The sequence below is a fragment of the Centrocercus urophasianus genome, unplaced genomic scaffold, assembly GCF_019232065.1.
Source record: "Centrocercus urophasianus isolate 14NV4802_14NV808 unplaced genomic scaffold, USGS_Curo_1.0 seq_12, whole genome shotgun sequence".
NCBI classification, from domain to species: Eukaryota; Metazoa; Chordata; class Aves; order Galliformes; family Phasianidae; genus Centrocercus; species Centrocercus urophasianus.
Genome location: NW_024884364.1, coordinates 51718311 through 51790399, shown reverse-complemented (window position 1 = coordinate 51790399; position 72089 = coordinate 51718311). Strand labels below are relative to the sequence as shown.

The 72089-nt window shown below is 37.8% G+C and overlaps 1 protein-coding gene across 1 annotated transcript; it reads right to left on the bottom strand.

Moving 5' to 3' along the window:
* Window positions 1–15120: 15120 nt before the first annotated feature.
* PRKX (protein kinase X-linked) lies at window positions 15121–70323 on the bottom strand. Its single transcript, XM_042810656.1, has 9 exons — window positions 70122–70323; window positions 41691–41859; window positions 37380–37643; window positions 32106–32225; window positions 27049–27144; window positions 23447–23504; window positions 22558–22635; window positions 19366–19514; window positions 15121–18854 (listed from the first exon to the last, which is right to left on the bottom strand). Exons 1-8 carry the CDS (start codon window positions 70306–70308, stop codon window positions 19389–19391), a joined length of 1098 nt encoding a protein of 365 aa, XP_042666590.1. The 5' UTR covers window positions 70309–70323; the 3' UTR covers window positions 15121–18854; window positions 19366–19388.
* Between the last annotated feature and the right edge of the window lie 1766 nt (window positions 70324–72089).

Sequence of the window (72089 nt, the reverse complement as noted above, 5' to 3'; positions counted from 1 at the left end):
TAAGAATTCCCTGCACAGTCCCAAAGTCTTTAGTGACTCACCTGTATCGTCTTGATTTTTCACTTTAACACTGATGAATATGAATGCCTGAATGAATATGAATATGAATACATGGTGCCTTTTTTCCTACCATGCTCCTGTGCCATATGGTCTTACCAAGAGATCAGTAAGAGAATAAAAAGGCTTTGGAGGTCAGGATTTAATTTAAACATTCAATGGAATGACAATCAGGAAGTCGTTTTATCCTTCTACACATCAGTTTTCCCTCTGGACAGCCATTCATAACATAAGTGACACTGAAATTTCTGTGTGGGTGGCTCTGTTATTAATTGTTTGCATGACATATCCAAGGGTCTTTGTCACAGAGTCAACCCATCTGCACTGAACACAGTACAAAGCAGAGAAACAGACACATACAGATTGTAAAATCATGTGTTAAAGACAAAGCAACAATGATCCATAATGCAAACAACATTAATACTAGCTGTCTCTCATGACTCCTACGTTAGAAAATCCTGGAGAAAGCAGAGCTTTGAAAATGAGACAGATGGATGAAACATTCACTAAAAATGACTTAGTCACAAGAAGTTTCCTGCTCACCAGCAGATTGTTTTGAGAAGCTGATATCTGCAATACTTGAGGCAAAGCAGCTGTTTTCAGCTACTCTCTCCACAGTAAGTCCTGCATATCATATGTAAGGCTGGGATGCGTGGAGGCAGCTAGTGCCTGCATGATGTCACCCTTGAGCGATTGAACATCTGAGCTTTGTTTTATTTCATAAGGTTTTTTTTCATTAAAAAAAAGCCAAAATGTCTACTCTGTTATCATAGCCCATCCTACAAAAGGATTACTGCTGTCTAGTTTATTAGAGTTCTTTTTTTTTTTTTGTTAATGGTGCCCACATTTCATTCTCTTTGCAGTGTACGAAGACATCAATCTTGATTTTCTAGTAATCAGTCCAAGGATTTTAACACTTAATATTTCATGTGATGAAAGCAAAGAACTGTCATCATGATATAATTAAATTCTCTCTCATTGACCCTTACAATGTTTAACAGCACCTCTTGCAGCCATATAATTACAGTAAATCTCAAGGAAAGCTTCCAAATTCACTAAACTTCTTGAGTAACAACTGCATTCTGCATTTCTGAAACCACAGCTGTTCACTTTGTTGCTGAGATGTATTTAAAGGACCTTGAAAGAGTAACAACTATATGGTCACAGCAGTGTTTGGTAGAAAATCCTACTGACATCACTGTGGATTTGTTAGATATCAGAGATTACACTGCAGCGTTTCACTTTTCTATTCAGAACATATTATCAAGGATTTGAGCTAAAGAAATTGTTAATTGTTTTTTTCTCTGGCCCCAGTAGCCAGAGGCTATACAAAATGTAGCAGTTACAAACATTTCTGATAAGAGATAATCAAGAAGAATACAATATATCAGAATAAATAAATAAATAAATAAATGAATACTGTTGTGTGCCATTCAGAGGTATTTTTTCAGGGAAAAATTAAATTTCAGTGCAAGCTTTAAGACTGCCAGTCCTTAACTAGTTCTATATGAATTCCTCTGTATAGGATTGCACTGATAATTTTGTACTAAGAAAAATAAGGTTTTCCTTTATTCAAATGCCCTCCTTTCAGTGAAGAACTTCCCTGCATTGACAGTCCAGATCACCATATGTACCAAAAGAACTCCACAAACATCATCATTTAAAATGTCTGAAAATACATGATTTTTTACATCTGTAGCCTCTGCTGTTTTTCTGGGTTTTTTTGTTTTTTTTTTTTCCTGGCCAGGTATTTCCCTCTCCAAGCCCTTCCTGCAGCATTCACTACACACAGCTAATTCACCAACCAGTCAGAGCAGTGGAGCTGCCCTCCTAGGGTCCTCAGGGCAGGGTGAGAGGAGCCACCCTTCTGATTCACACTAGCAAAGCTCTGCTCCCCATAAATCTGGTTTCCTTAGACTTTTCCTGCTGATCAAAGAATTGCTCAGTGATAATGTGGAGCAGGAATTGAGTTTTTTGGCTGCTGGATGCAGACATGACAGCACTCAAGGTTAACAGATGTTTCTGCTTTATCAGAAAATGATCTCAGCTTCCACCCCCTAAATTTCCCCTTTTAGAGGAAAATCAGCCCAAATCAGTTGAGCAGATATTTGAGGAGTGGGAGTAGGGCTGTGTTGCCTTTCATCCAGCCACCAAAGGAGCTCAGGACAGCTCTGGCACTTCCATTTTCCCACTGTGAGCGCTCAGGACAGTCAAAAGCCATTTTGCTCTCTTTCTTACCCCATGGCATGTTCAGGGCAGTTTTCAAGGCTGTGATATGCTTCCCCATAGAGCAGCTGGGACAGGGGCCAGTAGTCCAGCTCATGGTCCAGAAATGTGATTCTGATTTGAATTTTGTGATGGGTAAGGGAGTTGCACTTAGCTTTCTTGGCAAAGAAGAGAGTTTGGCCATAGCCTTTGTAACACAACACAAAGTGCAAACCCCAGAGCTGGAGAACACAGCGCTATAGAAAGAGTTTGGCTCAGTGTCATTTGTATCACTTGCAGCATTGCTGCGTTGTGCAGCTGAACCAAGACCACAATGCATGTAAATGCTAACAGATCACCACTGTCATGAAAGGGCGTAGGGACCCTTGCAGCCAGTTACCTGGAGTAAGCGGTTCACACCCACCTCACTGGTTTGCCACTATTTGCCTGTAGTTTGGAAAAGGCCTAAAAATATTGGGAGAGCAAGAAAGGAGCTTGTGCTGGTACATCCAGCTCATGGGGGCCTGTCCCAATGACCTGTAATCATGGAGGTGTAGGGGACAGGTTACAAGCGTGGGTGCTTAGTAGGTACGGCTGTGTTGGCTGGGTGGGGACTGGGAGGTTCAGCAGCAACTCCTTCTGAGAGAAAGGTTTCCTGCAAGGCAGGGAGCAGTGCTGTTGGCAGACATTGTGTGATCAGTGCCTGCCCCCTGCCCCAGCTCACTCCAGAAACAGGGGAACCTCAACAGACCCACCTGCACCATTCAGACAGGTCTACTCCTGGGGGCAACATGCTAAAAACATTTTCTAAAGTTTTTCCTTCCCAAGGAGGTTGCTGTTCCATCCAAGAGGAGGCAAACTAAATGCTTCAATTCAAGTCCTTTCAGCCTCATTCCTTTTTAATTCTTTCTGGCTCGGTGACAGGTTCCCGTTTCTACCCCAGCGCTCTTTCAGATCTAGTCTCTTCCCCCCATGAGCTGTCAGAGCTCTGCATTCTCTCTCTGGCTGCTATTTAACATCTCTGTGCAAGCCCCAGACCACAAGTTCTACCCCACAAGTCCTTCTTTAAGTTTTTTTTTTTTTTTTTTTTTTTTTTTCCCTTGGACCATGCTTCCAGACTCTCATCTTACTGAAAGAAAATGGAAAAAGGCCACTCCTTACTTTGGCTCCCATATTTCTGCTACTGCTACGGAAAGTGCACTGAGAGGCAGCAGAGGTGTGCAGATATTTGGTTCTTACCCCACACAGTGCCATGCAGCAGTGTTTCACCACAGAGACACATTTTAAACCACATTTCCAGGCTGTGTGCAGGTGGTTGGAAGGTACCTATGAGCAAAACTCTGCTTTGTGTCACCTATAATTTCAACAGCCCTCTACGTTCCTCCCAGCACTACACTGCATGAAAAAGATCTGCTTTGCCCCATTCCCATTTCATTGGCACACCTCCAGCCCTTGTCCATGTCCAAGGATGCCGAAAGCAGGATAAGCTTTGTTAGTGCTGGCAGAGATAAAATTATTACAGAATTTTAAGAAGTAAGTTGACTCCAAAAGCTACAGCACTGGTACAGCTTGGTACCATTTCATGTCCTATCACTGTCCTATCACCTGAGAAAACAGACTAACACTCTGCACTACAACCTCCTGTCAAGCAGCTGTAGAAAGTAATGAGGTCTACACTCAGCCTCTTCTTCTCCAGACTAAACAACTTCAGTTTCCTCAGCTGCTCCTCAGAAGTTTCTTTTTCTAGTCCCTTCACCAGCTCCATTTTCTCTGCACAGGCTCAAGGCTCAATGACCTTCTTGTAGTGAGAGGCGCAAAACTGAACACAGTACCCAAGGTGCAGTCTCATTTGTGGTGAATACAGAGGGAAATTCACTTCCCTGGTTATGCTGGTCAGGCTATTTCAAATGCAGGTCTGGATGGCCTGGATGGTCCTGCCTGTGGCAGAGGGGTTGGAGCTTGATGATCCTTGAGGTCTCTTCCAACTCAAGCCATACTATGATTCTATGATTCCATGCCATCAGCCTCCTTGGCCAGCTGGGCACCCTGCTGGCTTCTGTCCAGATGGCTGTTGATCAGCACCTTCAAGTCCTTTTCTGCTGCTTCAGGTCAGTTTTCCAGCCAATCTTCCCCAAATTTTCTAACACTGCTGCATAGGATTGTTTTGACCTAAGTGCAGCACCTAGCATTTGGCCTTGCTGAATGACGTATGAATGGATAGATCTAGCCTATCCAAATCACTCTGCAGCTCTGGATATGGATCTATCCTAACTTCAAGAAATCAACATTCCTGCCCAATATGCTGTCATCTGCAAACATACCAAGGATGCACTTAATCCTCCCATCCAGGTCGCCGATAAAAATGTTAAATAAAACTGGCCCCAGTATTGAACACTTTGGAACACCACCAGTGACCAGCCACCAACCGGACTGAACTCCATTCACCTTGAAAGCAGTGATCCAGACAGTCACACAGCAAACTTCATGTCTGTCCGAACCATGAGCAGCCAGTTTCTCCACAAGAATGCTGTTGGTGTTACTTTACTGAAATCCAGGTAAACAGTCCATAGCAATTCCCTCCTCTTTTAAGTAGGTCATCTCATCACTGAAGAATAGGTTTTTGAATTATTACAGAAATAATGCTTCGTATCTCAAAATCATGTTAAATTATAAGCTAAGTTCACAGGTATCATTAATTTGATGATGAGTCTATTTTTCAATGTGGAAGGGCAACCTAAAGCAATAAGAAACCATATCAAAATCACAGCCCTCCTGAATCAAATGTCGTAGCTACTTATATGACCTTGACATACCCAAGAAGTGAGTACTTAATGATTACTCAGTTAAGCTGCTTCAGTTTTCAATGAAAAAAAAAAAAAAAAAAACATAAGTTTTGGTTTGAAATTTTTTGAAAAAATTTTTTTTTTTTTTTTTTAATGCTCCCATTGGATGTTACGTGGACTACGTTTTGTAAGTGATACCTATCACACTCACAGATCCTGATGATGCTGTCACATAACTTCAGAATTGCTAGTATTTTGCAGATACACATTTCATTTTTAAAATATCAACTTCAACAGACTCACATGGATACAGTAAGAACTCCTGTGACTAAAGTCTCAACAGTCTTGGACCTTATTATATTCTAAACCCATATTTATGTCAGAGGAATGGTTGGTAACCCATGCAGCCAGAGACAGTCCCTCCAGATGTCAGTGTAAATGTCTAAGAAAATTTTGAAGCTCCTTTGCCATTTATTTAAATTCTCAGTGTAGTCTCCATTTCCCAATTCAATTATATCACTCCTATTTGAATCAGGACCATCAGGAGGAATCAGAGCTCTTGGTGCATGATAGTCAATGACCTCACTATCTCACTGTACCTTACTGTGTGTGCTATGTATCTAAGACTATGAACAATAGATAGCACTTGATTCTAATACATACTGTATTCAAAATACAGAAAGCTGAAAGTGGAGATCATTTCTGTATACAGTAGTGTATAGCCATTGAAGTGTTTTTAATAGCACTTTGGTTCATTTTTAAAGGAAATTTTTATTTATTTATTTATTTTACTGCACACAATGGATTATAAATTCATGGTTTTCATATGAGAAGAGGATATTCTGTGATCCCTGACCAAAAAGACAGCCCATGGGGGACTAATGTTTGCCAAGTTATCCAAAGAGGAGCACAAATTCTCATCAATTAAAATAGGAAATGAGTAAGGAAGACTGTTTCATTTTCCTGTCCTTCCTTTCAAGATTCATTCTTAAACTCTAAATTTAGAAGGGTTTGGAACTAAGCCTGGCTGAAACAATTGAACTATTTTCTATTGTTTGAAAATAAATACAACCATTCTGGAATATACTGTATAGTACTTCTGTGGTTATTTCACTTCATTTATTTATTTATTTATTTTAGTATGAGAACAATTCTTCCTTTATTCTCCAGTCACCAAAAGGCCAAGAACAATTCAGGTTCTGTTAATTAACGGTGGTCACACATTCCTTGAATCTGTCTGGAATGTTTTTCTTTTTCTTTACATGGCATTTCAGAAGAGGGGAATTTAAAAAAAATAGATGGTGTTGTTACTGTATGTGCATAAACGGATTGCTAAAGAAACAGAGAGCATATCACAAGAAAGGCATTACTTGGAAAGGCATTAGTCTTCCTCTGTTTCCAATTAAATATATTCCAGGCCAATTCCCATGGTGCAGTTTTCAGTTGCAAAGGAAAGATGCACTCTCTGTATTAGTAAAAGCTGAAGTATCAAAGTGAATTATGTTGTTTACACGAGGAGCCTTGCATGAGCCATAGGCTGCTGGATCAAAGCTGGGTGGGTCTGGAGAAATGCATGTCCTCAGACCTATTGCACAGCTCTGTGACACAACCCAAGGAACAACTGCATGGCTGCTGCAGCCTTTTTCTTGATTGCTTTTTATGCCAGAGGTAATTTTTCTTTTCCAAGATTTTCCAAGAGGTCCCACTGCTCCATTCCCATGTGTCTGTGATGAAAGAGTTGGCCGGTGAGTTGAGCGCAGTCCTGCTCGCGCTCATGGTTCCTGGAAGGGCTTTTTGGTGGTGACGTGCTCTCTGTCTTCACTCCAGTTAACTGTACAGAAGCTCCTTTGGACTTATGAATCATCCAGACAATCACAGCTGGCAGAAATGCAAGCACCACGTTACACAACTTCACTATCTGCCAGGTTGTTGTGTTACCATTGAAAAAGCAGGGTGGAAATAAGTTTCTGGTGAAACTCCTTTAACTAGCAGATGCATACTTTAAGCAGCAGTCGGTATTCTTTGGACTCAGTGCACACTCATTTTCTGCCCCTTGGCTCACAGAGAGCTGGGTCCCTGATGTCAGCCCCCTCCTGGAGCCCAGGGCTGTGCCAACCTTCCAGACCTGAGAGAAAGGAGGTTGAATAACGTGGCTGTTTAAAAAAGGGTTATGAACTGCTGGAAACTTGATTGCTGGAAACTTGGTTTGATATATGGAACGGGATGAAGTAACACTCTTCCTACTCTAAGTTGTGTGACACACAAAATCTTCTTAGCAGAAGAACTTGCTTGTTGTGAGCTACCAGTGTGCAGCAGTTAGCATTATGGCATAGTCCATTGCATGGCTTCAGATCTCCATGAGGTCTAGAGAGGCTGAACTTCTGAAATTCTAGAGAGGATGAGGAGCTGAGCAAGTTCCTTAGCTCTGTTGTTTAACTCTGCTGAAATTCTGAAGTTAACGTTGTGAGAATAAGGAATGCATTAGTTTCTTGGCTGTTTGGAAAACTTTATTCAATAAATAATGTATTTTTAGATTTTAATTAGTTTGATTTTAAACTAAAACAAAAGTTTTGCATATTTTATTTGCTTAACTTCCAGAGACGGTTCCAAAAATGTCATTAGAGATGAATGCAAATCATTGTTCTGAAATGTTTAAGCAGAAGTCAAAACTTTTCCCAAGTTCTTCCTTTTTTCCCCAAATTAATTTACTTAATTGGATCTTTGAAACCCTGAGTCCCTCTGGTGTCGTATAAGATACCAAATATGAGAATTGTGTAGAAAACTTTCAAAACCAAGGAAATATCCCCTCTCCATTCCTGAGATGCTGCTATTCTTTAGTTTCAAGGACTCTCTCCAGCCATAGAAGACTGCATCTGCCTTACATCAACTACTTCATGGGTGGTGGGGTTTTCAGTTGGGTTTGGTTTTATACTTATTCTGTATAGGGGAGACAGTGTCAAAAGAAAGGAGCATTGAAGATTTTACATTTTTTAAGTCCCCTTTTCAGTTTGAAAAAAGAAAGCTATGGTGATAGCATGCAACACTTTGCTAGAGAAGTTTGGAGCATACTTTTTTCACTTATTCCCTTATCCAGAAATCCTTTTTTTTTTTTTTCTTTTTTCTTTTCTTTCTTTCTTTCATTTTTTTTTTCTCTCCAGACAATTACCTACAAATCCTCTTGCTGACTTTCTGCTATTTCAAACATGAAGAATAAGAGAAATTCGGTAAAAAAAAACAAAGGACATTAATAGAAGAAATTGTCTTTAAAACTTTACCATTGTATCCTAAGACCTTATTTTAAAAAGTTAAAGTTAAAACATCTTAGTGAAAATTACTGTAAAGACACGAGCAAGATAGGATTTTCTCTCTCTCTTTTCTTTTTTTTTTAGAATACTTTGCTCTATTTCTGATTCAGTCTTTTGTATGAGTCACAACAATGCATTGTTTCAGACTGTAATTTATTGTTGCTATCCTCCACAGCACCTTGACAAGAAACAAGAGCAGAGATGTCTCTCATAGAATAAACAGAAGTGAACTCCACTGAATGTCACCCTCAGCAAGGAAACAGACTTGAATATGAAGAAAATGCTTCCAAAACAATACAGGAAAATACAGCTACAGATGTCTTTTAAGTGAACTAGCCAATAAATGTAACAACTTTTGGCAATATATGAAAATATGTTGTAATTCAAACCTGATTTTCAAGGTGTTTTTTATTTTTCCTTCCAATACATCATAAGCAATGGTCCTACGCAGAGAAAAAAAAAACGTGACACTTTTGGATAACACACTCTAAAAGTCAGTGACTGTTTCTATAATCTTCCTGCAGCTTTTCCCTTTTTTAGCCCTTGAACCTATGCCAATCTAAGATCAACCAAAGAGATTTAGAGAGAAAGAATTTATGGACTGAATTATTTCAAGTGCCATGGAGTGTCCTCCACTCACTGCACAGAAGCTTAAGGATACTGCAAGATAGATTTCTCCTCCTCTGCATTTTTATTGTGCTATTATTATTATTTTTTTCCATCAGGTGAACCCTGTTTTTAAGGGGAATAAAATAGGTTTTTATGCTTCTTTCAAAGACTTGGATTTTGACATGGTATAAAATGTATTTAGAGTACTGATGAATGACAACAACCTACATTTTGATTTCAGGAGATAAGTGACCCTTAACCTGAGGAAAGGGAAAAATGGAACCCCCAGCATGCCACAGTGGTGTAGAATCATAGAATCGCTCAGATTGGAAAAGACCTTAAAGATCATCTAATCCAACCACAACCTAACCATACTATACTATCTTAACTCTAAGAACCCTCTGCTAAATCATGTCTCTGAACACCACATCCAGATGGTTTTTAAACACATCCACCTCCCTGGTGTGGAAAGTGAAAGTGTTGTTTCTGCATTGAACACTGAAAAGGGCAATTGATCTAAAGAATTAAGCTGTAACATATCCTTAGAAATTGCTAAATAGCTGATGTGGAAAGTAAGAATACCATATACATATTAGTAACATATTTTAGAAACATAGTTACTGAATTACCTAACAAATACTTTCTCACAAAGCTGCAATAAATTCTGAATGTTCTAAACAATATGGGTATAGTATTCTGAACTAGAAAACAAATTGTAAGGTTGTTCATTAGACTGGCAGGAGCAAAATACATTTAACAAACTTTCAAGGAGTCAGGGCCTTTACACAATGCAGAACTGTCCCAGTTTGTGGGAATGTTAGGATGCCATAGACAGGCTCCAAGATACTCCCCTCTATCCTCCTTCCGAGCTTATCTCTATGCAAGGACAGATAAATGACCAGAACAATGACCAAGTGTGAAGGGCCACAAGTGTTAGGAGGGTAATTAAACAATTGAGGCTATGTCTATGTTTATGTTGTAAAACTGACATCCGAGAAGTTATGACCAAATGTTTGCTAGGAAAGCAATTGTTAGAAGTCAATTAACCAATTAAGACATTCGTGTTTGGGTGGCAAAGATTTGTGTCTAATTGGTGTTTGCATGATTAGTGAAGCGTTGCAAAAGAGTGTGAACCTGCAGTACACAGCCAATGAAGAACCAGGGGAAAAAGAGATCAGCAGTGGGCTGATAATAAAAGATATAACACTGTTAAAAGATGTATGATAAAAGATGTAACACTGTTTTCTCGGGGCTCTCCTGCTTGCAAGAGGCCCACCACTGACATTGCGAATAAAATCTGCTTTATCAGAGAAACCGCCCTAGAAAATTATTTGGATATTTCCAACACTGGGGAGCCTATTCCTGTGCTTAAGCACACTTTCTGTAAAGAAGTGTTTCCTGATCGTTCTCTGATATCCAACCTAAACTTACCCTGGTGCAACTTGAAGCCATTTCCTCTCCTCCTGCCACCTGTCACCAGTGAGAAGAGACCAGTCCCACTCTCTCTGTAAGCACCTTTCAGATATTGGAAGAGAGCAATAAGGTCTCCCCTCAGCCTCCTTTTCCCCAGACTAAACTGTCCCAGTGCCTTCAGTCTCTCCTCATAGGGCATATTCTCCAAGCCCTTCACCAGCCTTGTTGCCCTTCATTGGACCTGCTCCAGCATCTCAATGTCCTCTCTGTACTGAGGTGCCCAAAATTGAGCACAGTACTCGAGGTGAGGCCTCACCAATGCTGAGTACAGGGGCAGGATTACTTCCTTAGTCCTGCTCATCACACCATTCCTGATACAAGCCAGTATTTTACTGAAAGCACCCCAGTAGGACCTAATACTAAGCAGAGGACAACCTACAACCATTCACCATGATGTGGATTGAGAAATGTCCCGTAGATATAGCAGCTGCGCTGTTAGATTTTAGCTGGTGATGTAGCTGAAGCTTTTATGTTACATAAGTTTTGACGTGGGTGGGAGAGAGGAATAGTTTCCAACTTCCTCTCTTTTTATTCCTCTTATTCATTAGTTGCCAGATTTAATCCCCAAAGTGAAGAATTTTAAACAGCCCACCTTCCTGATACCTGTTTATTCAGACAACATATCTTATATGAAAAGGTTTGGTATTTTTTAATATCTTCTTGAATTCATAGATTTTCTTTATTCACTTGCCAAGTCAATGTATTAAAGTATTACAATGTGTTGAACAAATTAATGCATTAATTTCAAGCATGTCATATTTTGCATGTTAATCATCACCAGCTGTATAAATAAAATCTTAAGTAGTTAATTACTGGAACAATCTGCAGAGTCTTGAAACACATTTTGCACACACACATTCAGAACCCCAAAATTAGTTATTTCAAAATTAGGGATTAACAGGAAAACTGGACTGAAGAGTAACAGTCACTCCATTACTGGTGTCTTGTCTAAAAGGAAAAAAATCCCCGTTCTGCAGCAGTCAGACAGTGAAACAACAGACCCACATTCTAACAACACTCACATAAGTGATCGATGATCAAAATTTCCTTCTTGAATCAAGCAAGGTTTTGCCGGGAATTACACCAGGCACAGTCCACTCATGTCAAGATTTTAAAATGGGTTCAAAGTGCTCACTGATTTTCGTGCCATTTTGCATTGTTTTGTAATAGTCATGCTCTCCAGGGGGAAATACTCACAAGAGGGAATAGAAGGACTTCAGCTACGCTCAAGTTGTTGGAACTTCAGCTCAACTAAGTAAAAGTAAATCTTTTCCTCCATTTAGCTTACAAGAGGGAAACAAAATATTTCCTAGTTCTATTTATTTACTTAATAATAAATACTTATCAGCATTTTTTTTAGCTTCTTCTCCAAAATACATAACTAAAATGGGTAAAACATTGAGCAAAAAATCAGAATAGAATGTTGAGAAGTGCTGATTAATTTCCAAAGAAGCCCTCTTTATATCACAAGAAATCATGCCACTTGTGAAGGTCTTACTCCATTAACGCAGTCAAATAATCCTACATTGGTTACAAACCTACACTAGAAGAGGTTCCTAAATTAAGTATGAATTTCTTCTTTATTGAGAAATAAATACCAAATCAGAGAAAGTACTGTATATTACACACTAACTTGAAACACTTAAGCACTGAATAGCTGAGAATCTTTTCTCAGTATCCTACATCAAAAACTGAGCTAATGATCAACTTCCTGAGAAAAATAAATAAAATGGACTTAAAGAGGGCTGCCACAGAAAAGTTGAGTTTTTCTACGGTTCAATCTTACTCTTTGCTAAGTTGTTGATCACACACTCAAAGCGGCTGAAAGACAACAGCAGGTCCTGGTCTGCATGGGAAGAAGGCTTACAGTTAGAGTCCGAGCAGAACAGGGATGTCAGACCTGATACATGGTGTGCTTGAGAAGGCTGCTTTCTTCTTTAAGTGACTTATACCATGAGAAGCATTTCAAGCACAATCCTCTCCTATGCACAGCTTGTAACACGTGCATAAGTGAAGAGGACAATCGGTGCAATTTTTCTCCTTCTCCAACCCAAGGCTTTTAGTCTCAAGTATTTTCTGAACTAGGCTAATTGACACAGCATAGGGCAAGAGAGCAGTTTAGAGCTTAGCAGCCAGCATAATGAAGCAAGAACGGTCACTACTTTCCCTACAACCTTTTAATGATAGAGCGAAGAATGCATGTACAAATACATACTGATCAGACACAGATATTTCTTGGATGAAAGTCTAATTCAAGCTCTCTTGGCTTTCCAAAATAGTTTTCTCTCTTCCATTTGTCTTCCTATTACTGAAAACCATGGTATGGACAATGTGCTGGAAGCAAGAAAGAGGATGGTTAGCCGTTTAAGCTGACAGGGACTGTGCTTTCCTAAAGTACCTGCAACATATGCCTGTGATATACTGTGATAAATGAAGTAGTGCAGCAGACACAGTGCCTGTACAGTGCCTTACAGAGCTTCACACACAAGAAATTAAAGAGCTGTGTATTTTTCATGCTCCAAGTTAAACAGTAATTCGGGGAGAATTCCCTCTGCGACTGCAGTGGCCCATGGTCCTAAATCACAGATTCAACAACAGATTCTTGCTCTCAGCTGCCCCACCAACTCACTGGCACTAAATTAAACACAGCAAATCATACAGAAGCAGCCCAAATTATTACAGTAGCTCCCTGATTTTTTTTTTATTTTTTTATTTTTTTATTTTTTTTGGATTACCCATTTCCCAAAAACAATGATGATATTCAGATTTTTAAAATTTAAAAGTAATTTTAGCAGTGTATTTTTAAGAAAGCACCTGATAAGAATTGTACTATAAAGAGGAGTAAAGAGGGGGAGAGGTATGGTTTTTTTTTTCCCCTTTTTGACCGTAATAGTAGGAGTGTCATTATGGTAACAACCACAGGCAATGTTAGCACAGCTACATATAAGCAGTGGTGAGGGGACTCAAGATGCTTCTAATCTATTTCTTCCATTCTATGCTGGGTACCCACGGACAGAGGGTGTTGGGACTGGACCACAACACAGGTGTCAGTAAAGGAGTGGGAGAAGGGGAAAGGATGAGGAAGCTGGGACCCTGAAGGATGTCATGGTAGGGTTAGCAGGGAGCCTGTAGTACAAATATAGGACTGGGAGATTCCCAAAATGCCTGAGGGGTGAGGATGAGGCCCATTTGTGGCTGGTGCGGGCATGCCTGGGATAGGCTGAAAAAGAAAATCACCACTCAGCTTGATAAAATCTTATAATATTCCTTGTTTCACAGATAATTATGAAACTTGACTTACAGCCGCATCTGGCATATTTATGGAGGGTAGATGGAAGGAATCAGAAGAAAGGAAGGCTAGACTTCCCACTGGACATGCATTTACTGCTCCAGTGAAAAGCGGCCTGAAAATTGAAGCCAAGAAAGAGTTCCTAGAGGAAACAGCCTGATATCTGAATATATACAGATTTACAAAGCATGGGGCAATATTCGGAGTTGTAAAAGTGGCAACTGCTTACAACCATTTCTTACTAGTATTATATTGCTATCAGTATGTAATAGTGAAACCATTATTTGGGAAGTCACAGAAGGGCGTATTTTTAATCAAGCCACTTCAATTTCTCATTTCTTTTGAATTAACCACGCAAATGAGACAGATCTAGGGGCTGTGACCAGTACTTATGTGACTATGATCCACAGAGACGGTTACAGATCAGTAAAGCATACCTGGTCTGCATTAGTCAAGAACCATATTTTACATGACCTTTGTTGGAGAAGATTCTGAGTTCAATGTAAAGCCAAAAAATATTCAGTACTCAAGCTAGTGAAAATGAACAAAAACTCTACCACAAAACAAAAAGCTTGGATAAGAACAAGATGCCAAACTGAATTCTTTGCAAATACTAAATTCTTGCGTATTAGCAAGCATATGTTCTAAGTGAGCAGCTATTTTGAGTCATGTCTAAGACATGACTAAAAGTTTGCCAGGGCTTACTGCAATGTTCCTTCACTTTCCATTAGCAGTTTTTTTTTAAAGCACAACACAGTGCTTTATGAGTGAAAAATGTCAATGCACACAATTTAGATTTAAGCTAGGTATAAAAAAACCCACAGAATTGTCTTAAAAAACAAACTCTTAAGTATTTCATATTGTATCCAATCAGTCAGTCCTATGCATATGTAAGTACCTCTCCATATAGGTAAGAAATAAAATGCAATTGACACTTGAGAAGTAATTTACAACCAACATCTAAATGATTTCTAGTAAAAGCAAGATTGAAGGTTTTGATAGAAGATGGAAAAAAGGTTCAGCTATGCGTGCTTGACATTTTAAGAATATTCTTTGGTGCTTAGCAAAATGACAGCAAAGATTGAAATAAATGCTCTGGACAGCGTTCTGATCATTAAATTGTGAAAATGTCAAATAAATTAGGGTCATATATAATCAAAGTTTAATGAGAAGTTCAAGTCAATGGTTTTCAGTATCAGTATACCTGAAATGAATTGGAAAATGTACTTCTTGGTACTTCTTCCATGCCAGATGAAGTATTTTCCACCACATCTGCCACACTCTGGAAAGACTTAACTCCCGAGAAGAAGGAAAAGTTGTTTTCCTATTCCTCTCTCCCTCATCATTTTTTGGATGAAGAATGTGTACCTCCTCCCACCATAAATGGAAGCAAACTAGGTTTAAACATTCAAAAAGTTATAAAGGTTTATTAAATGAATCCAGATTTGACAGATATTACATAAATTAAGCAGCAATAAAATTTTACTGGGGTTTATGTACAGATCACAGTGATTTTCATTGTGCAATGAGGGCTGACTTTGTAACTTTGAACAGTACTTACACACGTGAGCTACAACAAGCAACCAGCAACATACAACATTAGTCCAAGCTCACCTTGCAAATCTAGCAGTTCAAACTGGTCATGTACTACACAAATGCCTGCTATTGCTACCACTACCTACGACACAAGAGAGTATTTATAAAGCAGTTAGGTTTGCCATAGAAAAGTGCAAAACATGGCAAGTCTGTACACAGTACAGTACGAAAAGGAATCATGCTACAGTCATTGAAAGCTGAAAAATAACTCTATAGCATAGGAAGCACTGCATCACAACTCTTCCGAATGGCAAGCAGATGGGCTGAGGAACAGCCATATCTTCATTGCTTTCAAACCTGCAAAATCCCTGTTGATCTATTTAAACATAGTTCAGTACCTATATTTTGATCAATTAACAATGATTTTTTACAGTGGAAGATCACATTAGTTAAAGCTCAGTAGCACACATATTCATTGATCAAGCTAATTTACAGGAAAATCTACAGCATGTTCTCCATTTAAATCATGAAGCATTTTTATTATTTGGTTACAAGGCAATTAAGTTTACAATGCACGTTTATCACTTAAAACCTCAAATTGGGCAATTAAAAATATATATATATAAAACTCAAAAATAAAGATTGCTTTTTAATGTTTAACATTCTTGTTTGCCAAAGCAGAATATGAAAGGCCTATGGGCTCTTGCAAGAAAACAGTCCTTATGCAACAGTCTATATGCAAAAATATATGTTAACAGAAGCAACCATAAAAAAATGAACTTCAGAATAGAGGAGGAAGGAAAAACAAAAGTGTTCTAACTTGCTTAAGAAACAATAAAATAAATCCAGAGTCCTTAGAGCAGTGTGTATCTGGAAACATCTGCTTCAGCACTCAGAACTGTGTTCGTTAGTGGTCTATGAAGTCCCAGCAAAGACTTAAAATAAAACCAACTCACTTGTGCAAATAAATAAAATGGGCATGTATAGTAACAGTTCAGTAAGTTGAAGACTGTAGAGAAAATAACTGGTCGTTTATAATGTTTCAAAAAGGTTTCTTATTAAGGATTTTAATTTAAAAAATTTTGAAGGTAGCTTTGTACTAGAAAGCATGTTGACGAGGTCAGTAGTTAGGTGTAAGTACACATGGCTCTGGAAACAATGTGAAGTCCGTGGATTAGTACTATAAAGAAGACTGTATTCACTGCTTTAGTCTCTATCATAGTGAGTGCCAGTGCATCCACTGCCAGCAATGGGTACGTGAATGAGTAAGAATGGGTAAGAAAGAAGATCCATTTTTTCTGTTCAGTCTTTCAAAACTTCTTACCACCAATGTAGCAAATTAGTCAAATGCAATTTCAAACTCCATTTACTCAGTTCTGAAGACTTAAACGCAGTGCAGTTTTTAAATTTGAAAGAAAAAAAACCAAAATCATGCTGTTCTTGTAGTACTTAGGATTCAAAAAAATACTGAAACTTGCACGTTAAAAAATAAACTGTGCTTCCTCCCCCCTTAGACAAAGTAAGCTCTTTTATGTACTTCAGTTTCTCCAGCTGATTTGGAATAACTCACTCCACGGATACAAATACAGAAGTCTAGACTCATTTTTCAAGAGAATGAGGTATTTTTACCATGTTAAAAGGATAATTTTCCATGGATTTTCTCCTTATTATATATTCCTATATAGTTTTCACTGATTTTCAGCTGGGGCAATCAACTTGCAGCACTTTTTAATATTTGTAATAATCCAGAATTACCTCTTTGAAGAAGTGTAACTTTACTACATATTGTATTTCTGCAAAAAGTCATACAGTCTCTAAGAATTAATTTGTTTTATAGAGATCTAATAAACTAGAAATTGCAAGCTTTCAAAGTTCATTTACCATTTTACCACGCCTCTGCATTGTTTAGAGTTAAACAAAAGAGAATTGAAGAAATTTTTCCACCAGGACAGACCAGCTGTAGATCTGTTATAAATTTATAAAGACAGTAATTTAATTTGCAATTACTAGAATGCCCGTATAGTAAGCACACAGAATTTAGTTCAGAAAAATGAATCTTTGGCCTCCATTTTTACGGCATTTTAGATTAATAAAAATGTGGAGAACTCTTTGTAGGGAAAGCAGTCTGTAAGATCTACAGAGACAGTTTTATGTAGAGCCATCAGTCATAGTGGTACAACTTCAGTAAGCTGATGTGCTTCCGAAACAAAACCTTTTGATCTAAATTTGATTTCCCTAAAAGTTATCTAAAACCAAAAAAGTATTTACTTTTTGAAATCAAAGCACTCAGTTTCCCCTACATTAAAACAAACATCACAATATGAAACATGAGAAAGACTAAAACAATCCTGAATTTGTGTTTATGCTTGCTCCTATACGAGAGAAATACAAATGCACATACAGATACTTGGTACTACTTAAAATGAAACAGTATTGTGAATACTTCCTAAATTCAGTGTATTTAAGATTTCAGAAAGCTGTCACACAGTTTTAAAGATATTCCTCAGATCTAAGGCTTGAACACTGTACATACAGAATTCCTGGCAGTGGAGACTTCAGGCTATTTCCAAAAGTAGGAGCAGAAAAAGCAGGCTCTAACATATATTTAGTGTTCCCTCTGATAGTTAGAAGCTCCAAATATTCAACAACAACTACGCCAATAATGAAGAAAGTCTGTTACAGCTCATGCTCTAAATTTAGAGAAAATAGCAAGCTAAGAGAGAAAACAACTCCTGTAAGAGCCAGTTATAGCCCTAATACCAGTATGCACTGAACTGAATGTCTACAGAGCGTTGTCACAAGAGGAATCACATTTCAGACAGCACGTCATCACTCAATATCCTGGTTTGTAGAGACATCAGTGTAACAGAATTTCATAAATTAACCATTAAGATGTATCTTAATCAACAATAAAACATGCCCTTGTCTTTCTGCTTTCAAGTACTATGGTTGCAAGTATGAGGCATCGGAAATTTTAGGTACAAATCTTATTTAAAACTTAATTATTTTTTATTTTTACAAAGAATTATAAAATGTATATAAGATGATGAAAAACTCATTTATCCTTTTAAGATTTTTATCCCTAGAGAACTTCTTGAAAAACATTATTTGAAAAATAAAAATCATAGACTCTGCAAAGTACAAAAATTTACATCTTTGCACAGTTCCTGTGCTTTAGTTGTATTGTATTCATTATATACATATATACTAATTTGTGCTTTTAATTACACAAGTTTAGTATAAACTTATAAAATTAAATCTATGAGTTAATTATGCAAAAAGGATCTGGGAATAGCAGGAAACTTAACTAAACCATAAGTTAAAAAAAAAAAATCCTAAAATATTTCACTTTACTCAAGTCTACTTCAGAGTAGACTGCCAACATTACAATTTACTAAACCAATGCCAAATGTTTTCAGCCAAAACTGATTCTTGCCTGCCTCCAACTCCTTAGATATTCATTATATTCTCATTTGCATATCTGAATGCAGTATAATTCTCATCCACAAGGAAAGTTTTCATTTATGTATTCATTTAATTTTTTCTTCAGACTTGCTCTTCACTTCACTTCCCTTCACTTCACTTTCTTTCCAGTTTCTAGGGCAAAAAAACAATGAAAAAAAGAATTAAAAAAACAAGGCAGAACACGTGAATTCAATGTCAGTTTTCAGTCTTTCATAGTACTAAAACGTAATTCAAGGTATAGAATTAAACTGACAATCCTGTTCCTTGAACTAAAGCATTTACTCTTAATACAAAAATCTTGGAGTTAAGAAGTGAATGTTGTTATTTGTCAAATCAATCTACATATTTGCTTCTCACACTCAATTTAAAAAGTTAAGATTGAAAGCTTAAATATCCATATGCTTGGATAAGAATCACTACAGAACAAAGCCTGTAGCATACCTCTATCATTCAGTAAGCCTGCTTTAAAATATATCAATTATCAATTTTATTTTATACCATACATTGCTGTGGCCAATTCATGTTGGTTTCAAGACCTGTATGGAATAATTAATCACTGTTATGAATCAGAAGACATAGTTTCTGCACAAGGCACTCCCCAACCCGCAACCTTTGAAGAGGATTCCTGGCCCTGCAAACGTACCTTGTCCATTGTAGATGTTGCATTCAGAAGTTCTTGAAAATTTCTAGATCTTTAGGGGGTACTGGAGGCATTTTATTCCAGTCATCTTCAGGATAAGCTTCAAAATTGGAAGTATCTCCATCATTGGATACTTTCGGCACGATAGGAGGCTAGTGAGCATAAGTACAAAAAAAAAGTTAGTATGCATTTACAGAAGTTCACCTTTTTCACCAATATTGACTGATGTTGAGAGAGAAAAGACTATGGCAACACGTATGTGTTCCAAAGCTTTGTCTGAAGTTAAAAAAAACACTTATAACACAGATATCCATTTGTTTAGCATTCAAGCTCCAGATGCTTTACAAATGGAAGTTAATTACTGCACAAGATTATTTCAGTTAGGCTTCCAGGCATGTTCTGTTACAGAGGACTCTGCCACTCTCCTCATCTTTCACTCTTTGGCCAACTGGCAAGCAGCAGCATAATCATCATCAGATCCCTTTCAACTAAGATAATGTCATGATAGCAGGGCAGGTAATTGCTTTGTAATTGAAGAAAAAAAAGCCTTCTGCTTTCAAAACAGACTGGCTGCATTTGAAGAGGCTGAAATGACTAACATGTATGTGCCTCACACAATCTACTACGCCTTTTTCTAGGCAGCAAATAATGAAGCTGCTGCACTGTAAAAAACTGATTTTCACAAGAATGTCTGTAAAAGTATCTTCACACAAATGGATCTTTGGATTTTATGAAAGTTGGAAGTCCAATGAGAAATAATTGTTTTCTACCTCTTTCCTCATAAGATCCTTTGGATTTCCAGTTTACAGGTTTTTTTTTCCTATTTTCTTTTAGTTTAGTGCTGAGATTACTCTGCCCTTCTGGACACAGGAATGTGAGAAACCTTCTTTCTGAAACATTTGATCAGTTACAGGTAGCAAAAACATTTCTTTACTCATGTGACCTTCATTTCTATCCCCTTCTTAGTGGTATAGTGACCTTAAGTATCAGCATACCAAATATACTGCTCTAGTTTAAGAAAACTTAAAGAACACCAAATAGGCCAAAGAAAGTTACAGCACAAAAAAGAACTACAAAGCACAATGTTGTTCTCCATTTCCTGATAAAGGCTGCCATTGGCTCTGAGATCTAATTTGAAATTTCAGGCTTAGAAAAATGGCATTACCAAGTTTCCAGCTGGAAGGAAAAGTCCTTACAGACAGTACCTCCACATTTCAATCAAAAACAAAGCCTTGTTTTGGCAATATGCCAGCCCCAGAATACTGCACAGATTCTTTTGAATATGGGAACAATCTTCTTTGCTCAAGAAGCTCAGCTTTTGTGATTTAGTGCTTAATGCAGAGTTTCAGAGAGCTGTGTGTGGTAGCACACCTCCAGGTTATAGTCTTTCATAATCTCTATCCTCCAATGTTCCCAAACTGCAAAAAGAACTTGAAAATGTACTTTCAAAACTTCCTATGCAGAGACAAGCTACCCAAACTGACTGAAGACTGCCAAAATGCTACAGCTAAAGACAAGGGAAGATGTAGCCTGGACCAAAACATGCTTTATTCTGATCTTGCTTTCAAAATGTCAAAGAGCCTCAAGGAAAATGGGTCTTCAAGAAAAATCAGAACTATTTGATCCATGAGAGGGAATGTCTGATAGCTCTGCTTCCCTGGAAACAAACTATCAGGGAAACAAGTTTCGTTATGTAATACAGAAGCAGAGAGAGGAATTCGTATTAACAAAACTATGTTCTCTCTCCCACCATTTAATGTTATTTGCAAAATATTGACATTTAAGATCATTTCAGAACTGTGATTCAATGCCCACTTGTACAACAGAACAACTCATACGTTTTAGAGGAAAAATGCACGTATTATGTCATGTTTTCCATCTCTTCACCAGTAGATACAAGACTAAGGTTATCAAAATAGTTACTTTTAGAAGCAGAGCCACAAAGCAAATTTCTGACCCAACTTATGTCTTTGCTTTGAAGAATAATTAAGTAGGATCTCATCCTCATCTTCTAAAGTTCAATGCAATCATCACTAAGAATAAGAAACAAAATTTCAAATTCATCACCCGAATGCCAGGGAGTTTTTTCTTAATTATAATGCTGCATAAAGGGTGCTTGGAGCTGAGACTAACATTCACCTTTTTAATACTATTTGCTATTTATTAAGTAATACAAATCCTTGTAAACCAGAGTCAAAATTTGTTACGATTTTAAATTCCCATCTGTGATTTCTGCGTGATCAGAATTTATAGTAGGTAATATGAAAAATGTGCCTTTGTTGTAACACCTGTAGATAAACTAGGTGTCAATTAGGTGTTGTAATCCCAACATCAAATAGAGAAAAAAACTGCCTACAGCATTACATTAGGATGTTGTTTACAAAAATACCTCATGAGTGTTTTCACCTCTTATCTGTTTTCCCCAAATTATCTAGTTAGAAATTCACTGTAAAAAGCCGTGCAAATAAACGTAAATCCAAACATCTAATTAGTACTTGACTGACTGCAGATGGCTATCTATGTTACTGAAAATCACTTCTGTGAGAAACTGTTCCAGTTAGAACTTTCAGGAAAAAAAGAAGGGTTTACTTCCAAAGTGCTTTAAAAAGCATTTTACAGTGTTGATAGCTTTTGCAAACATCTGCCCTCACTCACATAATACTACAATTCAGTGCTGTTAAAACTTATGTTAGAATTACATTCATAAATCCTTCTTTCTCACCTCTCCTCTTTTTCCTACTCCCATATGCTTTACATTTTATTAAAGCATTTACCTGAGTTGAACTTGGCAGAAAAAAATTAAAGCCCAGAGCAAATATTCCCACAAATACAAGACACAAAGGTAACCCCACACCAACACTCTTTCAATCCTACAACAGTAGTTACTTACAAAGACCTATAAATGAAAACTGAAGCTTATTGTATGTAATGCTAATCACCAGACTCCAGCAAAACAAAGCAGGTTTTTTAAAATTGACTATTTGTGTGTGTATCGCACATAATATGTCAATAGACATTCAAGTAAATTAAATTTGCAGAGGAAAAGGGAAAGTATAATTATTCATGGATACAAATACTAAGATACTCATACACACATGAAGACATACACACACAACAAAAAAGTTTCAACAGAACAGTTCAAATGAACAGTAACTTCTCACTGACATATCCTATACAGTATTTTTCAGAAGGCACCTTTAGTCTCCTTTGAGGTACAGCATCCCAGTCTATAGACCTGAACCATCGATGTCTCTTCACATCATCTGCTCCATTCTTTAAAAAACAAAGAAAAACAAAACATTTAATAAAGGGATATGAATGCCAAGACATGTATTTCACCATAAGAACTATGCCATAAAAAAACCCTAGTGGTTTATTGAACCTTATATCATTTTTTCAGGAGATAATCAATAAGAGATTCTACAGGATAAATTTATAGGTGTTATTTCCCTAGCAGATCCTGAGTTCCAGCAGTAAGTCCAATTTATTAATTTATTTTTAGCATTCCTCTTACGCAAGATAGATGAAAATTAAACTTAAAATATCCTCAATGCCATTCACTGCAGTTTTGTTTAATTCAGTTTACTCCAGAGCTTTAAAGAATGACTCTTATTCAGATCTGCTTTCTAATTCTCACACTAATAAAAAAAATTAACTGTGGGGTGGTGGAGTGTAAATTAGAAGACAGTACTAGGAAATACCTTTATCAAATGTTACAGACATTTCATACTGACAGCAGGAAGTCCTGAGTACTGTCATAAGAATATTTATATATGTAAAACCATTTATTTTTTCATTTCAGTGTTTTGTAGTGATTACTTTCTCTTGGTTGGCTTGATTTCAGTTAAGTACATAAGGAAAAAAATTTTTTTTTTTTTTTTTTTTTACTTTTAAGAAGAGGCAGATAACAATATGAGTATGACTTTCACAAACACAGAGTTAAACTTTTTGTTTAGAACTGTACAACAGAAGTCACATTTGGAAACGTAATTCAAACTCATGCTTATAAAACTAAAAACTATTCTCAAGTCTTTTCTGTAGAATTCTTTCACCTTGTGCATTACATCTAACATTTTATACTGACCTTCATATTTCCTAATCGCCTTGTCCTGTCAACCACAAGTAGCTTCTTAATAAGGTCTCTGCAATAAAGAATATGTGTTCTCTGTTCAACAGAAGCAATATATGTTTGACTTCCATACAAATGCTGTAGAATAAGAACTTACATCACTTTGGCTAGTTAACACTGTGTACAATTTATCCATTCATTTATTTTGCATTTCAAAAGAGTTAAGAGTCATTTTTTTTCTCTTCTTTCCTTCTCCCCAAGTAGAACTATCTTTTTATGCATTATTGTACTTTCCTGGGCTTTCTGAGTATCAAAATTGATCTCAAATCTATTTGGCAGAACACAACCCTAGTTTATACATAAAATACAGATGAAGTCACACCCTCAGTTTCATACATTCAAATTTAAATCCTGTGACAGCTAAGTATTCAGGGAAACCATGGAAGAACTACTCATCTTTATAAAACTAGTAAGATCTGCAAGCTCTTTCATTTCAGCGAAAATGAAAACTTTCCTCTGTGATTCTACATCACTGAGCAACTCTACATAAAGCTACATCAACCTTTTAAAAGACGAAAATACATTCAGAGACACAAAGAATTTGTGTTTTAAGAGCAAAGTGCTTTCTAAGTGCCAAACAGCATAAAACTAAGTGAGCATAATTTAATGAGTTCAATCAATTACTTACAAGTTGGGAGAAAATCTATCTTCATATATTTGAAGCAGTTAATTTGTATCTCAATTATTACTGTACCATTCTTCTTTCACAAACTTCCAATGAAAGGTAAGAACAATTGAACCACCTCTCTTGTTTCTACAGTCTCAACAGACTTGAAGGTTCCAATATTGCATGAAATGCTAAAGATCTACAGAATATGGCCAATTTAGACTTATTAACCTTGCAGAAGGTTAAGCAAGCTGATTTACAGGAAAAAAAAAAAAAGGCAAACATAGCATACCTGTCTCTTTCTACCCTTGGTTCAAACACCTACTATTCCAAAACAAAAACAATATTGTGTCATGTATCCTAGGAATCACAAAAGTGTACACACAAAGAATACATGAACTCACAAGTGAATGTGCTGGACTGTTTCAAAAGCTGTTGTATTTGGCAGGATACAGTTCAAAAACTAAACTGGAAAAATATTCAATTGCCAGATAAAAGGAAAATAAAGAAGGCAGAAATCATTTTTTTAAACTCTCATGATAGTTTCAGTCATTGTTTGGATTATATTAAATAAAGCAATTGATTCTTTTTACAGTGACCTTCAGTGAAATGCTTCCTTCCAGTTCTTCACAGAGAAGGCTACATAAGTGGCTATAAACAATCTTTTCAGCTGAGTAGAACTGAAAAGAAATCCAGAAAACCAAAATAAGAGACATAGGATATACAGCCAAAGTGAAATCACGGAGTTTGCTCTTCCAGTATAACTAGAAAACATTCAAAAGATCATTATTTGTTAGCTTCAAAAACTGATATTAGAAAAGCATAGCGAAACTCAGTGATGTGTATTGTCACAAAAAAATGAACAAATGCTGCATTCAGTAGAACAAATGCCTATTAATTTGAATCAACTGACAGTTGAGTGCTTCTTTACTTTGTAGTTTCTCAAGAAAAGTTTAGAAATCATCACGTTAGAATCTGTTGATGTAGTGCTGTATGTACATGAAGAATGAGATTCTTCATGTTTCCAGAACTTTCTAGATTCCTGGAGCACTGATGTTTCATTTGGCATTTTCCAAAATTGTCTTTGCAAGAAAAGTTTACAAAAACAGAAGAACAGTTTTGCTGCCTAAGAGCAAAGACTTATAATTCAATTGTTACAAACACAGTATAACACCAATACTTTGATGGACATGTCAGATAGGACATGATACTCTTTCTTTCTGAGATACCAACTGCTAGGAAGAAGATAATGAAAGCAAAAGGGATATAAGTAAGAAAGCAGACTGTCTTACTAGAACAAAACAATCTTAGCAAGTGCTTTAAGAAAATGGTGCAAGGATGTGAGACTACCTATTCTTCATATTATGATTTAAAATAAGGGAAGTTGCTGCAACAAGACATAAATTACGCTAACAACTTGGTGCAGGAAAGCAGGTGAAATCAATGGATGAGATCACTCAAAACTAAAGTGTGAAAGGAAGAAAGTCCAAACCAGAATCCCACAAGGCCCCTTAAAGGCAGGAATGTAATGGGAATGAATTGCCAAGCACAAGCTGAAAGAACATCTGGATAACAAAAACTGGCAAAGAGGTGTATCAGCAAGTATGCTGATTAATGTATCCTGCAATTCATGTCTAGACTGAAGAGCAAAACCTGCATATACATGCTTAATAACATAACTAGGAAACTTACAGCATCAGGTGTCTTCTGGATAGTAGAGGTAAGTGCTTGCCAGTGACCATTAAATACAAGCACAAACTAACAACACCTCTACTTTCAAATGCTTTCAAGAGCTGCTAGATACTCTGTGCTAACTCAACCTACCCAAATACCCTAAATTTGAGCTATTCAGCTCTGGTCATGTTTTAATACTTTAATACACATAGTATGCACACTGGAAACGTACACTTTCTTTCCTAAAATAGACTGGATTAGGAAGACTGGAGGAGACTACCTAGTTAGAAACCACTTCAAGATAGTGAGGAAACACTCTTAAGAATAGATATGAATGAGAGACACTAATGAGCATAACTGGACATAGACAGATTTGATTCAGTGAACCTGATGATTCAGAGAAGGCTTAAAAATTTCTCCCCAGACTAGTAGCTTTGCAGGATAATTCATGAATGTTCAGATAAAGTTGGACAGATTTTGTTATATATGCCATACAGCGTTTTATCTATCAAACTAGTGTCGACATTAAGCAAATGCCATTTCTACAGGTCACTTCAAAATACCTCGAAAGATTAACCTGGGTATGTAAGAATAACTTCTTGCCCTCACTCATGCAATCATCTCTACATCTCTGTAAACCTATGTTTACAATTGCACTTTAGAAATTCTAAAATTTACTAGCAATTATTTCACTGACAGAACTTTCAATGAAGGAATTTTGGAATAGGAGAAAGAAGCATTTATCTGCTACCCACCTGTAACGATTGAAAAATATTATGAATAGAAAACAGACATGCATATTTAAGATTGCACACTGAACTGGGACTCCCCTGTTTGAAGAGCCATTTCACACTGGAACTTCAGAAGTATCAGAGTTCAAGTAGTTATGTCAAGAGTGATATAAGTGGTACTTACACAAAGGAACAGTACAGTGTCCTCCTAACTTTTATGCATGCTAAAGTATCTCCTCATAGTTTTCTTTTCTTCTTCTCCCACACCATGCTAGCACCAATAAGCTTTACACAACGCAGGAAGGCATTTAATATTCCAATATATGCAGAAAAGTATGAGAGGCAGATAGTATATAACAACTGTATCACCTACCTGAAGTCTATCACACATATAATTTTCCTTTGAGTGCAAAAGTAAAGGCAATCTAAAATATTTTCCAACTTAGTGTTTTAGAAAATTACAATAATCTATGAAGATACTTTCAGAAAGAATGCTCAGAAGGAAATACGAATATAAAAGACAAGGTTGGGAGTCACAGACTTACTTTACATATAAATCCAAATGCCGTGGGAAATCTATTTTGCCAGCAAGAATCTTCTGATATATGCCAAATGGATTGTCATCAAAAAATGGAGGAAACCTATTTTAACACAACAAATTTATAGAGGTTAGGGAAAAAAAAAAAAAAGAAAAAAAAAGAAAAGAGGAATCTTGCAAATATTATGATGTTATAGTAATCTCCCCAAAGTGATCAGATGGTTCTTTTTGGTAGGACATCATCAATCAACTACTAACTTGGTAAATAAATTATCAAGCCATATTGAGGCTGCCATTGCAAAAAAATTTGTCCTGTAACCACTGACTAGTTTCTATCCAAACTGTCAAAGGCCCTACATACAAACAAGATAGTCCAGTTCAGCTATTTACTGTACTTCTTTAGTTTAAGTACAGGCTTTGTGAGGCAAGGTCTGAAGGAGAAAAATTGTTCAGACTGTTCAGAACCCAAGTCTCTTAAAGTGTAGCTCTCTTTTCTGCATTGGGACAGATAAAGCATTGATTTAATCTCTCCAGGATGATGAGGAAATCAAGATACAATTAAAATTCTACACTTATTTTCTATAGAATTCTCCATAAAGTTGTGAGCTATCAGAGAGACTGCTTCCAGTCTGATATCCATGGTAAGATTTGAGAAAATTTTCTGATGTGCTTCCCTTACCAGTATATGACAGACCCAAATTACCGCAAGAGGCTTAGAGTGTAGGTACTTCCGTACAACAGGCAAATTCAGCTTTGACCAAGTGCCAAGAGGTTTTCATAGTCATCATTTTAAAAATTACCACAGGAAATATTTTAGGGGAATGGAATAACCATTCATTCACTAATCTGTCCCACCTTGACTTCTGTAACACAACACTGCTCTTATGCTTCTACCTCAAATCATTTACAAAGTAGAAACTGGATATAATTAATACAGATGTTATTCAAAATCTCAAATACTGCTACAACAGTCTTAACACTTAAAATGTTTTCACATTTTCTTAACACTTTGTAATTACTTTCTAAAAGACTTAAACTACAGTAAGCAGATTGGTATGTAATACAGGATATTTTTCTCCTCCATCTCCAAATGTTCTATACACTGCTGAGGTGTTAAGAAGAATCAGGAACTTGTATGTGTTTCTATGTATCTGTGCATGTTAAGTTTGTTTTGTGTTTTCCTAATTTGAAAATTCTACATTACTATGTTATCTTTCAATTATTCTTTTAAATTATGTTTGGCTATATAAAAATTTAATGGCAGCATTGCTTAAAGTGTATGCTAACTGTATGCAATATGAGATTTGAGGTGAAAGCTTTTCTTGATCAAAAAACAAATGACTTGATACTACATGCAAATGGTCAATCTGCAACACATAGCATGGAATTTTAACACAACTGCACAAATACTGTGCTGGAAGCTCTAAATCAACAAAAAACCCCTTGAGCTTCAAACCGTCTTCACACCACAAAGCAAATATAAACAGCTGCCTTTTTTCCAACAACTGAAAAAAAGCTAAAAATTCTCTGTATATAGGACAACAGCTGCAAACCATTCCTTTTGCTAACTGATGCGTAACAATGGCATTGACAATGGTCTCAAAAATAACAGATCATTTTAACACTGAAGAAGAGGTGTTGTGAAATGTCAAGGGAAAAGCAAGTCTGACATAAGAAACTGTAGGCAGAAATCACTATCTACCTATAAATGATAGATCAAGTATGAAAGATCTGTTGTGATAGGACAAAAGAAAATGGCTTCAAACTAAAAGAGGGGAGATATAGACTGGATATAAGGAATAGGTCTTTTTATGATAAGGATAGTGAAGCAGTGGAACAGGTTGCCCAGAAAAGTGGCAGACACCACGATATTCAACGTCAGGCTGGACTAGGCTGTGAGCAGCCTCATCTAGCTGTGGTGTCCCTGTTCATTGCAGGAGAGTTGGAATAGGTGATTTTTAAAGATCAGTTCCAACTCAAATGATTGTATGATTCTGTCATGTAGTCACAAAACAACAGAAAAACAACAGAAAAGCCAAAACAACAGGAAAAAAACCTCATAGTTCTCATTAAATGAGAAAATTCAGTTAATTATATTTCTGATGACAATCACCTAACACGAGTAATATGTTAAATAACAAGTAAGTTTTCCTCTGTGGTAGACTGTAACAGAACACAATCACTCAACATACATAAATCTTTTAACTTCTATTTTCTTCTATTGCCACTTTATTTAGATTGCTCAGATTAACTTAAAAAAACTGACATCAATAATCTTGGTTTTCTGTGTTCTTTTTCCTTTCCATATTTTATTATCTCAAACCTAAACAGGACTTCGCCTTAAACCTAGAATGTGCAGAACCTGAATTCCATGGGCCACCAGGGACTGAGTTAGTGAAATAAGACACTGAAGAACAGGAAAGTGTGGTTTATTTTGTTTGTTTTTAGAGAGATCATTTCCTAACACATACATCTCCCTATTCTTTTCAATTGCTTTTGGGGTCCAGAGAGTAACTTCAGGAAATAACTACCAAATGTCACAAATCATTTACTTGCACATAGTAACTTAGCCTTGAAGTCAATTTTTGTTCACTTTCAAATAACTGTCCTGCTTCTTAACTCTTTGTTGAATTTTAAGGGGTTAAAAGACAAAACAAAACCTCTTATGACTATTTTTTGCATTAAAAGCCTTGATAGTAAGTATCAAGCCATATCTTGAGCTGATGAGGGAAAGTGCTTTAAAACATTGCTACTGCCAACAATAGTGAAAAGCTGATAAAATGCTAAAAGCATTTACTCTGTGTGGTAACATTTTGTTTTAAATAAAAGACGGACAACACAGTCTCTGCTCCCCTGAACCCCCTGACCACAAACCTCAGAATTTTAGAACAACCAGACGTGGATTGAGACCCCAAACAAACACTAAAGAAATGAAGCATGTGTACATTGTTATGGAGAGCATTTAAACACAAATATTTTTACTAAATCAGAAATACTGTAGTAAAAGACAGACTGTTACAAAACCACTTGCCGACAGCAGCTGCTTTGTCAACCAGCCAATGCAAGATCTCAGTTGTCTTTTAGGAAACACATCATTTATCTCTATTAGTTAAGAGTCTCAATAGCTGAAATATTCCTATTAAGCTTGAGGGAACCGAAACCTCATCACACAATGTCAGGTCACAGAAAATCCTACAGCTAGAAATGACTGCAGCTGCACCCATTATGTTAAATATATACCCATTATATTTCAGCAGAACATGCAACAGTCATAGTTCAATGTTCTCGAGTCTTGAGATCTCACTGACTCCACAGAAGAGATCGTGCTTGAATATCACCTGCATTCACTACATTAACTTAGGAAACCATTTCCGCTACTATGCTACCTGAGTTATGAAAAAAGGGAAAACTGCCAGATTTGCACTTCAGGGGTCCCCCACCAAATCCCGTGGAAGGAAGTTAAATCACTCAAATGACCACCGGGAGATGGTAACATCTGAGCTAATGTTATTGCCCCAAACACTTTTATTCTCATGCTGTCTAAGACAGAATAACAGCAAAAGGACTGTTGGGAAAGGACTGTCTTGTTCCTTTCATTCATCCCTCTGAGAAGTAAGAAGAGAATCCCACCCATACAGGTAGCTATGGAAGGAAGGTGAAGCCTGATACAGATTAGCCTATATCAAATACTTTTTGTGAGATGAGTCAGCCAACCTTGCCTGTGTCAGTAGGAAACTCCTAGTACATCTCTATGCTTTTTCTGCCTTGAGCTCCACAGCAAATGCATATTCAGATCTTCAGGACTTTAAGAAACCAAGCAGTGGGCTGCAGCATTGTCCTCAGACACAATGTGGATAGCACTGGGTGGGCTCATTCACATCAAACATTCACTGTATACTGAAGCTCTCAAGCAATGAGCCACTGACAGTCTGCTCATGCAATCAATTTTTTTGTTCAAGCACCACAGCCCTGAGCTAATGGCACGTCACAGAAAAGGAAGATCAAATCCAGGGAAGGAAGTTTTTGTTTTCACTTTTCTCTATGGGGCTGAAGATTCAGAACGAAAGGCCATAATGACAACCTGATGCATGCTCAGCCTGTGAGAAGGCATTGAGCGCACTGGGACTGATATTCTAAGTTGGTCTAATAAACACTTATTGAAATACACAGTTTCCTTGTAAGCTACGAAAACATAGCTTTTATCTGTACTTACTCTATGGCAGCAACAATGACAAACCTGATTTTAAACATTTTTTAAAAGTGAGGAGAAGCAAATGGATGCCTTGTTTGTACACATGCACAAATTCACTTTCTCTCTAGCCCTGTTATTTATTTTACTGAAAATACAAATATCTGTTTTTTAAATCAGAGCAGAGTCAGGCAATTACTTTTATCCGCCTAATGCTTAGAGTAAGAAGCAGTTATTTATATTAATGCTGAGAAAAATCTCATTTCAATTTTTATCTTCTGTGAAAAAAGAAATTTCAAGAAATTTCAAGACACCGGAAATAACATTTGAGAAAATGGATTATCAAATAGACTGTTTAACCTTTTCCCTATTTGCTTTGGTTTAAAGAAAACCAAACTGCACTGACACGTCTTCCTGTTTTCCATCTATCTATTAACAGACTTAAGTTCTCACTGCAATTGTTATTTTGCTATGCTAGAAACTGGTTACAGAAGTTTCAGAGAAAAACAGTATTCACTGCCTCCATCTTTTTATGGTTTTGCATATAAAAATGCCAACTTTAACAGAACTCTTGTCCAGAAGAGATTAGGAAAAAAACAGCTACTAAACAAAAGTACTTGAGATACTAAAAGGAATTACTAAAAAGGGTAATTTCCTCTCCCACAAATACCCTGCCAGTAATGGTAGTTTTCTGTTTGTTTGTTTTTAATACAGCACCATAATTTTTGTCTTCAAAGACAAAAAATTGAAAATTGGTATATTAATAACAAACTTAACCCAAATCTGATCTTCAGAGTATCACAAACAGAACTAGTAAAGAATCATAACCTTATCTTTGACACAGTATTACTGTGATATATTAATCTATCACTTACCCAGACAACATCTCAAATATAAGAATTCCCAGGGCCCACCAATCCACAGCTCTCCCATGACCTTTGCTTTGTATGACTTCTGGTGCAAGGTATTCAGGAGTGCCACAAAGCGTCCATGTTCTGGGAGGAAAACAGAAAACATAAAATACAATAATAAAATTAGGCTGAATTGGAACTAAAATTACAATTAAAAAAAAACAACCAAACAAACAGGAAACATTCAAGATGTGTCTGCATTACTTATTACATATAGGAATAAAAGAAAAGGAAGACCTCTACAGATCTCAGAAGACTGCTGTATCATGATCCTGTTCACCTGACATATAAATAAAAATATGGAAATTAAGAAACTGCTTGGCTGCAAGAGACACCAGTAAACTCAGCCTTCTGGCTGCTAGCATGGTACAATACCCATTAGGCTACATGTTGTTTTGAGATCATTAACAGCAGTTTTCACCCTGTAAGCTGCAGACATTTGACAGGCCCAGCAGCAGCAACAGCAATGTGAAAGATAACTCATATTCCAGATGGCCATGCAGATTTTAACGAGTGTGGCATGCAGACTGTTGTTCATCACTGGCAAAAATGCATAGCTAATGGTGGTAACTATGATGAAATCTGTTGTTTTGTAGCTGAGAACTTGTTCTATCAAATAGTGCTACTGTGCTCTTTGCATTTATTGTAATTTCCATGAAAAGAAATAGAAAGCATTACTTTCAGAGCAAGCTATGCAGGAACTTTTATTTGTACAAATATTTGTGCAGAATTTGCCTGGCTTCACATAACAACTTATTTTTAAACACAGTCTATAGAAAGAAGATCTGATAATGCAATATGATTTTTCTCCAAGGAAAAGTGGTAATGAACACATTAATATGAATAGCAATCACCTTTAAAAAGCCATATATACATCTTTCAACTTCCCTATTTTCTTTTCCTTCCATTTTTCTACTTAATTTAAACTACCTTCTTCACAACCAGAAGGAAATGTTCAAAATTTATATTACGGCATCTCAATCTATCAGCATTTTTGGTTTACCTTTTGTTTAGGAGGTTAAATAAAATGCTTTTCTAAGATTGCAGAACTACTTTAATCAGAGCTTTAAAAAAATATTGTTATTCCTAAAATATTAGGAATTAGGATTAGACAAGCTGTATAACCAGTCATAATTTTCAAAAATCCAAGATGCAAGGAGTTGAATTTCTTAAGGCCTAATTTTAAAACAGCAAATGCAAATAACTCCACAGCTAAGCTGAGCATGTTACTGGTATACTGTACATACTATTGAAGCCATGTTCATTGGTGTAAGAATAAATCTTCAATTTTTAACGACAAATGGATGGCATAATTTAAATTGATGGAAAATATAAACTGACTTTCTAAATCAACAGCATTCAAGAAAATTCCTGCATACAGCACTATTTACGCACTGCTGCCACCTAGCAGTTGCCAAGATAATGCCTATCTATCATTAAAAGAAAAGATTATGACCCACTCTCCTCCTAAAATTTAAGACATTGTATTACAATCCAGTATATAAACTTTTATTTATGTTTATTTAGCCCATCCTGCAAGTAAACAGCTACCAGTAATTGGTGTTTTCACAAGTTGTGTATTTGTACCACATGATCATGACTTACGTACTCTCATTGGTCAAGCAACAAACCACTTTGTATTTTGGAAAATGTATAAAGTATTATTTTGATTATTATGCAGGCTGCTTTGAAAGTAAAGCCTCCTATTTACTTTTATGAGAACTACAACCGAAACAAAAAGTACAATAACACTATTTGACAGAGCAAATTATCAGCTACAGAACACTACTTTTCAACAAAGTCACAACCATTTTCTCTGCATTTTTGCCAGTGATGAACAAGAGCTTGCATGTTGTGCTCATATAAGTCTGCATCAGTGGAGGTGACCCACTACTGCTGGTGACACTGCTGGAATGCACCACCCGCTGCCTCTCTGTCCTTTCATTCACTGTTTGGTCCCCATTGACATTCAGCAAAAGCAGAAGAACAGGAATGGGTGCTATTTTTTATTCTGCACGGAAGAATTCTGTTCCACATCTTTACTTCATCTACACCTCCATGTCAGCTGCCATTTCGACAGACTATCCTCTACTGCCATCTGTCACGTGGCAATGAAATGTAACAGAATGTTAGTGGGAAAGATCAACTTCTGGTACCATACCAACATCCACTTCTGACATTGTGGGTCAACATAATAAAACAGGAGGCATTACTTTCAGAGCAGCACTTGTATTTCATCTGAGCCTCTAGATGCCATTTTCTTGGACAAAAATTATAGAGTATAAAAAAAGAATGGTCCAGATCCTTCCAATTGCTTCAAAATTTTCACTGCTAAGGGTTTTCAGGGTAAGAGCTAATAAGCAGGTAATCAATAATTGATAATATTGAACGTGTAATTTTAAAATCAGGAAATCAAACTAAATATACTCTCATAACAAAGATAAGCTATCAAATAGCATCTGTCAGACTTGTTAACAGTCTCATTTGAAGAAGCTGGTTACTATGTTGTATTGTTCTACATTATTTAGCCTCCATCTCTGTTGTCCCTGCAAATCTTCTCACGCAGGATCCAGAGATAAGTAACATCCTTTTTCGTGTTGCCTTCTGGAAGTTTCTCCATAATTAAATTCAATGGAGATGGCTTTGTTTCCAGCCCTCAAACGTTTGTTTTGCAGGATATTCTTGCTTCTACAGTGACGCACAAGACAATTATGTAAGAACAAGACTTGCTGCATCTTGCCTTTGTTTTCTCTGTTCAAGTCCACTATGAAGAACTGCTGTGAGGCAGAACCACTTTAAGGAAGAGTGAAGAAGTGTAGCAAAATGCTTTAAACTTAACCACTTACGTTATTACTTTTTTTTTCTTTTCTTTGGGGGGGGGATTTACGCTGAGGAATACAAAATTAACAGTAAACAACATTCCATTAAAAACAAACCTATTTTTTTCTTGAAAATTTCAGAAAACTAAGTAAAACGTGCATAAAAATGCAAGTCTGTGAACTTTACTTTTGTACATTCCTCTAAAATATCACATAAAAAATTGTGAGAACAATCAGAAATATGTTTACTTGATGTATTTATTCCTGAGTAGTGGTATGCCCTTTCATAAAAAGAAATGTCTATAATCACAACAACTATAAAGCTCAAAGCAAATCTTTCCTATACCCTAACAATAACAGTGATTTATTCTGCCCTACAGTTGTTTTTCTTTTTTTTTAAACTGTAGATAGAAAACTTTATTTCTTTGTGCACCATAATGGGAAGAGAGAAGTGTGTGTCTAGAAAACCTCAAATTAAGTACTACAGAATCATTTATGTGAAGTAATGTACATCAAGAACATGTAACTATTCAGGCTTCGTGCAGACAACAATTTATGTTATAATTTATTTCACAAATCATGTCTTCCATCCTTTAGGAACATCTTCACTTATTTAAAAAAAACAAAAATTCTCTTCATTTTCATGATAATATACACATATATAGACTCACAAGGTTCACATGCAGAGATGTTGTATTGATCTAGACGTTTACTATACACAATAGTCTATAAAACAAAAATAGTCTATAAAACAAAATAACCATAATCAACTGGAGTGTGTAAGTGGATAGCTGGGGTGTGTTTTTTGTTGTTCTTTCTTTTGTTTTTAACAATATGTATTCAATATGTATTTTTACAGTGACAAAACCAATACTGTGCAAATGATTTTGTGGGAGGAATAGCATTTAGTTACAAAAAAAAAAAAAAGACTGCATGAAAAAGTCCTCACTCCATCCAAATGTGCTCTGTATTTTCTATTAGCTGTCATACATTTACATGCACAGTAATACTTCTTAAAATGTATTGGAACAAATTGACTCTTATAGATTCATCTTTCAGTTTGAAAGATAAACTTTCATTTGAACTATCATGTGATACGACCGGTTACTCCTGACCTATCTTCAATCCACAGAAATCCAAATTAGGAATAACCACTAAGTGGCAGCATCTACATCTAAAAAGGAGGGAATAAAAATTAGTACAAAGATGTCTTACTAAGAGAGGCTCCAACTTACATCAGAATTTGTTTTTTTTAATGTCAATCTGTATAAATCTGTTAGCTCACTAGGAACTGAATTCAAGCAAATGTGCAGGTACTAAAACATTATGGATTTAAAAAAGAACTTTTAATTCCAAGGGTGAACAGGTGTATTTATTTCTGCCTAGCATTCTACTGTGCTGAGAAAACACAGCACCGGAAGCCTGCAGCACACAGGAAGCAACCTTTATGACCACTGTAACATGATTTAATCTGTCCCATCTGATTTTTATGCCCTAAGAGATACGTTAAAAGTAGCTCTCACAGTTCCTTTATTTCAAAACATTCCTTTAGACTTCCCCCACATGCTGTGGAAAAGCTCCCCCACACGAACTGTAGGAAAAGGAGCTAATAGGTGAGTGAGAAGATGATTAACTACTTAACTCAACTAGAATCATCCATTTATCTCATCTAGAACAACTGGATAGGGTCTCTAAAGAGACAGCACTAGGTATGACATCAAACCTTACAAAGGCAAATTTTCTAACTTGACAGCTATTTATTTTTCCCTTATGTTCAATCTAATAACACTTTTTTCTCACTTTTTTTTTTTTTTTTAAACACGCGTAATTCTGGAAGAGTAGCTTGAACAGAGAGAACAGAGAAATAATAGAGAAAACCATGCGTTGCCAAAATGTTTACATTATGCTAGTAAAAGGGATTACAATACTGTAGAAATCAGTTAAATAAATTATTTTTGCTGAACCTGGCCCCTACATATTAGTTTCATTTTAACAACAAGGTTATGAAAACAGTGTCCAGCTTAAAAATACTACTACATCTCCAAAATGTCTTTAAAAAGAAATCCGAAGGAAATAGCAGTTACAAAGCATTTAGTAATTTAACTTGTCTAGAAGACTGTATCCTATTCAACGTATCAACACAGAGATCAAACATTCTCTCATCATTTTACATTACTGAAGTTTCTTTCTACAAAAGGACTAATGAAAACCCAAATACACAAATGTACGCATATAAAAATATTTTCCTACAGCTGCTCACCTGTGATACTGCTCCTAATTAAGCTTAAGGTGTTGCAGTGATTTCAAGAAAGCCCACTTTCTTTTTATTATGTGACTTGACATTTGTGAAATGCTTAGCTCTGAAATCAAACTTTTCCAACTCTAATTTTTGTATGTTAAATAGTAAAAGTGTACTTACCTATCCACCAATTTTTTAGCAAAACCAAAATCAGTAAGCTTGATATGTCCTTCTTTGTCTAGTAATATATTTTCAGGCTTTAAGTCTCTGTAAACTATTTCTTTGGAGTGCAGGTATTCTATTGCACAAATAATTTCTGTTGAATAAAACAGTCCTGTGCTGTTGTTGAAACGCCCCATGTTGCGCAGGTAACTAAAAAGTTCTCCTCCTGGTACATATTCCATCAACATGTATAAAAAACGTTCATCGTGGTAGGTCCAGAATCTGTAATAAAAACATTATTTTACTGAATAAACAAATTATCTCAGTAATTTGCTTCAGAATTAAGTTTCTGTAAACTGAATTCTTTTGCCCCAAGTATGCAGATAATATACAAGGGTTGCTCTGAAAGTAATGCCTTCTGTTTTAACATGTTGGCCCATGACATCAGAGGCGGCTGTTGGTAGTATGGAAGTAGAGGCTGAACCTTTCCACCAGTATCCCATTAGAATTTGTTGTTGTGTGAACAACGGCAGCAGGGAGGCAGTCTGACAAAACAGTGTCTCACATGCAAGTGTAGATGAGCAAAGGTGTGGAACTGAATTCCTCCACGTGGAAAAAATGGCACCCATTGATGCTCTTTACAAATGCTTACGAAGACCAAACAGTGGATGTGAGTACAGTGAGGTGGTGCATTCCAGCAGTAGCAACAGTGGGTCACTTTTGCTTGTACAGACTTTCATGAGCATGGCACGCAGGCTTTTGCTCACCACTGGTAAAAATGCACAGCTAATGGTAGCAACAATGTTGAAAAGTACTGTTCTGTAGCTGAGAATTTGCTCTATTAAGTAGTGTTACTGTGCTCTTTGTATCTGCTGTAGTTTCCATGGAAATATACAGGAGGCATTACTTGTAGATCAACCTACCTATTTATGGTTACTACTGTGCAACCAGTAAAACCCAAAGAATCTAGGACTATCTAACAGCTGTTTAAGCAGTAGACTTAACATGAAAAGTAATAACAGTTCAGAATGTGCAAAGCAAACACTTTAAACAGGAAACTGATAGATTCCTTTGCCTTTTACAAAACAAGTACCTGCTAAGCACCTAATAACTGATTTCATATACTGCTAGTCTACTAAGACCCAACAATTCTCACAGTTGTATTTTATTTAATCGAATACTGCCTAAGTAATGTGGGGGGAAGAGCATAAGCTGCTTTCGTAAATATATTTTTGTAAATATATTCACACAGAGGACACCAGACTGCTCTCCTTCCCTTTGCTTATTCCTTCCTATATAAAAACATAGAACCTCAACAGAAACGAAGTTAGTAAATAAGCATAAGATCACAATGCTTTCTCTTCTATCTCTAACAAAAATAATAGAAAAGTAAAAAATAACAGCATTCTTTCATTTCTGTGTCTCAGTATTAACCCTACTGAGAACCTTCTTTTGTTCAGATTGTTGTCTTTAAGAAATTTTATGAATTCTTTAAGAAATACTGTGATACATTCTCTCATTAAGTGCAATAAAGAACAGTCAAGGATGAAGAAAATAACTCCACATGGTTTGCAAATACTTTTACATAGAATACAGAATCTTCTGTCTCACATTCCTCTGAGCTAAGCTGTTTTTCTTCTACCCACATTAATGAAGTCATACACCACATATCCAAATGCAACATAATAATTTTTTTTTAAAAAAAACAGTATTTGATAATGCCTAGAAGAATATTTTACTATTTTTAAACAAACAAATATCCCTATTACAGTAACAGTAAAAAAAGAACACTGTATCTCCATGCACTCTGTTGGCAGAAGAATGAAAGTTATTTCAGCTTCTATTAACTCTCCCACAGTATCAAAAAATCCAAAAGATCAAGTATTTTTTGTTTTATTTGTTGGTTCCTAATCAAGCTAGTAAGTCTAGAAAGACAGATAAGCAAGAAAGGTAAGAAAGATAAACAGCAAACCAAGCTTCCAAACCAAAGAGTGACTTTTCCTCAATAAGATATTCTTTCTTGATACTGACAGGACAACCAAGAAAATAAGACTGCTGAGAGATTAGATTTATTAATTCTAGTTTTCTTGAAATGTCAAGATTCATGTTAAAATCACAATACTATATGAACTGCTGAACCCACTGAATTATGATAATTCACTCAAATGTATCAATAAAGATTGACTATGAGTCTCCAACGAACAGCTCTCCAAGAACATAAGCATTTCCCCCCCCCCCTCAAAAAATGCTTAAGAGTATAGTAGATAACTAACTTCTCTGTTTGCAAACTGATGAAGATCCTCTGTCTATGTTCTTTCTTAAAAGCAACAGGAAAAGGAAAAAAAAAAAAATCTTGAAGGTTTTATATATGAGAAGATACAGGAAGGATGATTGCCAGAAATAGATGATGTGCAGCAATACCTTTAAAAGTCTTCATCATAAAGTACTACAAAAAATAGAATTAAGCTGCACTGGCACATAATCCTTGATTTGTAGCCAGAGGGTAATACTACCTGTGCTTAAGTTAGTGACACTAAATGGGAACACAATAAATAGATGAAAATAATACTGTTGAAAGGATCTGAAACAGAACTATACAAAATATTATTCTTTTTTCTGATCAGTGCTAGTAAAAAAAATAATAATGGAAGAAATGTGTATCAAGAAAGAAAGTAGGAGGCTTGGAACAGCCCTTTGTCAAAAAGTTAGTGTTCGTTGTCCATAAATGCTTGCTTAACCTAAAGCACACAAATATAATATTTAAACACAACTTAAAATTTAACTAATTCATTTCAGATGGGTTGCTTTAAATCTCTTTTGCCAAGGGACACAGACAAAAAAAAAAAAAAGCAGCACAGTTCATGCAGCATTACACACAGCACGTCCACAGGAGAAAAAAAAAAAAAGGAAGAGAGCTGAAAGACATGACAAACTGCTGCCTTACACACAAGTGAACTTCTATTTGACTTGCATTCCTTTCTTGAAGCTTACAACCTTACATTTTGGAAACAGGACAGGAATGAAATCCAACAAAACTTGTCCATTTGCATTTCTGACCACTGCTTCTCTGGGGACATCAATCCTCATGATCCTGTCTGACTTTTCAGTCAAGTTTTCCTGTTCCCACACTTGTAAATCTGTGCTTCTAGACCTGTGCAGCATTTTTCCCTTTCTCTTTCTTAAACAGAATTTATACATGTACATAAGTCTACATGTAAAATCCCGTTCCTCCTGTTCTGCCCATACTTTAACCAGTTTAACCAGATGCATTGTCAGCCTCTCCAACTCGCTTTCCTACATGCATATCAAATACTACATACCCAAGAACTCACTTCACTGATATTAGCACATACGCAGCGTTTGTGAACACTGGCTAGAACTAATAGCATCACCGTGCTGGAAACAGCAATAGCTCACAAGGGAAAAAGACTCCTGCAGGGATTTTTTCCACACAACAAGAGTGTAATTAGCATGTTTTTGCACCTTCTCTCTTCGATGCCTTCTCAGCCTTGAAGGAAGCTGCACTCCCTCTGCTTAGAGATTAACTAAACCTAACGTTGTCTCACGTTAGTAGAAGAGGTTAAGGCAGATAAATGCAAAACAAATCTTGGTCAATGGCCCTGTACCCATTTTTGAGAAAATGTAAATGTAAATTAAGTGTACAATTACCCAGAAGTTTAGTTATCCAATGAAAAAAGACTGAATAGAGAAGCGTGCTCCTTTCTCTCATTAATAAAAGAGATCAATAAAATTATTAGACCTGAACTAAAAAAAAAAAAAAGTATTCTCTATTAACTACTTAATTTGTAGTAGTACTATAATTACACCTCAAATATGGGAATAACAAAACATATGAAGTGCTGCTGTGACCTCAACAATGAAAAAAGTTCAGAAATGTTTTCAAAAGATATAATGAAATCTAACTGTATTTTCATCAATATACTGACAGTAAATATATACATAGGAATTGTTTTTTTCACCATTCTAACATTACAGTTCTCAATTTGATAAGCTAAGGTTAACTTTTCTTCAATTATAATTTTTTCCTCCCTTAAGAAAATCTCTACTGTAATTTGAAAAAAAGAAACTACTACAGAGACAGCATAAAACTTCTAATGAATTATTGCTTAAATGTTTAAATTGTGATACTTACGTTTATATTCTTGATTCTTCCATACTACTTTAGTTTGAAGTCCTACTTTAGATCACTGAACAGAAATTAAACATTTGGTGTTTTGTTTTTGTTGCAGAGCTTGCAATAAGACACTAGAACACTTAGCTTTAAATGCATTAGTTTAAGTGCAAAGTGAGAAAATCAATACAACTTACAATCTGATCAAAAATGGATGATTGACCTCTTTCAAAACTGACTTTTCATTGTGCACGTGCTGCTCTTGCTTCAGTCGAATGACATCTGGAATGCTCATTACTTTCAGTGCAAAGTAATGTTTTCCCATTTTTTCCTTCACCAGGTGAACACGTCCAAATGTACCTGTGCCTGAAAAATCGAAGAAAGAAAACCATCAAATTTATGAAGGGAAAAAGAAAAAAGAAAAAAAAAAAAAAAGAAGCCAAAACAATTCGCTGGGTTTAAAAACATAGGCTCTCAATTTCTTTTTTTTATTTTTTCCTCCCCATCAATATTACATTATATTAAGTGTTCCCGCACATCATCTTTGGGGGGAGGGTAAGGGAAAAATTTGTCACATTTCAGTGATAATGTTTTAATGAAAATAACAATATTAGGATATTGTCACTCTTTGGATAAATATTAGAAGCATTCCTTGCCAAGAAGAGAACTGGTCCTGAGAAAGACTAAAGAAGATCTACAAAAAAAATTGATGTGTAATACAGAAAATTCAAATGTAACCAAAAGAAATGAAACATGCAAAACTGTTCTCAAGTACAGAAGAAAGGCAGGAAAACATTCTCTTAAATTTCAGACATCAATTTTAATTCAGATTGGAAGCAGAAGCTGATGTCAATTACATATATACATGATGTATTACATAAAGGGAAAAAATCACCACTAAGGAAGAACTGTAACAGGCTTAACATTTACTCAATAAAAATAACAATTTAACTTCCATAGCTTATTTATTAAAGCCCGATAGCTAAATTAGTGCTTAAAATGTAGGAACTCAAAACACAGAAGAATATACAAGATAGATAACAAAACAAACCATACAAAATATTAATCTACCAAGGCTTCAGTGACTGAAAACAGCTGTCAGCAAATATTCAGGCAAGGAGATTATTCCCTTATATATCTACAGAGCAGTGAAATGATTCAGTACACGATGGGAAAAAAAGCTTAAAAGTTGCTCACTTACAAATACCAATAAGATCTCCTTGCAGTGCCACAGTGCTGTATTGACTGTTTGTAGTAGAAGATTTCACACACTTTTTTTTTTTTTTTTAATGTGTATTCCCTTCTCAATTCCTTCTTAAAAATATAAAAGGCAAATAAAATCCAGTCAAAAACATACTATGTTTTTAATAGTGCACTATGTTTTTCTCATCAGGCAGAATAGCAATTATTAAAGTTCCCTTCAAATGCTTTGCACTCCAGATAATTATACAGAACTGAACTGAGTATTATTTCAGAGAAAGCAGAGTTAAAAGTATTATGTTTAGCCACACTCCTATTTGTGAGCAGTACAGCGTTACACATCTCAAGATGAACTCCCATTTCAGCTCTCTGGGTGGCTGTTTGCTCATTGTTTTATTTTCATTAAACAATGTCATGTAGGTTCCTCTAGAATGGTGCAGCACATTTTTAATCCTTTTCTCTGACAGAAGTACTTCCCACGAAATGAGACACACTTGGCATTCAAGTCAACTGTCCCCATTTATAAGGGCCACTCCTTTCTTCAGAAGTCCCTTCCAAAGTTGTCCGAATTTTGTACTTCTGTTCACAATTGCTGCCTCGCACACACAGTAGAAGGCAGCCCATGACCTGTTGCAGAGTTATGAGCTGGTACGTCAGCTGACTGCAGAGCAGGTTGATGATCACCCTCTCCTACAACAAAACTCCTTATGACATGTAGTGGGGTGAAGAGGATGAATATGTATGTGGAAAGGGGAAGGATGGAAGAAAAAAAAAAGTCTATATTACAGAAACAAGAAAAAAAGGGGGAAAAGGGAGAAAAAAAAAAAAAAAGAAAAAAAAAAAAAAAAAGAGCTTTTGTACATAGCAAATTCAGGAAACACTGTTTGTTTCGTTGTCCCCTTCCCCACCCTCCAATGTTTGTTTTCATCATATGTACTTCCTTAAAACATTTACATTTTATTTAACGCTTTTTTTCCCTTTTCGGTCACTTGTATTTTTGTTTAAGAGCACAGCGTTTACTAAAACCAGAACAAAATACACAAACGAGGAACTAACAACTTCAGCAATTCAGTTTTACAAAAGCATGCAATTCCACTACCAATATAGCTTTCAAAACCAGCTTTCAAGATAAAATTTCTCACTACGCAAATTCACCAAGGGTTACAGTCATCCAAAAGATAATAATCAAAGCTCCTTTAAAAAAACAAAAACAGAAAACAAACACCCAAAACAGAAAGAACTAACAAACACATATTCCCACCTGTCCTCAATTACAACTCCTTAACCACAAAAACTGTAAACAGGTCTCAGACAGTGCTTGCTGTTATATCAAAGTAAGATACCAGGTTACTCTGGAAAATTTATCATGCAATTAAATCCCTTAGCAATGCAGTCACATTGCATGACTGTAACTGTAAACAATCTCATTTTCATGTGGATGAGCCTATGCAGGAAACTAAACAAAAAAATAACACTGTAAAAAAAAAAAAAAAACAAAGAGAACATCCAAGCACAGCCATCTGTCCAGACCTAAATACTTATTATTTACATCTTTATGGACACATACATGAAAATAAATACCTTTGCTCATTTCAGAATTAGGAGCTGAAATGCAAGTTGAAGTATCTTGAAAAAGACTGTCAAGAATAACTACAGTTATATTACACATCAAAACTAAAAATCGTCTTAAAAATTAAAGACTTCCAAATGCTGTCTTGGGGGAAGTAACAGTAGCTACTGCATGAGAAAATGCAGTTTTCATATATGTTTTGGTACCTGTTTCAATAGACATCTTGCACAAACATATTCAGGAGGAAAGCCAGAGGTTTTCAATGCCCTCCTGTTTCATGATTTCATGTATGCCCAAGAAACTTTTATTTTAGAATGTTTTATTCTCACTCTGCTATTGGTCTAACATTAAAAACAATTGTGCTTGCAAATAATGATATCAACGTTATGTTCCACTATTTTTACAGCAGGATCTGCAAGAGACTTATTTAACTTTGGAAATACGGTCTCTTTAAAAGCCCTCCTGCCAGGAGCTGTAGAGCCCGGCACGCAATAACAGATGAGTGGCAAAACCTCATCCAGAGAGCCTGGGGGTAAAGCAGGAGGCCACACAGGTGAGCAAGAGCCTACAACCTCCCAAACCAGACTCATTCTTAGACTGGCTGCACGCAGCATCTTTAGCCTGACTCCAAGCCATTATGGAAATCAAGACGGCAATCCAGAACCCCTCTAACTCACAGACCAATTAGTCCACCAACATCTGTTTTTATATATCTCTTCTTGTGATACGAATTTTCTCCTATTCAGATCTTCTGAGAAGATGTGTTACACCTACATCAGTTGTTACTGATAGTATCCAGACACAACCAGCACTCTTCCAGCGCTTTTGACAAACAATATGCACACTCAAAACCCAAAAGAAGAACAATAGTGATGTCCTGCAATTTAAACTGAGGACTGCTTACACACTAGGTTCTTTACTCAAACTATTCTTCTTGGAGAATAAAAGGGTAAACGATACTATGTTTTTTGTTTTTTTCCAAGCAAAAAAACTGTAATTAATAAGAATCAAAGGACACAAGAATTTGCAGAAATTCAAAGAAAAGAGCACTATAAATGTACAGAAATGTAATTTCATTTCTGCTTTTACACACTACCACAAGCACACTCATGGCAAAAAACCTTACAGACTGCAGCAGTGAAGTGGCTGTGGTAAAATGGAGGCTCAGTGGCATGGTTACTTGTCTTGTGTCAAAGAACCACTGCCTCTTGCCCTCCAGGAAGGAGACACTAAGGTCATGGAACAACTTCTATTAATGCTTGTGCAATTTTTTTTGTCCTGATTTCCTCAAAGCTCAGGTATTTGAACAGACTAAATTTCACCTTCTGTGATAGATAAGAAAACACCCCTTAGAACTACATTTTAATATTTAGACATTGAACACCTTACATATAACTACGAAAGGAAATATTTGGACAATATTCTAACTTTTACTTAGCGTTCAGTTCAAAACAAGAGAATTCCACAAACTGCACCATTCTAGATGAGACCCCATCTCCCCTTGAAGGCATATAGCAAACAGGTTTCTGTCCACCAGTAACCAAAGCAGCGTAGAATGCTTGTGCTATCTGCAGTATGCAACACAATTCCAAAATTTTCAGGTTGAAAGGAATAAACAGAACAACCATGCAAAATGCTAACCACTAATCCAGTATAATCTGTTTACAACAGAAATAATAAATTTTTTGGATCCTCTTTGCAAATTTAATGTGATTGCAGAACTTGAAGGAATGTCAACAATCTTCAAAACAAGTAAGTAACCTTCTCTTGTTAAACACACAAAAAGGGAGGAGGGCAAATACAGCTAGGGACCAGCTTGGCCTGGGTATCAAACACAAAATGAGCGTTCTCAGTCACATAAAACAAGCTGGACTCCCTAACTTTTCCCACAAGAACAAACACGGCAAAATCCAAGATTTTGTTCTTTAAAATCTGGTAGAAAACAACAGCAAAGGTGGGAATTTTTCTGATTCAATCTCAGGTACTTCTGATGACTGGAAAACCAATCCTGCTACTTTAGATCAACTGATATAACAGAGTGACTAATCATGCACAGACTATTTTGTTATTGATGTGTATGACTGATTTAAAGCTCAGTTTGCCTCTTTGTTTGCCCCCATTAATAAGGCCCAACTGTTCCAACTTCCCACTCTTTCAATCCACAGTTCTTTCTTAAAAATAAGTTTGCCCTGCTCAGATAGATACCATCTGTTTTAACAAAGAATAAATTAGGTCAAGTGAGCTACTCAACCCTGAGGGCTGTTTTCTGAGTCCCAAAGGGGCTAGTCCTGATTTCCACAGATGCCTACGGAAACCATCAGATGCATTTGTTATTTACAGTTATTACAGTTACGATAAACATTTCATACCATGCCATGTATTAGTCTTTGTTGGTAGCTACAAACAAGGCAGACAATTCTGCTGAATTTCAGACATAAAGTAGACAAACTGTATTAGATCACAATCTTACTACGTGGTGTCAAATCTGTCTGCTCCTTAATCTGTCTTCTCTTCAACAGTCTAGCAATATGTGTCTTAAAAGGCAGAGAGGGCTTTCATTATTCTTGACAAAGAAGGGGAAGAAGGGACACAGCAACGAGAGGAGCCTGCCCAAGCTTACCAGAAGATTAAATATTATAGAGAAAGAAGAGGAAATCATACAGCAAAAGCAACTCTGGACTTCTACAACAGGTAAGTAACACAAAGTAACACAAGACAAGCTTGGACATCAAAGCAGTTTTCTTCAAGTTTTTCCAACACACAGAGTAGTGTCAGGTCAAAATGGCTGGCAACATGCCTAGAGTCTTCATATCGTTCCATGAAACAAGTGTGGGCTGCTGTTCATAACCACTACCTCTATACCTCCAGCTTCCCACAGAGTTCTGACCTACATCTAAAAACACAACAGAGATATAAAGAAATTTAAGAGGTTTAACATGCTGCCTATTGCTTTATGTCACATTATTAAGTGACTGTTATGTAATACCTTTTACAAAGCTTTCATATATCCTTCAGTTATCAAGTGTCTAAGAGCTTAACAGCATAGAAAATGGGACTAAACTACCTCATCATTTTCCCACATGCAGCTTTGCCAGAGGTCTATGACTTTGTTCATTCATCCACCGTGTTACTCCTCAGTTTCCACTAGGAACTAGTAGATCAACAACATGTTTTCTATTTAGCAACAATCTGAAACACCAGACAAAAAAAAAACCTGCTCTATAGATTGTGGGTGAGATCATCAGTTTTTGCAGGATAGAATACTACTTGCCCCAGGAATACCACTACAATTGGTGTTCCAGTGTGATCTTTTCTTACTTCTATTTTGGATTTTGGATTCATCCCTTTGCCAAGCCACTTTTCAACCCAAAGCTCAATATCATCAATTCTTTATCTCAAGTTGAAAAGAAACCAATGCGTGTTCTTGACTCAAAAGATTCACAGTCCTGCTTGTCCTGAGGAAAAAAAAAAAAAAAAAGAAAAGAAAAAAAAAAAGCAATGCCCACTTATTTCCTGCTTCCAAATTTCAAAGGTCCTGAGTATGTGTCACTTCTTTCTATGTACAAAGAGAGTCTACAACAACACAATACTAAAATTGTGCATAACACTACAGAACTTGGCTTAGCTTATTTTCAATTTTCCACAAAATTTGATATGCCAGAGAAGAATACTAAGCAATTATGTCTGTAATTCCTGGTGCTGAATCACGCATTTAATTCTTTTTGAATTAAGAATGGTCAGGAATCACCATGCGAATTAAAACATACCAGTCAAGCTTCCTGTTTTTCCACACAGTTCCGAGCCAGGTTCTTGATTTCAAGAACAAATCAACAGAACAACCATGGCAGGAGTTATTTTCTAATTCCAGATAAATTGTTTTGATCACAATCTGATGGGTATCTATGAAAACACTGTAAATATCTGAATGTTTTTAAACTAAATTATCAGAAGCTTTGGAGATTTCTTCTTTCCCTTTATTGTGTATGAGCCCCTGCTAATTCAGAACAGAATTATAGAATATTCTTAGTTGGAAGGAACCCACAAAGACCATGAAGTCCAATTCCTGGCTCCACACAGAACCACACAAAATTCAAACCCTATGTCTGAGAGCATTGCACAGACACTTGCGTGACCTTGAGGAATGTGGGCCTGGCAAAGAGTGGGGACAGGACCCTGAACTTTGGAAGAGCGAACTTTAAGCTCTTCAATGGATTGTTGGCCAAGATCCCCTGGGATGCTGTCCTTAAAAACAACGATGTTGAGGAGAGCTGGCTACTCTTCAAGGATGCCTTTCTGAGCGCACAAGAACTCTCCATCTGTCTGAACAAGAAAGCGGGCAGAGGAGGTAGAAAACTGGCATGGCTCGGCAAGGACCTCCTAGGCACGCTGAGGGCGAAGAAAGGTGCGTGCAAGCTCTGAAAACAAGGGCGTGTCACCTGGGAAGAATATAGGGATGCCATCCGGACTTGCAGACGTGGGATCAGGAAAGCCAAGGCGCAGGCAGAACTGAAGTTGGCGAGGGCTGTGTAAAACAAAAGGAAGACATTCTACAGGTACATGGGCCAGAAGAGACAGGCCACAAAATGATTCTAGTATTTCTCACGTCCCTGAGCCCTGCATCCCTAAACCTCTAGGTGGGGACCGGGATAGTAAATCCCCCCCCCACTGTAAGGGCAGAGACTGCCTCATCAGACTGAATGTGTACAAGTGTATGGGGATGGATGGCATGCATCCTAGGGTTCTGAAGGAGCTGGCTGAGGTGGTTGCCGAGCTGCTCTCCATAACATTTGAAAAGTCATGGCTGTCAGGTGTGGTCCCAGATGACTGGAGGAAGGGTCACATCATTCCCATTTACAAGAAAGGGGACAAGGAGGACCCGGGGAACTACAGGCTGGTGAGTCTCACCTCTGTGCCTGGGAAAATCATGGAACAGATCCTCCTGGACGATATGCTTGATCACATGAGGAATGAGTGTGTGATCCAAGACAGCCAGCACGGCTTCACCAGGGGAAGGCCATGCTTAACCAATCTGGTGGCCTTCTGTGATGGAGCATTGGTGGACAAGGGAAAGGCAACTGATGTCATTTAACTGGACTTGAGCAAGGCCTCTGACATGGTCCCCCACCACATCCTCATCTCCAAATTGGAGGGATGTGGATCTGATGGGTGGACCACTCGATGGATAAGAAACTGATTGAAAGGTTTCAGACAGAGGGTGGTCATCAATGGTTCTATGTCCCCAGGGGTCTGTGTTGGGACTGGTGTTCTTTAAAATCTTTATCATTGACATCGATGATGGAGTCGAGTGCACCCTCAGCAAATTTGCCGATGACACCAAGATGAGTGGTGAGGTTGACACCAGTGGAAGGAAGGGATGCCATTCAGAGGGACCTCAACAGACTTGAAAGGTGGAGCTAGGTGAACCTGATGAGGTTCAACACAGCAAAATGCAAGGTTTTGCACTTGGGCCAGAGGAATCCTAGGTATCCATACAGACTGGAAAGATCAGTCCTTGAGAGCAGACCTGTGGAGAAGGACCTGGGGGTCCTGGTGGATGAAAAGCTAAACATGAGCCAGCAGTGTGACTTGCAGCTTGGAAAGCAAAAGTAACCTGGGCTACACCAGAAGAGGGGTGACCAGCAGAGACAGGGAGGTGATTGCCCCCCTCTACTCTGCCCTTGTGAGGCCTCATCTGGAGTACTGTGTCCAGGTCTGGAGCCCCCAGTACAAAACAGACAGGGAGCTGTTGGAGAGGGTCCAGAGGAGGGCCACAAAGATGATCAGGGGACTGGAGCACCTCCCCTATGAGGACAGGCTGAGGGAGCTGGGCTTGTTCAGCGTGGAGAAAAGAAGGCTGCAGGGTGACCTCAATGCAGCCTTTCAGTACCTAAAGGGAGCCTACAAACAGGAGGGGAATCAACTCTTTGAAAGGGTTGATAACAGAAGGACAAGGGGAAATGGCTTTAAGTTGAGGGAGGGAAGATTTAAGTTGGATGCCAGGGGGAAGTTCTTTACCATGAGAATGGTGAAGTGCTGGAACAGGCTGCCCAGAGAGGTTGTGGATGCTGCATACCTGGAGGTGTTCAAGTCCAGATTGGATGGGGCCCTGGGCAGCCTGGTCTAATATTAAATGTGGAGGTTGGTGGCCCTGCCTGTGGCAGGGGGGCTGGAGATTCATGATCCTTGAGGTCCCTTCCAACCTGGGTCATTCTGTGACTCTGTGACTCCATGAACTCCGGCACTCGGAACCATGCCCACTGCCTTGGGCAGTCTATTCCATGCCTACTGCTTTCTGGTGCAAACCCTTTCTAACTAATGGAAGCTGTCATCATCTTGAACATTTAAAACAACACCCATGTAGAAGATACAGAACAGTTCAGGTATTTAATAAATTGTTTCAGTAGCTTTTGTTCTGTCAATTGCTGTAGTTGAATCTATTAGCTTTAATATGTTGACGGTAAACTACTTTATGTACAGAAGAATAATTGATCCCACAAAGAAACAGAAAACCATTAAATAAAGCTGACCAATCTAAAGAAAATGGCTGTGCTCCAGAATGTGTTTTCACCTCATAAAATCCTGGTGACAGAAGAAAAAAAATAAAGGCTTATAGAATCATAGAATTGCTCAGGTTGGAAAAGACTTCAAAGATCATCAATTCCAACCGCAGCCTAACCAAACTACCCTAACTCAACAACCCTCTGCTAAATCATGTCCCTGAATACCACATCCAAATGGTTTTTAAACACATCCAGGGATGGTGACTCAACCACGTCCCTGGGGAGCCTATTCCAGTGCTTAACAACCCTTTCTGTAAAGACGTTTTTCCTGATATCCAACCTAAACTTACTCTGGTGCAACTTAAGGCCATTTCCCCTTGTCCTGTCACCAGTGAGACTAGCCCTGCTCTCGCTGTAAGCGCCTTTCAGATACTGGAAGAGAGCAATAAGGTTTCCCCTCAGCCTCCTTTTCCCCAGACTAAGCAGTCCCAGTTCCTTCAGTAGCTCCTTATAGGGCATATCCTCCATGCCCTTCACAAGCCTTGTTGCCCAAATATGAATACAATGATGAATATAAATATGAACACAATAACCCAAGAAGGATTTGAAGAGTCACTTCGTTCTACAGAAATTTCAGTTGCATGGCATCTGATAAATATCAGAAATACATGAAACACCTCATGTCCAAATTTTTGAAGAAGCATCATCTAAATTATGAAAAACTAAATACTAGTACTTAATATCTAACACCTGCTTAGCCACTTTCCTTTTCAGCCCCAAATACATGCCCCTACAACCTTCTTTGGATGTCTAGGATTTTTTTTTCTTTAAATATATATATTTAAATGTAATCAGCGTATTTTAGTCTACCCCACAATTGATTTTTTCTCCCCAGAAGAACTACTTGGTGCAAGTCATTCCCACATTAATTCAAAGTAGGTATCAGGCTTAATATCCTTCACTGTGTCCTTCTAAAAATCAAATGGAAAAAATCTTTCAGAAGTACAGAGGTTTAGTATTGCTAAGTGAATGTAATAAAAGCCACATTCTTTGTACTTGACCAGCACTGGACAGAAGCCTCTGAGGGACTGTTACCTCTTGTAATAGTCACTTCAATTACATTTCACTTCAATCTTCATGCAAAATAGTGCTAAAGGAGAAGAAAATCAAGGGGGACATTTCACATAGTATATAAAATCTGTATTTTAAAAGATTTAAAAAATAAATCTATCTACTGTTTACTATGGTATTTCTAGAATGTTTTTAAAGTATAACACTGAAGAATAAATTCTGCCGAACTCTGTAGACAAATCAGTAACTTTCGTCCAATTTAAATTATTTAAATTACTAGTATTTCTATTGAAATTTCCAAGAAATCACTAAATAGCAAAATACAAGGTTGAAGATACGATATCCTATGTTGTCTGTTACTACGGAATTAAGCATAGAAGATCCTACTTCAGAAACACACTTGCAGGTGTTTATGTTTAAATACAAGCAAAACTGAGAAACTCAGACTTAACCAAAAAGGCCAGGTTGAAGTCAAGACACATTAATATTCAGAAAGAAAATCCTACCAAAGTAGCACCAAAAATAATAAAGTTCACAGTCAGTACCCACATTTGGCACTCAAAAAAAAAAAAAAAAAAAAAAATTAAACCTTTTTTTCCTGTCCTTTTTGGAACTAATCCATGATGTCAAAAAAATACTGAAGACAAAGCCTGGACAGTGTCAAAAATGATAAATTGGAGTTTTTCCTTTCAAAAATATGAGTTTACCGCAATGGAACATATAGACCTGTATTATCTCTGTGAGGCTGGACACCACAGGGTATGATGGATGTGTCCTCAAAGGCTGTCACACTTCTTGCCCTGCTGCCATGCATGGTGAGAACTTATTAAAAGACTTTCCACAATGCAAAGAAACAGTTGCAGTAACACTGCAGGCTAATCTTGTAGAAGAAGCATCTTTGTACCACAAACACAAACTGACAAGACTTTCTCCATCTTATAAGCATATGATCAACATTTTCCTCACACACCTTGAGCTGAAATTACTTCACCTCATTACAGAACAAGCTTGCCTTTAAAGAAACGAGGTAAACCACCTTCCCAAGAGGCAAAAAAGGCACTTCTGTACTGAATCGAGCAGTTACACCCATTCAATTCATGAACCCAAAGTATCTATTTTTCTCTGCTGATTCTGAAATGATTCTACATACATAGGTTTGACAATCACACTGCAGAGGTTACATTCAGATACATTAAACCTCCTGATTTCGTTACCAGACTCAAAGTTACCTGGCCCAGTGTGCGCACACAGAATTTCAACACAGAGGAACAATATTGACACAGTATATGCTAATTTGTATAAGGAAAAAAAACATCTGAAAATTTAAAAGAAAATCATTAGCAGCCCACTAAATTCTTCATATTTGTCATCAAAACTATGCCAAATTATACCTATACAATTTTTCTTTGTAAGAAAGAGTTCAATGAAAAACTCAGTATAAGCTAGCATTGTACACTTGCATCCCTAAAGGCCAACCTTACCTTGGGCTGCCTCAAAAGAAAAAAGCATGATTAACACACTGAGGGAGGTGACTCTCTCCCTCTGCTTTGTTCTAATGAGATCCCACCTCTTTTCAACTCTAGAACCCACAGCACACAAGAAACACAAGGAGCTCTGAAAACGGATCCATAGCAGGGCCACAAAGATGACCAAAAGGGCTGATCTAGTAGGTGTCCCTGCCTACGGCAGTGGGGTTTGAACTAAATGATTTTGAGGTCACTTCGAATCCAAACCATTCTCTGATTCTACAACCTTCAACAGTGTCAAAAGGAAAACAAAACAAACACCACAATCTCATGAATGTGCTATCAAAAAGAAAAAAAGTCAATTCGTTCATCTACCATTTTTTAAAATAATGATGCTGTTAATAAAGGTATTAAACACAAGAAAGAAATACAGTTTTTCCAATTAATAAAAGCAAAATCATGCCTCAAAATCATGCCTAATTTGCAAGACTTTATTTACAGATACAGTCTACAATTTTATACAAGCTATTGAAGCTCATGTAGCATAGAAGTCTTCAAAGGTAACTGAAATTATTTTAATGTTTACCTTACTCTTCAGCTGTTATGCAGGCAAAAACAGAAAAGGATTTCTGATGCAATTAAGCATTCTTAAAAAAAACTTTAGCTCAATCTTTATTCTGAACAGGATATACTGAAGATTTTCATACTATCATATTATCATACTATCATATTTTCATATTATCATACGCACAAAGGACTCAGTGTTGTAACTGGAGCAAACAAATGCCCTTCTGGAAATGACCAAAATGACTTATTATCTATAAGCTATAATCAGTACATTGGGCCACTGGGACTTTATATTTCATTTTCTATAAATTAAGTTTTACGCAATAAATCAAGCAGTGGGTCAAAAAGAATCTTCTCCTAAAAGACTATTTCAGTATTCAGTCTGGAACACTCACTGGTTTATTCCGAGGTAAGGGTTAATAAGATAACCAACAATTCACAAGTGGAACAATATTGCTCAAAGGGAAGGCTTTGTTTATATTCCTAAAACAGTATCAACTGATACTCCTGAGAGACTACAGAAAGATGCATTAGGCGTCTAGAGTTTACTTCACATGGTCATTACCTTTCCACATTCACTCATACTATACCATACAGAAAATAATGTAACATTGTCCAAAGCAAGGAGATGAAATCACTGTTGTTTGGCACTAGAATGAACATAATATTCTCCATATAAAGAGCTATTATGCAAAGAAAGAGGAAATAAATCTAGAATATCCAAATGAAGTTCTATCTGATACAGAACTGGAACAAGTGCGCTAACACAAATATTACGTTTCAAAATCCCAATCTCAGAAATCCATTCTCAAATAGCATTTAAAAATCTCAGACGAAAATCTCTGTAAAGGCTCTAGAAACCATTATTATTGACTAAAGTGAAGTGTAAATATTCTTAGTACTAATACAGAACACTACTAAAGACACACTAATGTTAATTTAACAGTTTTCTTTAGCAGAAATACTTCAGCACAATGGCTGAAAAGGACTGTTGGCATAAATTTATTCTCTTACTTGGGACTGTATAAACCACTGCATAATTTCCTACATAAAAAACATAAATCTAACCTCCTTTAAAGTTCTGTTGCTTTCTTACATCAGTTCCAGCCTGCCACACAGACTTGAAGCACAGAGTGGATAGATGTTTTTTCTTGTTTTTACCTTCCAGTTTCTAACTAGGAAAAAAAGCCACTGCGGCAGTTTTCCACAGTTAGAAGCTAATTGCCTGTTTCAGTCTTATGCCCTCATTTATTTCCCTCTGCTTTTTGTCTCTTGTTTTTAAACTGCAATCTAGTCTCTCTCCAGTGCAACTTTGCTTTAATGACAGATACCTGAGTATCTATCAAGTAACCCCACAAATCAACAAGCTACTACAGGCTCTTGTTTGTTGTTGGCAAAAATGCATAGGTATCAGTGGTGACACTATTTTGGAGACAATATTTTTCCTGTGCTGAAAAAGTGTGTTTTGCAGCTGAGAATTTGCTCCAACAAGCAGCTCTATTGTATTCTTTCTACCTGTTGTAGTTTCCACAGAAATAAATGGGGGCATTACTTTTAGAGTGACCTATGTATATAGTGACCAACCTGTCCCATACATAACAGCACTGTAGTGTGATAATCTTCACACTTACCTCTATTGCAGTGGTTACAGAACGCTACTAAATCCTACAATAGCACAGTACTTGCTTCTTTAAATTGCATATAATCCTTCCTAATACGGATGTCAAGTTTTCTAAAAACTGCAATTTCTAACTGTAGTGTTGTTCAAATTTGTCTATGATTTCTACGCTGTTAACAAATAGGTTTTTCTTAAATATTACCTGTCTGTTCAAGGACTGGTTCCATTAAAAAAAAAAAAAAAAAAAAAAAGATTAAGTCACCTTCATATTCTTATTTTATATTCTTATTTTAGACTCTGAACGATACCATAAACAAAAATTTACAGAAAACCAGAAGAAGGGAAATAGAAAATCCCACTCTAGTGGAATCCTACAGAAGCACACAGCTTGACATAAGTCCTTCCTTAAAATTGACAAATGGACATAAAACCTGAATTACTTCAGAGTTCTACCAAACAAATGCAGTTTTTCAGCACACTGAGAAGAACATTTAATTCCTTTCACATGCAGTTAGTTTAGGCTGATGAAATTTCATCCTTACATCTTTCAGCAACATGCAATGACCCACCTCAAGTTGCAGAATCTCAGCTTGATGGTGGACTGGATTTAGCCACTAACCTGCTGGTGTCTAAGTACAAAGCAATATAGTGGCAATTCCCAATATAAACAAGAGGAAAAAGATATAATAAATTGAGGTGTTAAAAACTGCAATTTATGTCAACTGTTTGGAAAATACATTGACTCAGTACACATGGACAACTCTCTAACCTAAACAGACTGGCTAATCTAAACCATGTCTCAAATGGAAAACAAAACAAGTCCCCTCTCCGTTATCTGCAACACACAAAAGCATCAGAAAAACAGACAAGAATGAAGTTGCTGTGCTGAGACCTAAACATGAGCAGTTCTTGATTAGCATCATTTTTCTCAAAAATCTCCACTCTAGACAAAATCTAACATTGTAAGTACTACATGGAAACCAATTATCAACATTTGAGATGTTCCAGTCAGTCTCTGCCCCAGGCCATGAAGAGTTATTTCCAGGAACCTAACTTGAGATATTCTGCCTGATCATAAAAAATATCAACTATATTATCTGATAGTAGTAATAGAAGCACTATTATTAGATAAATCACACTAGTAGAAACACAGTTTCTTGTTCTATCAGTTACAGTTATCAGCTAGACATCACAGAGAGCCCTTCTTCCTTGCTCTAACTTACCAGTCAACGAAACCGCCACATTCATTAACAGTCCAATATTTGAAATAAAGCTTTTGTATTTACATAAGAATATTTTCCTCTAGACTTTCAGTTATTTCTCACTGCTTTCCTATGAATACCTTCTTCATGCAAACTTCTTTTTTTTTTTTTTTTTTTTTTTTTAATTCTTAACTTTTTTTTTACATATACATTAATACAAGCACAGGTTAATTTATGTTCTTTACTGCCAGGTCTGCTTCTCAATTCTCACTCTCATCCTCTTGTTCCATAAAAACTCATAATAAGTTATTTGAACCTCGCTTGATAAATTTAAAAAGAGGATCACAGTCTACGGCAGAGAGAGAGAACAGTAAATTCAACACTATTTTGATGGGACAGACTAAATTGCAGCTAATCACATTCACAAATTGTAGTTCTCAACACAAGAGTACTTGACATACCCTTGTAGACTATTTCTCAAGAACTGTAGCATCAGTGTTTACTAAGACACTCATCTGCAATTACAGTTGACAACAGCACCCTTCTCAATAGAAATGTATTTTCAGTTCTTCATCTCAAAGAATAAGCATTTTAATATAATTTGTAATTCAGGAATTGCACTTAAAGAAATAGTGCACAAGCACTAGTTCTGCACAGGTCACTTCACTCTGGAAGAAATGCCTCTTATTTCTTTCCACAGAAATTACAACAGATACAAAGAGCATGATAGCACTATTTGGCAGAGCAGATTCTCAGCTACAAAACACTCTTCTTCAGGACTGTCACCACCATTTCACAATACTGGGGAACAACTAGGAGTCTCAAAGATAGGACAGAGACTGAAGAAATTATTATTTCATAGTAAGAGGTCCTCCTGCACCACTGATGGAAAACTGGCATTGCACTATCCAAAATGAAGTACTCATGAAGCTGAGAAGAAAGCTGCACAAATTACTAATACCTTCATTCTTGATATAAAAATTAAATGTTATCAGTTGTTTGTGTACCTGTGGTAATCCCACTAAGTAGCATCAATGTTTAAAGAGTCCCTATTTTCTCTATACTGTTATTTTTAGTCAAGTTTTAAACATTCCTTGCTATTTAAAATTGGATATGTACTGCATGATAAATTATTCAGAAGTCTGCACAGAAAAGGATCTGACTTGCTTATACAACTAAGCAACTACGCTACAGAAGGATCTCCAAATAAAAAAAAAAAATACAACAGAATTTTTTGTTGTTTCTTAAAAACCTCTGCTCTTCTGACATCCCCCTGAAATGTCCTAGCACCTGTATGCTTTTTTCCCTTCTTCATTACTGAAATAATTGTTTGATTTATTTCAGTGTATTATTAAGAAACAAGGGAGGCCAGGTAACAGTTCGGTTTGTTCTCAACACTGTTTGGAGTGTCTCTATCAAAAATGAAAAACAATTAAGCTAGAAATTGCAACTAGCCTAGGATTATCTACTGCAAGCAAAAACATTTATCCTTCCTACAAATACTCTGAATGCCAAAACTGTGAAGATAAACGAGAAGTTTTTCAGCATATTTTATAAACTGGCAACACCTACAGGTAGGAGCGCCCAACTTCAAGATCTCGATGAATTCACCACAACATTCTCAAACAAAAGTACAGCTCCATCTAAGCATTCAGTACTCTTTCTGCCTCCCAGTCTTCTCTAACTATCCATCCACTTCAGTAGTTGTAGCTCTCTTTTCACTAAGTGGCCTCTATTAAAAATATAAATAACAACCAGACAAAAAAAAAGTCAACAACTTTTAAAATAGTTATTTAAAATTATATAGAGGAATGAATAATTTTCTCCACACATATAATTTCAAAGCACTTCACTTGCAAGTAAACATTTAAGATCAAGACTCAAAATTATTTATATAGCAGGCTTTATCACTGAGGAATGTGTCCTAGGAAATTCTTAAAAGCAAGGTGAAACAAGCATGCTGTAAGATCAAGGACTGTGCAACCAGTTCCTGCTTTAAAGCTGGATGTGTTTACCTGAAGACATCAGAAAAAAAACAAGGCTGATGAGGAACTGGCTAATTATAAACACAGCCAGTCAGCTTCCTAGATTCCCACTTCACAATATCGTTTCTCTACTTAATACTACCACATAAATCAGTCTCCTCTCAACAAATAAAGCATTCACTAATAAGTCACATCACCTGCAGTATAATTCATATATATTTCTTACTCAATGAGTATTAAAAAAAAAACCCAAAAACTTGATAAACAGAAATTTGAAAGCCTCTTCCTCAATTTAACATTGATGTCAGTCAAGTCAAGCATTTATGGAATAACAATCCAACCACTTGTATATCTCATGCTCAACTCCTGCTTGCAAAATTACATCACACTACACTATTTTTGGGTGCAGGGAAGACATAATTTCAAAATAGCTTTCAGATTTCAGACACTGCAATACTGCAACTCCACAAAATGCACAAGATCCACTCAAACTGTCTCATCATATGTTTTGAGAGAACTGTTTTCCCAGGATTACCTCAAACCAAGCAGCAATGCTGCACACTGCCTAAATCACAACTGACTGCCGTAGGAGCGCTGAAAACTGTAGGCCTACCTACCAAATAAGTAAGCAGCACTGAAAGCAGTCATCGCCATCTCCAACAAAACAGTCTTTTACCTTAAGTATTACAGGCAACAAGAGTTGAAACAGTTCTAGGAACTCTTTCCACTTAGACATTTAGAACAAAGATACAGTTTAACAATATCACAGAATAGCTTACAGTGGAAGGGACCTTCAAGATCACGGAGATCCAACCCCCTGTCCTGGACAGGGCTGGCAAGTTTATTTTATGAGTGCTTAAAATACAAAAGGGAAAGCCTTCATTGGTTTTAATGCATCAAAAATGCAGATGCCCCAATTTGTTTCTACTCTTCCACTGATGAAAGACAGAATGTAATACAACAGAATTCAAATAATTGAATACTTTTTTCCCCCTGGAAGAAATATATTTTCATTTCATTTAAAATATTTTGCATTAACCTTGGCGTTGTTCCTTTTTTCAGCTTCTTTACAATTCCAATTACTTTGCTTTGCCTCTAATGGTTCTGTCTTGTGGGTCTTGTGAGCCTCACACAGCTTCTTCCCAGCTGTATTTCTGAACGAGGAAGTAACAAAACCTAACAGTAAGCAAAGAAAAATTTCAAGAAAGAGACTGAAGGAATCACTACTGCTCATGGTGAGATTGCTAGAAGAGATATTCAAGAACGAGAAAATTTTGCAGTTATGGTTGCTAACACTAATTGATTTTAAGTGGCTTAAAGTACGCTGATAACTAAAAGAAAAAGAAAAAAGCAAGGAAGAGCAATGTTGTTGATTCAGTGTAACTTCTACATCCACCACTTCTGAGTACGACAACATACAGCAGAACTCTTCAGAAGCCTTTGAAATTCACAAAAAAAAAAAAAAAACGAAGAAGAGTTTAGTGGCATCAGAACACAAATTCAGGATACTGAATTGCAACCTGACACGTTTTCATGAAAGAGATGACAAGAATCCCAGTTTAGAATCCCAGCTGACCAGCAGCTGTCCTCATTGTTTGTTAAGTTCCCCAGGGACACAAGAAGGAGTTACCCATTAATTTTCCTGAAAACAATCTTAAATTTTAAAATGCATACTCTGAAGTTATTTCTGGCAGGCTCTGCAGAATTAGAACTGTACAGGCTATCATCTGCTGCACACAAGGAGCTACAACGAGCCAATACCAAGCTGGAGGGAAGGGGCTGAGGCTAGAAGTCTGTCATCAATTTTGGGGGAGGTGAGTAGAGTCTGCTATTACAGTACTGACAGGTTTTACATAAATACAGACAGCATCCAAAACTCTTAATTTGTAAAGCTGCCATCCATGTAGCTATTATAGTTCATCCTAATTAGTAGATTAGCAAGGTAAAAATCTTACATCCAGTTCAGCCTGTTTTTGAAGAGTCTATCTCCCTAAACTGTCCTGAAGCACTCAATTTACTGACTGGAGTACTACATGAAAGATGTGAAAAGGAACACAAACCAGATATTTTGCTTTAATCCAGGGAGCTCCCTGAACCTTTTCTAGTAATGACTGTGTCATTACCATAAATATTTCAGATTGCTCAGTCCCCAGTACAATCAGAACAACGTTTAAGCAAATGTCAAGAACTCCGCATAAGAAGGTAAGAAGGCATGTCATAACCAGCAACTACTCCAAAACTCAATTACTGCAACAGTAGGGACTCAAAATGGGCACTTCTGATGATTTTGTAACAAAGTGTTACCTCCTTTGAAAGTATCATGTAAAAAAAAAAAAAAAAAAAAAAAAAACAGAACACAAGAAAAAACTTAGCAGTACCACATTTTCCTTTTATTTTCCAAGTAAAAATAGATTGCTTTAATAGCTTTAGTGTTTTTTTAAATGCACAAATAGGACAATGCGAGGTGTACACACGAAGAACAAATACAAGTATAAATCACAAGCTGCAACTTAAGCAACACAGCTCTTCTGCCTAAGGTTGCCTTTCCAAAGTAGTCCAATGAATACATAGATTATACCTCCTGAACTCTTGCAAGCTGCACAGTAGAGTCGAATAAAGTTAATGTGACCTTTAAGAAAAATCAGATCAGAATCCAGCCTTGAAGAAAGTTAAAAATACATTAAGTAAGCACAGTGGCATGCTGCAGATATTGTGTTAATGCTTTGTATAAATAATTACAAACGTTAAGAGATAACCAACTAGAAAGTCCTGCATAACTACACTCATAAAAAACAAGCAGAAGACTTTTCCATATTCTCATCCTTTCTACATGGATCTACTACAGGATTACAGAGTTTGTTTCATAATTTCATATAAATCTAACTATATATGCATATATATTTAGAAGTTTCATAAGCTGATAGAGAAAGCTACAGGTGACCTTCACAGTGAATTTCCAGAAAAGACACAAAGTGCAAAGAAGGTTCTACACACAGTTTTTACATTTAGACCCTGCAACCTGTTGGTGTAATGGCTACAACACACATTGTGAACCAAATAAAGCCATATAACCTATCTTCTTTTATTTTCATGTTAAATGAACAGTTGACAGTAAGTAGAATCTAAAGATTAGAAAACTGGATACTTCACAAAGTATTTAAATTAGCTCAGAGATGTAGTTGGACTTTCCTGCTCCGCAACAGAACAATGAAGTGGGGCTCTGTAGTGGAAACACAAAGTCATGGATTGAACCATTAACTGAACACCTGGTGTGAAAGCAGAACCAGCCCTGGGGAGCTCAGCTGCATGCAGTGTCTGAGTGACCAGCAGGGGTGGAGCCAAGATCCAATTTAAGACTTCATTTAAGGGTTAGCAGTGGAGGCAAAGGTATCTTGCTAGAGATCCCTGCTTACTTGAGGCCTTCTGAAGGTAAGCAGTTTCTTTCCTTTGTTTCTGTGCCCACAGCTGTTGCATTTCAGCAAATCCTTGCTTGCTGCAGCCTAGGATCCTGCTACTCTGCTGTCATTGCTGTGCTTTCCAATGCATTACAGGGTCACAACGAAGAACGTAAAGATCAGTTCTAATGATCACAGCAATAGTCAACCCCAGAGCCAAGTGTAACATTTTGCTGCCACTGATAAAGACATAAATATGTTCTATCTCATAGCTGAGTCATCTACAAACAATGCTTCCTTCATTATTTTTAACATTTTTCTAGCAATTTGCCTCAGGTGAAGCCTACTGAAGCAAACCAACTGATTCCCCAGAGAAAAATCACTACAAATTTACACAAAACTTAGTGTTCATCAATTAAAAGTCAGGCTATCAAATTCTCCCAGTTGGGATGGGAGTGAAGAAAGCAAGCAACTGAGCAGGAAGCCTTCAGGAACAGGTGTCATAGATCACCACAACTGAGGACTAGATGGGGTAGCTGTCAGAATCCACCAAAAACAAATTTTAGACTTTATTTACATATACATTTGAAGAGCAACTCTGTGAACATCTTCAAACTACCTCTAAAATGCAGTATATGCATTTTAATATGATCCTTTAGAATAAGTTCAAACTTAGCCAAGCTTACTTTAATATCAGAAAAGCACAAGCAGTTTAGAATACTTGTGAGGCAACTAGTGAGGCAAACAGTTAAAATCTAGTTTAGGTGAGTCTATTAAAAAAAAACTAATAGTATACTGTACGTACAGTATAGGTATGTTCAGAAGAGCATATTCAGAATAAAATGAGTATGTAAGGATTTCAGGCTCCAGCAATGGCTTCAACCATCCCTCTGCCTTTCAGTGAAAGAGCTTAGGCATTTACGTGGATATAGTTAAACTGCTTAAATTGAATTGTAAACACAAATTACTCAGAGTTCACTAAGACTGGGGCCCTTAAACTGCATAAAAACAAGAAGGGAGCTTAAGTTAATCCCCATGAGACTGCCATTCTAGCATATTCAGAGTGTTCTTCAGAGAAGAACAAGACGTTTCATTCCTGTTTAAATAAGCTTTCCAAAATGATAAAAAAGTATCAGGCTCAGAAATTGTATTTTTTGAGATTACCAGAGGGTGTTGGGCAAAACTGCTCACAGAAATCCTGTCTCTATTTTACACTCTGCTCCTTTCGGGCTTTAGGAGGAGGCTGGGAACATTCACTGCTTCAGAAGCAACATCACCTCAAGCATCGTCCCCTGAAAACACTTTAGAAGGAAGTCTTGAATTTGCCAGCTTAGTATTACCACCACAACTAAAATTAGTTCAAAACCCTTCAAGTATATTGGATCTATCCAAAGTAAAACAATAAACATAATGCAACGGGCAAAGATTTGAACGTTTCTCTTACAAACATTAACAAAGCAAGACTACAGAAATCCAAAGAAAGGGAACAATGGGATGACCCAAATGTTTTGAAAATATTTTTCTGTCCTGTACCATTTCACTCACATTCCAATGTACTGTTTTATTAACTACTTTCACAATTTACCTGTCTTCCAGGTAAGCTTCCTCAGCAGTCATACACTTACAGTCTCTATGTGGAAGAAGAGCTCCAAAAGAAACATGCCACCCCCTATCACCAGAATATCCCAGACGCACACAAAATGTAGCACCCAGCAAAATTTTACTTACCAACTCACCAAAGTTGCTGAAACACCCCCAAAGTTTTGCAGAATGAAAGGATATCTATTATGCTTTACCAAGGCAATGTATTAAACTACTCCTTAAGCTAACACTAAACATGTTTTACATTAGGAAGTATCAACAGTAAGGGAGTTGTACTGTTTAACCTAAACTAATTTAGTTAAGTACAGCTTATGCCCAGACAAGTCGTTGCAAGGTAAACAAGAAGTTCCTATCTCCCACTTCAGGAAAACTCATTCTGTGAATTTGTCTGCGTGTCTACGCTCCTCACAACAAACAGAAGCAGCACATAAACTCCAACACCCTTTTCTTACTTTTGATACTTACCTCTTGAATATCCAAGTGGTTACTATTGCCGTCCATCACAAAAAACCCAGACAGGCAAATTCAGGAATCTAAGCATGGAAAAGCTGAATCAAGCAGAATTTTGCCCACAAAGTTCATATTTCAAATCTAAGTAAGTAAATAAATAAACAAAATCTCTATTTCTGTTCACATTTTCTATCTTGTCAAGCTTGAGTTGACACACAACACTTTCGATGGTAGAATTTTTCAACAGTATCTTCACTTGGAACATTAGTTTTGTTTAAGCAGAGACTTTCTGCGGAGAAGGTGTGGTGTTAGTTGCTCATGATTTTGTGGGAGAGGAGTTTTGCATGCTTCTTATTTCTGAAATATCAGAACTAGTTTGATTCCAGATGATTTGCATCACAGCAGGCACTTCTGTGGCTCTCTGAACTACTTATAGGACTTAGTAGGTTATTTATCTGCAAGAAGTATATCTGAGAGTCAAAGCCTATTCTAAAATGTGCTAAGTTCTCAACATCAGAGAAAGAATCTCAAATTTCTTTCTGCAGTTAAGTACATACCAAAACGTAGGTGTAGATCTAATAGGTGACAGGCAAATACTAAGTAAGCCATTACCTCCTCACTGACTTTATAACTGAAAGACAGAAAAGTAGAAATGTGAACTTTCAGATTTCACATGCTCAGACTTCTTTCATATACTTTTCCTTTTCTGACCTTTCTTTTTGAAAGATGTAAGACACTACTTGTTTCAAACCATTTTTGCCAGACTAAAATAAGAACAGTAACCTTATGCAAAAAGACCTGTTGCTGCTGATTCCACAGTAACTATCACAGTGCTCAAACAAGCAACAGAAGAAAGCTGAGTCACACCTGGTCATTCCCACTCCAGATCAGCTAAAACAGTACTAAAGGTTTATTTTTTGACAAGTATGATGTTGTGGAAGGGAAAAATGAAGCAAGACATTCCACAGAAGAGTGAAAATAAAATCCAAGTAATTTAGCTAGATGACTAAAGTCTCAAAGATGTATAAATGCGATGGTGAATTCAGGTCACCATTACAGTCACAACATTCAGACCATGTTTTCTTTCAAAACTTGTGGTATTTAAGGACATTGCCAAGTAAAATTGATGATTATTTTTTATCATTGCAATATCAAGTAAAGGTGACAAAACAGAAAAAAAAAAAAATTCTCACACCTCTCTGAATAGTATTCAAAATAGCTGCTCTCAGCAGCAAAACCAAAACTAAGACTTAGCAAAGCTTAGTCAGAAACCAGAGATGTAACAAAAACTTCATCCTCGTGTGGAAGTTTTCATTTAGACTACAGAGAAGGAGAATAGTCCTGTAACATCATATACATAAGCAGGTTCTTCTCACAGCATTAGGCAGCAGATCTGTACCTACTGTCGCTATGGTATAATGTCATTTAAAACAGATTTGGCTAACATATTTTGTCTGTGAACTCACTGAAATTAAGTATTTAAAAATATGTTACTTCCCACTTTTCCCATGCACTTTTTAAAATCTTCCCATGCTCAGAAAAATTGCAATACTGGTTTGCCCAATTTTTTATTCTGCATTTGCTTCATTTAAAGCACATAATGGGAACAGCTGTTCAAAAGAATCTTTTCAAATGAAGATGCTGTTATTAAAATATTCCAATCAATTTAATAGATTTACAAAACCTGATTTGCACATTCAAAATGTATGCTATGGAATTCACTGCACTTAAAAAAATGGGCAGGAAACTTATATCGCAGGAGAGAGAGCAAGAGTAAGTTTGTCACCCTCCTCTATCCAAAGCTGCCTGCTATGTTTAATTTGGGAACATAAGATTTCTTCTCTTGCTTTCACTTGCCTGAAAGAAATAGCTTCTAAATCTCTTTCACTTGTACCTATTACTCTAGTTTATCTACATTATTTCTTCACTATGACATAACTAAAAAAGTAGTATCTGCAGAGTATGCGTAAGGCGTCCAGCTGCAGACACCAGCACCTGGAACAGGAAGGGTGCCCTTGTGAGAAGCCCAGCAAAGCCATGGATGATTCACTTACTGTTCACGGTCTCTCTCTTTCACCAGACCTACAAGTATTTTGAAACTGAAAACTCAAGCGTGGCTGGGCCATGAACTTTTAGCAGTTAAGTTTCAGTGAACGTAGCTATGACATCTACATTTTTGCTTCTATGCAGCATAGTACTACCACAGTCTTGGTACAGATGAGTATCCACCATTTAAGCTCAACTGATTCACAAATATTTCATTCCAGTCTGAGCAGCAGTTTCTGAACATAATAAGCAAATACACGTGGCTTAACCTCCACCGAAAAGGAAAACAATTCAAAAACAGAAGTGGAAAAAAGGCACCTTCATTAGTTCCAAAGGCAGAACATGTACCTTCTTAGATAAGATAACAAAAAAGTAAAACAAGTAAAACAAAAAAAAACCACCAACCAACAAAATAATGATGTACCTGAAAAACTCAAAGCCACAACTTCAACCTCTCAGGAAGTAACCTTAAAGAAATATTCTTCCTGTTCTTCGTGCCAGAAACCAGTTCTGCACCCCACTCCTGGTACCTGCCCCAAACTCGCAACTACCTTACAGACCAAGACTCAGGGTAGTGCCCAAAAAGCATACACTAGTCTCTGCTCTCAATATGTTTTATCAGAGAGCCTACAAATATCAAAGCCCAGAGATGTTTAGGGGGAGATAAATGCCCCCCACCTATCACTGTGCAAAACTATGCTTACTCTCTTTTTGCTCTCTTTCTTCCTTCATAAGGTGTTCTTTACTAAACAAGGCCTAACTTCCAACCGAAGTCAGAGCAGCAGTTCTAAGCTAGCTTGCACTGCAGTGGTCACATTAGCAGAGACTGTAATCCTCCCAGTCTACAGAGGATATTAAAGCCAGCAGCTGTTGCCTTCCAAGCAAGTACCACTTCCAACCACTTTTTGTTTTTATTAACAACTTCATTCCATCCTCCAAGAGGAGGTGCTCAATCCCAAGGATGACCATGCTATCACTGACAGTAATGTAATTTATTTAGCTTATATCCTACTCACGCACAGCAGCAGGAGCACAGAGCTTACCTCCAGACTATCACTTTCCTGCAGATAATTTCCAAGGCTGCCCTTCTAGCCCTGAGTATATCTACAAGCAACAGTGATCCTAGGAGGAAAGATACCGGAACTTCCCGTCTTGTAATTTCTGGGTGTCCCCTTTCGTGCCACAGCTATCTCCAAATATCTCAGAGCACACACAGCTTTCGAGCACACATTCGAAAGACAGTGGCTGCCTTCTCACAGCAGTCATGCTGCACACAAGTCTCTGGGCTGCTATAATGAAACTGATGACAGTACAATCATCTCCTGTACTTCCACAAGGAGATCAAATAAAAGGATAGGGTAATACTAAGTTAACCATGAACAAAAAGAGTAGATACACTCTTTCAGTACGTGATATAAACCTAAACTATGTTTAACTTATTAAACAACAAAACAACAAAACTTTAAGCCAAGCAAAAACGTGTTTCTTAAGCTGCAATATACCTTTGATAGCTTTGATCGAGCTACAAGGTGCAGGGCAGCATTTCAATAGGCACATACAGAGCTGCTGGCCCATATCTCAGCAGCATCACAGCCATTTCAGGAGGGCACCAGATCTTCAAGTTCACAAACTCTGCCACTTGGAGCCTGGTACAGATGTGTTCACTTTCAGTATCACTTTGAAGCTGCCAACTGCTTCCTGGTCAGAAGTGAGGTCCCTTCCCTTGTCACAGCCCTGTAACAAGGAACCCAGACATCTCTAAAATCTACTTCAAAACCAACTGAAAATAGACAGGCTCAGCTTCTTGTTTGAGGTAAGACCTCATGCATACATCTGTGACATGCGACATCACATCTTACGTTTTGTCTTTTTCCCCACCAACAAATGCCAAAGTCCAGAAGAGACGCAAATATTCATCTACTCAGTTACAAAAATATGAAGAGGGGGAAAAATAAAAGAAAAAGAAAAGAGAGCAGGTAGGGAGAGTGTTCTTTCAGTATTGCTAGTGTTATCAGAAGTAGCTGCCTGCACCTTTTTACATTTTTTTTTTCTTTCTGTGTCTTTACATCAAGCAGTTTCTCTTTATTGAAATAAACTTTCCTCTTTCTTAAACTCTAAGGAACACTTTAAAGAACACCCTAACAAGTTATGCTGTTTCAAACCATCATCAGGATTATTTCTATGCTCTGACAGTAATGCCTCTTATTTTATTATGCTGGCCCACAACATCACAGCTGGATGTTGATGCTAGGGGAGCAGAGGTTGAACCTTCCTACCAAGATCCCGTTGCATCTTGCTGTCGCACAACAGATGGCAGCAGAGGGGCAGTCTGTCCAAACGGCATCTGACATGGAAGTGCGCACAAAGCAAAGGTGTGGAACTGGATTTCTCCATGTGGAAAAAATGGCACCCACTGACATTCCTCAATGCTTGCTGAATGTTTATGGAGACCAAACAGTGGATGCAAGCACAGTGAGGCAATGGGTGGTGCATTTCAGCAGGAACAACAGTAGGTTACCGTTGCTGGTGCAGATTTTTATGAGATCAGTACGCAGGCTCTTGCTCATTGCTGGCAGAAATGCATAGCTAAAGGTGGCGACCATGTTAAAAAATAGTGTTTTGTAGCTGAGAATTTGCTCTATTAAAGTGTTTTTGTGCTCTTCATGTCTGTTGTGGCTTTCTTGGAAACAAACAGGAGGTATTACTTTTGGAGCAACCAAGGTAAATTTCTTCATTGGCCTCAGCAACATTCCTGTGACTACTGCATTCTTTAAGAATCAGTGTTTTCCCACACACTGTGCTCCACATGAAGTCATAATCTTTGGTGATGACAACTGCATCCACAGCAACCAGCCGTGATGTAACAAACGAGACGAACCACTCCTGGCAGAGGAACAGCATCACAGACCTTTCTGGCAGACTCTTAGGAATCTCAATTAACGTCTCAATAAAACGCCTGTTGACATTTCAACGTGGAAATATTATCTCATAAAACAACACACTTCAAGAGAAGGTAGTGTTGTCTTCACCAATCACCACGCTCCCAGGCCTTTTCAACTCCATTTTTAAAGACCTTTTCAAACCACGAATTGCACTAAGAAAGGATTTCAATCCACTTCACTGACTGAAGAGAGCTGAAGTGAAAGTCATATCTGCAGCAGTTGCTACAATAAATCTATCCAAAATCCCTCCAGAGATCTCTAACGAAAAACGTCCAACTTCCGTACCATTGAACCTTCGGATGTTCAAAGCACGCACAAAACCAGCTGTATGTGCACAGCAGGCAGATGTTACACTGATATGAAAGCATCACTACTGACGGTGGATGTGTCAGGTTACTAAGTGTGCGCATTTACACCTCAGCGCTGCTGATCACAGGAGTGTGGCAGATGTGGGATGTAACACTGCCTTTCACCAACATTCAGCTCTAGGGCAAAACACCTCCGCATCAGCATTCAGGCCAGCAGAACGCTGGGGCTTTGAAATACACTTAAACGCATTCAGCTAACTTGTTTGATCTCTCACCGGTCCTACAACTGCATTTAAATGATGAATTTCTATCACGATGCACCCAAACGCAGCTAAGCCAGCCGAAGCAGCTCTGTACCGGAGGGCAGCCGCGTCGCCCGCACGCAGCCAAGCCGGGCGTTAGCGCTCCTCGGCTGCAGAGCCGAATCGCACCTCGCGCCCGCGCTGCCCGTACCACAATGCCGGGCGGCACAACGCCCGCCACGGACGCGTGCGTGTGTAAGGAGGGGGCTGCCCCAGCACCACCTGTCGTCCGTTAACGGCCCAAACTCCTGCCGCGCCGCCTCAGAGCGAGCGCTGAGCGCCCGGCTGCGGGCAGAAAGGGGGAGCGCGGCGACAACGGGAAGGGGACGGAGCGGAGGCCGCGCCCGCCGGGAGCACCTGGGCGGCTCTTTGTTCCTCCCCGCTCCCGCCGCCTCCGTACTCACCCACGGTGGCTAGCGTCTCCAGGTCCTCCAGCTTGTAGGCGGCGGGCTCGGGCGCCGAGGTCGAGCCGGGGCCGGCGGGGCTAGGGGCCGTGGCGGCGGGCTGAGGAGCGGCCAACCCCGCCGCCGCCGCCGCCTCGCCGCCGCTCTTCGCTCCCATTTTGGCCTTGGCGGCGCTGAAGGCGTCCATGGGGCCGCTCAGCGCATGGAGGGCGGCGGGGCGGAGGCGGACGAGAGGGAGCGGCGGGGACGCAAAGTTTCAGTTTTCAGCAGGCGGCGGGGTGGCTGCGCCCCGGAGCTCGAGCCCGCGCCCGCTGCCACTGCCTCGGAGGGAACGCGGAGCCCTTCAGCATCACGAGCCGCCGCGCACGCCCGCCACCCGCAGCAGGAACAGCCGCGCAGGCAGACAATGGCGAGGGAGAGCCCGAGCGGGCCGAGCCTGGCTACGCCGTGCTGTGCCGCGCCGACCCGCGCTGCGCGACACGCCGGGCGGAGGGGCGGGGTCTGCCCGCCGCCGCTGCGGCACGGGCCTGCATAGGGTGGCGGGGCGGGGGCAGGCGCGGTCCCGGCGCTAGGCGGGAGCGCGGAGCTCGGCCCTCGCCGCGGGCGCGGCTCCGGGGAGGCGCCGCCCGGCTGGGTGTCGCGGAACTCCGGCGTTCTGCTCTCGGTCTCTCCCGATTTGAGCGGCGCTGCTGGCGCCCCGAGAGGTCCCACGAGCCCCTTCAGAGCTGCTGTCCTCTCTCATCCCTCCTCATTCTCTCAAAAAGTTTGAGAGGAGTGGCGGCGCCCGCTGCGGGTGGCAGGGCGGTTTCCTGGCCCACCTGCCTTCGAGCTGTCGGCTCCGGGAAGGCTTTGCAAGTCCCGAGCGCGCCGCAGAACTTCAAGCACTCCACACCCAAGCATGTCAGGCGGCTACGCGTGATTGTAGCCTCTGTTTTCAAATGGGTAGATGTCTGGCTGCAGGCAGCCCCTGAGTTCAGCGCTGCAGCCTACGATGAGGTGATGGGGTATATCCACACTGAGCTGGCTGGAAAGGCCCCTCACAGCACTGAGTAGCTCTGGCCGAGGAGCTGTTGATGATTATACTGAAAGCCAGGGAAAATTGGTGTGTGAGCCAAGTCACTGGGAAGAGGTCATGTCAAAACGGGGGAGGAATTCCTAATTTTTTCCATGCCTTGTTCTGGCCCAGTTCTACACTGGTTACAGTTCTTAGCCCTCGCTTCAATGAGTGGAGTGTGTGTAAGGCTGAGTGTAAAATTACGGAAGTAGCTTTTCGCATTTCCTTTGTATTGCATGCAAATGCACAGTCTACTGACTTTGGTGTGGAGAGCATTCAATGATAATGAGAAATAAGTATGTGTGCATACAAAAATGAGTATCAGAATGGAAATTGTTATAATTCGAGAAGAGAAGGCTCCAGGGAGACTTTATTGCAGCTTTCCATTACTTGAAGGGAGCTTGCAGTTAGGAGGGGATGGATTTTTACACGGTCTGATAGGACAAGGGGGAATGGCTTTGAACTAAAAGGGGGGATTTAGGTTAGATGTTAGGAAGAAGTTTTTTTACACGCTGGGTGTTGAGGTGCTGGCACAAGAGGTGGCTGGCAAAACTGCTCATGGCAGTGTAGTTGGAACTAGATGGCCTTTAAGGGCCCTTCAACCTAAGCGATTGTATGATTCTATTCTATGATTCAAATTACAAACTTATGTATCTGTCTCTTGAATTTTAAAAGATCCCTGTGGTCTTGTTCATAGTTGTGACACTCACAGCATGTATTATCTATTTTTATCTTTTGGCTTGTTAACATGGGGGTTATGACTAATTTGGAAAAGTGCTAGATCATCCCTGCTTCCTGCCAGCCTATGAAATGACTCATTGGTCAAGGAGGATGACATAATTTTTGCTATAAAATTTCAAATTTCCTTGCTGCGCTTTTTGAAATGTGTTACTGTTCTATTTACTATTTTATTT

Coding starts and splice junctions, on each gene's coding strand:
- PRKX (XM_042810656.1), bottom strand. CDS start 70,308: ATGGACGCCTTCAGCGCCGCCAAGGCCAAAATGGGAGCGAAGAGCGGC. Junction 37,644..41,690: donor CATCCATTTTTGATCAGATT/GTAAGTTGTATT, acceptor TTTTTATTACAG/ATTCTGGACCTACCACGATG. Junction 32,226..37,379: donor GCTAAAAAATTGGTGGATAG/GTAAGTACACTT, acceptor TTTTCCTCCCAG/AACATGGACGCTTTGTGGCA.